At 39.8% G+C, this 60,948-nt stretch overlaps 2 protein-coding genes across 5 annotated transcripts; one reads left to right on the top strand and one right to left on the bottom strand.

The window, feature by feature from the left end:
• Nucleotides 1–261: 261 nt before the first annotated feature.
• On the bottom strand, nt 262–19,409 carry LOC309585879 (uncharacterized protein). Of its 4 annotated transcripts, XM_082302327.1 has the most exons (18): nt 19,201–19,409; nt 18,470–18,547; nt 17,498–17,566; nt 17,006–17,036; nt 15,353–15,412; nt 14,707–14,766; nt 14,316–14,405; nt 13,493–13,629; nt 11,565–11,687; nt 10,005–10,047; nt 8,972–9,091; nt 8,528–8,642; nt 6,467–6,512; nt 6,109–6,204; nt 3,938–4,045; nt 2,840–2,915; nt 1,620–1,817; nt 262–818 (listed from the first exon to the last, which is right to left on the bottom strand). In XM_082302327.1, exons 2-18 carry the CDS (start codon nt 18,518–18,520, stop codon nt 739–741), a joined length of 1,503 nt encoding a protein of 500 aa, XP_082158453.1. In that variant the 5' UTR covers nt 18,521–18,547; nt 19,201–19,409; the 3' UTR covers nt 262–738. The 4 variants fall into 4 exon arrangements, with proteins under 4 accessions (XP_082158453.1, XP_082158452.1, XP_082158454.1 ...); XM_082302326.1 differs by lacking the exon at nt 262–818 and having other exon boundaries at nt 1,406–1,817; XM_082302328.1 differs by lacking the exon at nt 262–818 and having other exon boundaries at nt 1,406–1,817; nt 6,109–6,168.
• A 6,052-nt stretch (nt 19,410–25,461) lies between these two features.
• On the top strand, nt 25,462–27,910 carry MSANTD3 (Myb/SANT DNA binding domain containing 3). Its single transcript, XM_082283202.1, has 2 exons — nt 25,462–26,198; nt 27,473–27,910. Exons 1-2 carry the CDS (start codon nt 25,784–25,786, stop codon nt 27,880–27,882), a joined length of 825 nt encoding a protein of 274 aa, XP_082139328.1. The 5' UTR covers nt 25,462–25,783; the 3' UTR covers nt 27,883–27,910.
• Nucleotides 27,911–60,948: the final 33,038 nt, after the last annotated feature.

Raw genomic sequence — 60,948 nt, 5'->3', positions numbered from 1 at the left:
CATTTTATTCTCATACTGGTAGGATAAAAGAAGACAAAAGATACTTTTGCCACCACATCAGTGCCTCTTAGCTAGAGCCTGGTTACACCTATTGGGATATATCCCTAAATTTGCAAAACATACCTAACTTCTACTAACTTTGCTGAAGCTTCTATGTTCTCTAAATTGGCAATAATCCAGGCACTTCTCATCTCAGCGCTATACTGACAGCACTGACTTTTTGTTATTTTTTAGTCTTATTAAGAAAAAAAAAATGTGGAGACCTGTTCATAACCCTTATATGGGAAAGGGTTTTTGATTACAAAGGTTTTTGAGTCAGGCCCAGCAGCCACAGGGAATAACTTCTGAGTATTTGTTGTAGGATGAATTTGTACTGCTGAGTGCAGTAGTTCATTCTGCTGATAATTCTTTGTAAAAGAACCAACAATACAACAAGATCAGACTGTCAATGTACAGTATTTAATAATACTGAAGAAAACAAATTATCTGTTTTAAAAAGCTGTTTTAACATGGAAAGAATGAACATGAGCTTTACAACCTTTCCACAATACAGAACTCTCAGCTAAATGGAGAAATAAATAACAAGAGTATCAAAACCAAGTTATTAATTTAATTAAAAAACCACTGTACGAAACTTAAACATAACAAAATAAACTCCATTGAGGTCATATGTAGTAAAACAACAAACTTACAGAAAGTATATAAAACATTGCTATATTCTCTCTATTAACTACCATGTCACTGTGTGCTGCCATTCCTTGGTCCCCTCAGAGTTCCACTTTCAGTCAGGATCCTTATAACATTCGGAATATCAATTCCTTAGTTAAAGGCAAACAAACAAAACCAGAAAATAAGCAATTTTATGATAAAATTCACTTAAAACCACAAGTTATACTGAAACATTCAGATGCTGAGATGAGTTTTGGATCTTTCCTTATTAAAAGAAAAGTAAATGAGAAGAATCAGAATGTGTCTGAAAACTGTAAGCTTTCCTACAATGTACAGTGTTCTTTTTTAAACCTTTATGATTCTAAACACACTCTGAAAAGCTTAGAAACGTACACAGGAAACTTCTGAAAAGAGAGCAGTAGCTGACTGAAGATGTGGGAATGTTTAATAGCTAACGCTTACTAGAAAGTTATAAGCAAAAGAAAGACTACTTGTCTCTGATTCATTATTATTTCTATGTTACTGTGCAAATACAGTTCCTTCAGGGACCAGTAAATAAAATTTCCTTCACTGTTGGTATTCACCAAACTAGCCACTTATAGCACAGAGAAGGTTCTGATTTTTTCTAATAATAATGTGCTTGGTTTTAGTTTACTGTCTCTCTTACTGTAAATGTTACTATGCACAAATGAGAGAAGAATTAAAAAAAAAAAAAAAATCAGCAATTATTAATGCCTTTGTGGGAAGGCAGCTATTCTGAATTACTAATTCCTAAACTGGATTCTGCAAAAGTTAAAGGGTGGGAAAAAATAAGTCTCTTCCGCCCTCCTTAATACCTCAAAGTTCTTCAACCCATATAAGTCCTTAATATTTCACAGAGCTAATAGATGATGTTATGTATATTTTTATATATGTGTGTTTGTGTGTGTATACATGTATATGCAAATTACCTCTGAAAGCTGGATTTGAGGCTGCTATTTTGTGTAGGGTGGCAGTAACTTCCTCAGCATTCATACTTCTTACACTGTTCAAAAATTCAGTCGTGATGTTGTTCTCATATGCTGTTTCCAAAGAGCCAGTTGAAAAGTTTTGGGGTTCATCTTCACTGACTGATAAGAACTGCTTAGCTGATCGGCTGCTTGAGTATTCTAAAGAAGGGAAATACTGTTTTTCAGTAAGAGAGGATTCTGCAGAGCCTACATTACTTATTTCTCTAAATAGGGCTTTTCAAAATAAGCATTTCCAGTCTGGCACAGCAGCATTGCTGGTATGGTTCACATCCAACTTTGCTACATTTTCAAACAACCAAGAGTCAGGAATGCTTTCCAGTTACAGAAAATCCTGGAGAAACAACAGTGGGGAGGTAGGTGAAAGCTATTTCCATTACACTTACAAAAATGGAATAAAAGTTTCAAATCTCATATATTCTAAGTCACCACAATTTTTGTTATTAGCATTGCAATAACTGAGGTTTTCAAAAGCTAAACTTTCTAGAAAAACTAGAAAATTGACACCACACAGAAAGAAAAAGATCACACAAAATAGCTTCACTAGTATTCTGACTATCTTGCCTTTCCAAGCATAGGATTGTACTGCCTAGGTTTAAGAAAAATAGCCATTTGTTTGTATCAGAAGGAAATGACCTCCAAGAAATCCAGGATTCTTTGAAAAAATTTCTCAGAAGTACCAAGGCCAAGTAGCTGCAGTATTCAGATATTAGAGAATTATCCATCCTATATCCACATTAACTTTCTACTAGCATCTTGATTCAACTACACCTGCAGGAAACATCTCCTCCACCAAGAAGGGGAAAAAAAACATCAGGGGGGAAAAAAAGGCCAGAGAAACTTTCAAAGTCTCCTTAGAAACAGTTGCCCTTGAACACAGGAAAATCAGAGTTGGTACTAATTCAATTTCTCCCCAGATTCTACAGTTAAGTAGGATCAATGTTTTTTAATAGTCTTCCCTTTCTAATATCAGTAGAGGATGGGGAAAAAACCCCAAAACTATTAATTTATGCTACTTGACTCTGGCTTTATTCTGCTCTTAAACTCTGCTTTTAGAAAAGCAGGAAGAAAAGGCTTACTATCATTTATGCAAGGTTCAGTGTTAAGATTAACCCACATAAAGACTGCAAAGCCAACATGACCAGTGTCAGAGTCGCTAATACCTGCTGGAGTCAGGCTGGACTGTTCTGTGGAATACTCCAGCGCTGCTTCTCCATTATATCCAGCATTTAAGTGGTCCTATGAGTTCAAGAACAGTTTAGAATCTCATCAGGACAAACTCTTGAAACAATGAACTACTACACTTTTAATTATCACAAACCAAATAAAAGACCAGTGTTTCTGCTATCAAATCTGAAAAATCAAGTATTTCTTTGCAAATCATTGGGTTAATAACTTCTGTGTATACACTGCCCATGGTATGTCCCTACATTTGAAAAAGCTCTGTATTAGGCAATGAAGAGGTAGTCATTGAGCCTAATTCTCAACTTGTCACATCTAAAAAGGAAGCATTTTGCACTCAAAATAAAAGATTTAGTTAAAAAATTACCAGTTGAAAGACCACAGTTTAGAATACTAACAAGGCCTAATGTGGGAAAACATTTTGGTCTTCCACAACTTGTAGTTTGGAAGTTATTTCAATTAGAACTTCATTGTTTTATAACATGTCAGCAGCCTCAGAGAAGTACTCAAAACACCTCCATATGTACTGCCTGTGTAAAGATAAGTCAGTCACAAGTAACAGCAGAGAGGGGAAAAACTGGGTTTCTAATAGTTGGAAGAAGGAGACCTCAAAAAGAACAGTCCAAAGAGTATGACCAGAAGTTGCCTAAGAAAAAAAAAAAATCATGTCACTGATGCGTGATTGCATGGTGAAACAGAAACAGAATACAGAACAGGAGTGTTAAGCAAGTCAGTAGAGATGACAAAAACCTTAAGTTAGAATTAAAAAGGGGCAAAAGCAGCAGAAAAACTTAGATGTAAGGAAAAGCACGGGAGAAAAGTGACAAGATGATTTTTAGTTTCTACCAACAACAAAAAAATAAACAAGCACCACTGAACAGAAATTATTAAGACTCATCAACAGAAAAGCTAAAATTTAACCCTATCATCACTACCAAAATTCATGTATTTAACAGGCAAAACTTACAATACAGACTCCACAGCATTTTTGTTTTATTGTATCATCTAAATTAACAAAAATGCACAATCACAGGAATCTACAGGTTTGTAGAACAAAACCAAAACAAAATCCACATTACTTTGTTTGATGCAGCCTGCTGACGATATTCCACCAGTGCGTTTGTGAGAGTCTGTGTAACTTTCAGGATAAATGAAGCATCATCTTCATTCAGTATCTCAAAACTTTGCTAGGGAAAAAAAAAAGAAAACAACACACAATAAAACATTTTTCCTCTGAAAAACTGAAGTATCACAATTTATAAACAAACCTGCAGGAACCTTATTTTCTCTATGTCTCTACCCTTCTGTCAGACTTGGCTGAAATTACAAAGCGAATAGAGTTTCTATTTTTAATCCCATAAATGGAGGGGAGGAAGGTGGAATAAAAGAGAATCCTAAGAGAAGGAAGATGCAGCTACAGAACACAATCATTTGAAAAGGAATTACACAAAAATATGCCTGGAAGTACATAGGAGCTAATGCTTTTTCCTTAAGTATTTTGATCTCTTTCCAAGACGTCTGCATACAAATGAATGTGTACACCTTCCCTGAGGCAATATAGTCATAACCCATTTCTCTAGAACAAAGAAAAAAGCCAGAATGCTACTGAATTTAAAAGTACATGCTGCCTTGCCTTACATTACCCTTCTTCTTCTTCCCTAAAAGCCTACAGAAAAAGCAGTCTTGAAGCTGTGAAGCTCTACTAGGGGAGCAAGTTCTAGCACCAACAGCACTCACAGAGAGGGCTACATGTGTCACCCTCTTGTCTATACCAAGAAAGTTCTGCTGAAAACACTTCTCTGGAGGCAAAGTAACAGAACTCCAGCTGTGTCCTAACAGCTCAAAGTCTTCTGGATTATAAACAAACACCTTTAAACACTCCAGACAATGGAAAAGAAGTAATAAAAACCTAGCATAAAGTTCATATAAGACTGCGTAATAGGGATATATTACAATTTTAACATGAATAGTATTTATCTCTCCTGGTTTGCACAAGTTATATTTAATGAAGATCTTGCCAAAAGCTATCTGGAAAAAGAAGATTAAACTGTGGCAAGGATAATTTTGCTATGAGGTAATAAAAGAAATATAGTATGGATAATTATTGGACAGCTTTACACAATATGAACAGCAAGTCCAAAAAAGATACCTGTAAAATTACTTTCCACTACATCAGAAACCTTTGAATCCAACAACAACAGAAACACTTAGTGCAGCTTTTGAAAAAATGACTGTAGATGCAAAAATGAACGATTTTCACACTTTCCAAAACAGAACATTGTTCTAATCAATTCCCAACAGTCCTCTTTTCTTCTCAGAGGACAATCATACTAAGCAAGACGATCCCTCAAAACATTCAAGTTTTATTAACAAGGTGCAACCTCTACACCTAATAATTCCATATAAAAAAAGAGGAAAAAAACATTTTATGATAGTCAATAGTGCCTAAATTACCACGCAGTAGATCAGTCAAGCAACTATCAGTAAAAGATTTTCAGAGTTTGTCACTGGTACTTTTATGAAAATCACCATTTCTGTGTGCAAGACCACGACTGTTGTTGATACATCTAACAACTGGCAACTGACAGTTTTCCACTCTTATTGTTCCTATCACTGGTGTGCATGTGTACATAATACACATTTTCAACAACTGAACAGAACTGTAATGTTCTGACACTTATTTAAGAGAGGGAATAGACAGGTTTTGCAGTTATGGCACTTTGGGCCAGGGCGGGGGGGGAACCCTGTTTTAAATACACTACTTGCGTTTTATTTCTTAAAAATCCCATCTTTCCTTTCTACATATCTCTGATATTTGTCTTCATTCTGCTTCCTTCCATTACTGAATTCCATCTTTCCAAATTCCTCATCTGAAAATCACAGACCACTTGCAGAAACAAAGGAGAAAAGATGTTTAAAAAGGTCATATTAGCTAAGCATGTAGTTAAGGAGTGAAGATAAGATATAGTTGAAAAAAAAGAACTTTCAATACAAGGCATTCCTCTGATAGTAAACCAACACTGGCAAAAACATGTCTAGAAACTTAAGAAACAATAGATACATTATAAATTCAGTGACATTAATTTTATTCTGAATCCTGCTTTCTGGCAAAATGGTAATCTGTTAGATTACCAGACTGCCAACATTCTGCCTTTCATTACTTGCTACATATTAGACTTAGCAAACCAGTGATTTCTTTTTCTATTTTTTTTTCCAAAAATTACCTTGCAAGGTAAGATTTAACACTCACCAAATAACCCAACAGCTCTTCTTGACTAGTGAATTCTTCAGGATTTGCTGTAAATTCTTGCTGTTTAACATTAAAAAAGAGGTCCTGAGATCTATTCTATTCAGTAAATACAAATAAACAATAGTAATTATTGTTACTCTAATATTCAAATTGTTTGTGCTGTTATGAAATGTGTACATAGGTTTTCATAACAAAGTAGGAAAAAACTTTGTTGTCAATAGTTTTGCCTTAGTCACTTGTAGCTAATTTATTGTCAATAATATTAATTTGAATACGCAAACACGACTGCCAATCATATATTAATTATTTCCCCAACTATTTGGAAACTGGAGTAACCCATTAACAGAAAAATATTCACCTCAGCTTCCTTGTTTTCTTCCTCTGATTGTTTATTGGTCTCACACCTTAAAATAGAATAAATAAAACATTCAGTTGGCTGATCCAGCAAAAATGTGTAGCCAGCCAATAACTGGTAATTTCAGAGTGTGTCAGAAGTTCTGACACACTCTGAAAGAAAGGTCACATATTATTTCCTCAAAGAAATCTCAGTCATTCCAGATCATCAGAAAAATTATTTATGGTGTTTGTTTTTTTCTTAGTGTGATTATCTAGAACATAAGTTCTAAAACCCAGAGTTAATAAAAAAGCTTGATATTGGTAGTAATAGCTGTAAGGTTTTTGTATGCATTGCAGTAAGACAAGGCTCCTAATTACAGTAGGATTTTTATCAGCACTTCACAAACTTGCTTTTGAAAAAATTCAACTATTAAAAATTAGTGTTTTACAATGCAGCCACACAAATACTGGCATACAAAGATTCACGTGGCTAAACATTCCTATGCCGTATTTGTGCTGTTCTGCCATTACAACTACTATTGATACATTCTATCCCTTTGCAAGCCCAGGAACCAGGGATGAGAGCGGCTGGGTGTTTCCTAAATTAACCAAAACCATATGACTGCCAAGCCTAAGCCCTCCTCTGCCTTGAAATGTTTCTTAGGAATCAAAAGTTTAGTAAAAGCAGATGATGATAAAATAATTTAAACCTTCAGATGACTGTTTGTTCAGAAACTTAACTACGAAGAAATAAGGAATCACAGAAATTCTCAGATAGATATTGCAGAATCTTTAAGAGGAAACATCATTTGGCTGCTTGCTGCCAATTAGAATCTGATATTAATTCTTTTAAGAAACTATATATCGAGTTCATATCTCTCAGTAGTCTCACAAAAATAAATAGTAAAGTAACAAGCTGAAGTTCTAATTTAGTAACTAACTTCCAAGTCAGTCTCTCACCGAAACACCTGGCTGCTCATAATCACCCAGGATCTATCTGAATCAGATTAAAAGAATAACATTAAATGATTTTCCAAAGGAAGCTGTTCTTAAAATTTAAAAGAACAAGACTGCACAATGAGGATCATTACCAGGTAGAAACAGACCTCAGCATCTCCAGATGTGGATAGCTGAGCTTTCATTCATTTCCTATTCTTCGTGTTTTCACAAACTAGTTCTGATTCAGAACTGTTGGTTATTTGAAAGCCAATAAATAAACACAAAGATTCATAAACCTGGACTTGAATTTGGTCTCAACTGATTGTTTTCCATAATGGTTGCTCCACAGAGAGGCAGGTCCTACAAAAATGTCAGGAACATGAAAATTTCTCCTTTACAAGCAGAAGGTGTTAGCCCTCCGTGTCTGGGAGAGAGATTACTGGTTTGAAGTCAACACACATTCCAAGGGAATGTCATTAAGAGCAAAACCAAGTAACTAAATTGTTGGAACAAAACTCCTACGTTTGGGCTGATGCATGTATATCCCTTACTGAATGCCTTCCTGTGGTTCCTGGTGCTGCACAAAGATGACCCATGTTGGAGATGTTCTCCTCACACAAAGGCTGACAGCTCAAATTGAACTCACAGCGCTGTTACTAATAAGATGCTCACAAGCAGCCAAGCACAGTTTCAGCATTTTAGAACACAATTGTTCTTTTAGGACACTTACTGTTCCTCCACAAAATCATTTGTAAAGAAGAAACCCCAATTGTTATAGCTGTTACTGATTGTCTTTCCCTTCCAAAATCAGTTCATCTACTACCCTAATTATCTGATATGAACCTGTCACAGAGGCAGTTTTAAACCATGAGGAAATGTTCTTTTTGAACATTTTCAGCAGCACATGACAACTATACCTTAAGGATAATAGTTAAATACGAAAGCCAATTGCATCCAGAGCAAAGTCTGAGATCACTTTACATACCCCAGGTTTTCTGTTGATGACAGAAGTTTACAGCTGAGCACAATTTCAGAAGACATGGATTTTACTATGCAAATCCAATACAGACAATTGTCATGTACAACATTTTCCTTTAAGTTAATTTAAGTGGGTTTGAAGGTGGTGGTTTTTTGTTTCTTTTACCTTTCTGAATTGTTGCCTTTGCTGCTTTCAATAGCATTATTAGGTTCAACATTTTCATCTGGTTTTGTCTGTTCTTTCTGCCTTTCTTCATTCTCCTCTTGAACATTATTTTCATCTAAAACAATAAAAAAGTATACTAAGTAATGTTTTTCCAATGTTTTAATTTAAAAAATATTCTAAACAAAGAATACTTCTAAAGACAACATCAATAAAACCTAAGGGTGGAAGTAAGGTATCTTGTGAAGAAATAAAATAAAAACAGAACCTAAAAAAATCAGTAGAAGTAGAATGTTTTCTTTACAAACACTGGGATTATTCTTGCCTTTGCCACCTCTGTTACTCAGCTGTGGAAGCTCTATGTGGAACAGGCACATACAGAGTAACTCATGCACTGGTGAAAGTTAAAAAAAAAAAAACATTAAAAGAAACCATTTTCCCTCTTACCTTCAGTAGGGTCTGTCAGTTCCCCATCTTTATTTTTATTATCTGTTTTTTCTGCATTACTAAGCGGCATATCCACATGCTGAACTTTAGCTTTTGAAGGGCTGTCATCTGCATTGAAAACTAAACAAACACACTTGAAATGTAGCACAAGAGACATTATCTTAATAGAAGATGGTTCTACTACTGCACTTTGATTTCACCTAGCTCTGTTTCTGTGCAATAGTACTTACAAACACTAAGAATAATCTTAAAAGCATTATTATGTGACAGCATATTAAATACTAACTACAAATCAGCAACAAAATTTAAGATATTTTATGCCCTGGTTATAATTACATGCATTTCTTAAAATATGTAAATATTATAAATGTAGTAGAATGCCACAAAGTCACATGCAAAATTAGACACATTAACCAAGAGGTTACAATCAAGGAATCTAATTTGAATAGGACTCAATTTATTTCAAACCACTTTCCTAGATTCAAAATGGCTATTTTTCCTCTTTGGAGTACGACGCTGCTAATCAAGATGATCTCGTTACTTCTACTGAGCTATTTTAAGGTACCATTCACATACTGATATACATTAAAATTAAGTACTTTAGTTTCAAATCCAATCTTTATTTTTCATGCAATGAGAATGAAGGTCTCATAGCAAGCTTTAGCCATTTCCTCAAGTGGCATGCAGTCATACTGTCTGTCCACCTGGACAACATTGTACTACAATGAGTTTCAAAACATTAAACTGAGTGGGAAGGTCTCACTGATACCACATTCCTATAATTTTGTGAGTATTAATGCCTAGTAAAACAGAAAATTTTCTTCCAGAGATAAGAGGTATGGCTGCGCTTTAAAAATTCTGCATGGCTTTCTGAACTGGAGATTAAATACAAGCATAGAGCCCCAACCTGCTCCTTTTGTCCAGTTCACCAAAATGCTGGTATCTGGCACTGCAGAGACTACCCTGGTCTGATTTAGATCAAAGGAGGACCAAATTAGAAATGGACAATTTACACCTCACTGAGCACACTTACATTCTTGCCATTTCCTCCTCATTGTTGGAACACCTGTAACAACCTAAAAATAAAACCCATTTATGTTAGTTATTTTGTGGATAAAATCATTCCACAGATATTTCATCAGCATTAATTTTTTTTTTTAAGAATATACGACCAGTAGTGTAAAACACGTGTGTATATCCCTTAATGGACATTCCAAAAGTCAATAAATTAGTTACCTGGACACTTACTTACCACAAATAAATTTCTTCTAGAGCTTAAAAAAAAAGAAAATTAAACAGCTGGTTTCAAAAGATATAGCAGTAAAATTAAACCAGGTTACACATGCTTTGTTTAAAAATTCCTTATATAGAGAATGGATTTGCTATGGATGTAATAAACTACCTAGAAAAACAAAAAGGTCTACAAAATACAGATGGAAGTAAATATTTCCATATGCATGGGTATAAATCTCAAGTAAAATAAACCATCTCAAGTCAAGAAGAAATTTAAGCAGGTCAAGTGAAAAAGTTGCTGCCAACAGTCAGCTGCTTCTCTTTTTAAACAGAGGTTAAAAATGAAGGATATGCAGACAGAATGGATTTGACAGTCTGAAATCTCTCCCTTCTAGAGCAGGGAGCTCTAGAGAGAGCAGTTCTCCCTTGACCTGATCTTCCGATATTCCCATAACTGTTTTTTATCAGAAAAAGGTAGGATCAGAGCAGGCTCTTATCCTTGAGCCTAAGTGTGATGGTATCACACAGAAAGAAACACAGGTCTTTTTCCAGATGGGCAGGACATCACCAGCTTTAACAGAGGAACCTTGGGAACTCCACTTTAAAAGGAGACATCTGTGCAGATTAAGTAGCATTAGCAAGGGATCTTGTCAAGAAACGCTGCTTAACAAGCAGGATGCTGACAGAAATCGAAGTTGATGGGGAAAACAAATTTAATGTGTACCACGAAGAATAGTGAGCACCTCAAGAAGGTGTCATGAACCAGCATGGAAAGGTACACCTCAAGAAGAAACTTCACCAATATCCCGTCCACATAAAGGTATTATAAATACTACTGCAGTGCAAGTATCAGCACAGAGCAATATGAAGGTATCTCCACATGAATGTATTTCTAAAGGTGCAGCTCCCTAAGAATTTAAGGTTGTGGTGCTTCTGCAATCACATGTACTGCTGATAATCTCATGTCAATCTGCAGATTCCCACACTTCCATCTGTACTGTCAGAAATTTTACCTGGCTCCCCTGAGAATTGCCATGAGCTGCTAACGAAGCAGAAACTATTCAGGAAAGTTATAAAGGCAGTTTCCTAGCATCAATGAAACAACTTATTTTACAGACACGCAGAGCTGAGAATTGATTAAATATTAGTATTTCTATTTTGCATTATTTGTGCACTCAGGGAAATTTTGTCCAGAATAATCCTGGAAGAATTACTAAAATGACAAAAAGCACCTGTAATAAAGGTTAAAAAAAGCAAGATTTTCCTACCATCCAAAGCAAATCTGCCCACTGTAATGGAAATTACATTCTTTGTTTCTTTATTAAATATAAAGCTCCTGGAATTCTTAAGAGAAATGTACCTGTATTTGTTTTCTTCCTTCTTTCTTCTCAATTGTTAATCCAACTTGCCTAACTCTTCTGTTTAGTTCAGAGCCTTTACCCTTAACTTCATCAGATTGTGCTATCTCTGGATAATGTTGTCTCTAGAAAATAAATGCAAGTCTTTAAGTCACAAAACTCCAGCACAGTTAATAATCATGGGAGATAAATCAACTTCTACATATACATTAACAGAACTTACTAAAATGGTTATGCATAGAATCACAGAATAATTTAGGAAACTAAAGCCAAATCTTCAGCTCAGAACAGGGCTGACTCTGAATGCTGAATTGGTTGCATGGGGCTTTGCCCGCTTGGGTCTAAAAACCTCTGGGAAGAGAGATTTCCCCCTCTCTCTGAACAACCTGTTCCAATGCTTGACTACCCTCACAGCAAAAAAACTTCATGTCAAGTAGGAAAATCCCGTTTGAATTTATGTTCCTGCCAAGCAGCTCCAAAAAGGGTCTGGTTCTCCCTTCTCAATAACATCCTCTGAGGTACTGGAGGGTTACTGTTAGATCCCTCTGACACTTTTTCTTCTCCAGCCAGAAGAAACCCAATTACCTTAACTTCTCTTCATGGTACAAATGTGCTTCAGCCCCCTGACTATCTTGGCAGCTCTCCTCTGGACTAGCTCAATTTCATAAATAGCTTCCTTTCTGCAGTACACTGAACACAATACTCTGGATATGGCCTAGCAAGGATCAAGAACAGGGGAATAATCACTTCCTTTGATCTACTGGCTGTCCCCTTGTTAGTATAGCTCAGCTTGCTGTTAGCCTTCACTGACACCAAGGTACACTGCTTATCTTGAGTTTGTTATCCACCAGGACCCTCAGGCTCCTTTTTTAGCAGAGCAAATTCCAGGCATTTAGTCTCCCGCTTTTTCCACTACCTAGGGTTAATCCAGCTCAGGTGCACGACTTAAAATTAATCCTTCATGAATTATTATATTTTTATAGTATTTAGGAATTTAACAGAGATGCAGTTAACAAGTGTAAGATTCAGAACTGCAGGAAACAGTTCCAAGTAAGCAAGAAATATAATAGCTGAGAACACCAAAACTCAGCATGTACGTCTGAATCAATGGCCAGAAACAGCATGGTGTTTATGAAAGACATCACTGCAGATTCATAGCAGCACACCCAACATTAGGCCTAAAACTGCCCCAAAATACTATGTGAACTCAGCTGTCTATGACTTCAGGATATGTGGAATATAATACCAATTTTGAGACTTTTATGGGAAGTATCAAAATACTTTTCAGAATATTGCTTTCTCAGTTTTGTTAAAGCCCCCCTTAAGCCAGTATACTCAAGCAAACATTCAAAGAGTGGACAGCCTCATTTCCCTAAACATATTGAAAATAATAATGTATTTGAATGTTTGTGAGCTGTCATGAACCTCAAGAGCTTTGCCAGTTGTCATAAAACAGGCCACAGAACTCACAGGGCTTGCCTAGCCTCAAAACAGAATACGAGTTGGGTTTTTTCTCCCTGATTCCAAGTCACAGTATCTAATAATTTAATTAGTATGTATCATGTTCATTTATAATTATGCTCCTTTTAAAGCATCTGAAAGATGGAATAGTTTCTTCATTGATCCCATTCTTTTACGTAATACAAAAATTAGTCAAAAATCTACTTCTAGTCCATTTTAGCTATAGATTTCATTACTGGTTGACCAAAACAGAATAAACTAAACACTCAGTGTCAAGCAATGGACAGACATACACATTATTGATGAGAAGAATTTTAAGTCTATTCATCACACTTGCATAATTGCAATATAAAGATTTTCACAAAAGCTTATGTAAAACCTTCATTTTAATTTTTTAAAAATCAAAATATGACTAAAAAATTCTCTCCTTAAATCATTACATTGAAACAAACAAACAAAAATAACTTACCAAGTATGCCAGTCTGTGCTTGGAGCCACAAACATGCATGAACATGTTACTCAGTCCTGTTTTACAGTAGCACAGTTGACATTCATAGAGAAAAGGAACATTGTCTTTTGTTCGGTATTCTATTATGTAATTAAGTCCTGTATTGAAAAAAAAAAACCCAAACAACTTAGGAAATTTCGTGTTTGCTGGAACAAATCATCAGCACTGGTTGCAAAAGCACTGATTTTAAAGCACTGACATATAAGGAAAAGATTACTACTGCATGTCAAATACATCCGTGAAGACTTCTAGAACCATCAGGTATTTTATCTTTTGGGTGGCTAGACTTTTTGAACACCAAAGGTACAAAACTGATTTTTTTAGGATGCCTTATTTTTACCACAAAGGACTCAACAATTTCTTAAAAAATAATCTAAAAAAATTATAGCAACAATTATTTTTTAACTATTTAGAAGGGAATGTATTTTAATATATGGCCCTAATTGTTTCTTCTGTCAACTTCTATCTGCTTTCCCTCCACTGAATGGGTAGTTAAATTGCAAAGAGCCACACTGATCTTTTAAGTTAAAGTTCATTTTTGTCATATCACTTTAGATTGTTTCTAGAGAATATTGTCAACATGAGATATCTAATCAAATATGTTCCAGGCCAAATCCAATGGTTTTGTCACTAAGATCCATCACTTCCATACCATGCTATTGGGTACTCAGTGTAACCACAAGAAGATTTTATTACACATTGCCTAATTTTACATTTTAAAAACTAATCCATACTCTTTAAAGGTAAGCATCACAAAACCAATTACAGTCTTAAAAGCCCTTACCAAGTGCAGGTTCTGAATCTTTACATGTATTAAGCTGTTCTTCCAACGTCTGTCCATGATATGACGTGTCCTTCTCTGGCTCAAGTGGCACTGTAAGAAATTCACATACATGTGAATCCCTGCTCATACATGGTCCCACATGACAAATTACATCAGTATTATAAAACATAATCCCCCCAATCTTATTTTCACTCTCTTTAAAGCATTTGGTTTGCAAAAATTAAGTATTATTACAAAATATTACTGCATATTGAAAATACAATGAACAGAAATGAATTCCCAATGACCTGCTAAGATCTAGATATCACCTGTAATATTGTACCTCAACATTTTTAATTTCTTCCACTTTTTTTTTCGGGGAGGTGTGAGGGGAGGCATTAAACATTCTTACCAAAATCAGGAAGTTTCCCAGGTGTTTTCACTTTCTTCCCTAAGCAACTTCCTGTTTTAACTAAAACAAAAAAAATAACAACAACAGTAACAACAATAACATAAAAAACCAAGGAAGAAAACAAAAGAAAACAAAGAATCCGACAGAAGTGAAAATAAAATTGTTAGTACAATGGAAAGAACAATTTGGTAAAATAACTGACTACTTTGAAAAAAACTCTTTGAGCTTTTGTGGACATGAGAAAACTAAGCTATGTTTAGTTTTGAATGTGCTAAGAGATTCTTCTCATGGATTCACAGACCATTCTGAGTTGGAAGGGACCCACAAGGATCATCGAGTCCCACACCAGTCCCTGCTCATACATGGTCCCACATGACAAATTAAGTCAGTTATTATAAAACACTATCCCCCCAACCCTATTTCCACTCTCTTTAAAGCATTTGGTTTGCAAAAATTAAGTATTATTACAAAATATTACTGCAGATTGAAAGTACAATGAACAGAAATGAATTCCCAATGACCTGCTAAGATCAATATTACAGGTGATCTAGATATCACCTGTAATATTGTACCTCAACACTTTTTATTTCTTCCACTTTTTTCTTGGGGGGGGGGAGGTGTGAGGGGAGGTATTAAACATTCTTACCAAAATCAGGAAGTTTCCCAGGTGTTTTCACTTTCTTCCCTAAGCCACTTTCTGTTTTAACTAAAAAAAAAAACAAAGAAGAAAACAAAAGAAAACAAAGAATCCGACAGAAGTGAAAATAAAATTGTTAGTACAATGGAAAGAACAATTTGGTAAAATAACTGACTACTTTGAAAAAAACTCTTTGAGCTTTTGTGGACATGAGAAAACTAAGCTATGTTTAGTTTTGAATGTGCTAAGAGATTCTTCTCACAGATTCACAGACCATTCTGAGTTGGAAGGGACCCACAAGGATCATCGAGTCCTGTACAAGGACTGAACCCATGATCCTGGTGTCACTAGCACCATGCTCCAAAAGATTGACAAAAAACACTCACAGCAAACAACAACAAAGTTATTTTATGTCAGGTAATTCAATGAAGCAGGCAGAGAGGAAGATCAATCAAGCTCAATGTCTCTAAACATTTCAGGGCATCCAGGAATTTCAGGGTGTTTATTTCAGCAGCATACAGCTGCTAAATATTTCACCAGTTACATTTCCTTTACAATCCAAACAAAAATTCCCAGATCACGAAGGTCCAATGACTATGTCTAACTTGAACAACAACTTTCAAACAGAGTAAGAGCAGTGCACTGTAGAAACCTGTAAATACATTCTGGAGCATCATGAAACCAAAGTAGGAAAAAAATGGTGAACATAGTTAGACCTTCACTCCTTCTGGAACTAGAGCAGTTCATCAAGACTCAGGGTAGGTTTAATGATTTATTAAACCTATTAAAAGTATTAAAAGTATCTTAATTAACTGAAGCAAATTAAGCCCTTTTCAAAAACAAATATAAATATATACAGTATTTCTACATGCTTTAAGAAGCATAGCTTTTTAAAAGTATATTTTAAATTTTGAAGGTCTCTAACATCTTGAATTCTTTAGGGCTTCTCAATATTTTAATGTAGATGATTTTTAGTATTCTAGCTAGTGCTTGTTAATCAACTTTGCATACCTCTCGCTCACATTACTGATTGACTAGGTAGTTATATAATTAAAAAACACAACACAAGTCTTAAAACACAAGTCTTGAGAAAGTTGTGAAAAGGTTCGCTTTTTGTAAAATTTAAAAAAAGTTTAATAAAAGGGACAATTAGGAGACAACAGCAAAAAGGGTATTACGGCCAGGTGCTTTGGCAGGGAGCCCAAAGCACACCTCTACATCCAAAAGATCATCTTTAAAAGTACATCTCTTATTGCATATTCAACACAATCATGCATGATTCATAAATTCTTTGGAGTTTCTGTGCATCATCCCATCAGCCTTATCTTCTTCCTTGGCTCCATTCCGTCTCTGCTCCCTCCATAAATTCTTCTCTCTGGTTTCTAGTTTTCTTCTTCTCTGATAAGATACTCCAGGAATGTGAAGACTTTCTCTGCCTATCCTTACTAAATTGACTACATAAACAATAGACATCCTACATCATGTATTACATTACAGAACCTAGGTAAAGTTTTTCTAACATTATGTAACACGCGAAAAGCCAACACCACAATATATTCATAACAAAGTCTTCTTCTCATTTGTTTCATAAATAACTACATTGGGGTGGGGAGAAAGAAGCAGGTATAGAACATAGCAGGAAGCAAAAAATCTTGCACTTACCCATGCCATGAGCTTTCAAGGCTTCCTCAATCTAAGTTACCAAGTCATCAAACAACAAAGAAGAAAGACACTTAAGAGTCAAAAAACAGCAATGCAAAGCTTACATTATATATAAAATAAGTTAGATTAATGCCAACAGCATAGACTATCTGAGGTGAACAATCACATGAAAATTAAAACAGAAAAACATCCTTCTTTTCCCTGGAGATTGTCTATGATTTAAGTAATTCCATTCTGCCTGTATTAACAGCCATGTATTCTCATGTATTTTCTTTACCAGACATACAGTTGTAACATCTTCTGACAGGACTAATGTACAAAACCAAGTTCTACTTCATCGTGGTAAACAGGACAGTAAATTAGCAAAACTAGTTAAATATCTGAAATTGTATGTTTCAACACCACATTAAAAACTACATTCCAAACCCCATATTCTATTGCTAAATAAATTGGTAAAATCTGACAAAAGGTGCATTCAAAAACTGATCTTACCGTCTTGTGTTTTGCTCCAAGGAAGTGAGTCTGCAAGTTTAGTGCAGAAGAACACCAGATTTTGCAAATCTAGATTAAAGAGAAGTATTTCTAGCATTGCACACAGACCAAGAGAAATAAAATACCACTGATATCAAAGAAGATCTACTATTGAACTGTTGGTATAGGTAAATTCTACAAAAGTACTACTACTTCAAAGACAAACTGGAGCAGCCTCCTAAAATTGAATTTTATAAGGCCCCAAGACCACCAAAACACAGTGGAATGAACTGGAATCTCCCCATCACGTAAGAAATTCTGGTATCTCCAGAACTCTGCAGCCATCTCATCACACTTTTTGTGCGGGCGCATGTGGATAAGTGAAGACAGATCCAAGATCTTCCTCACACACTCTCAACCAAGCATGAGCCAGAGGCACAGCACAATAGTGACAAGCCAGGACACCTGCCTAAGGTGAGCCAGTTCTCCTCAGTGCTGCATCCACACTAACACAATTACTCTGAGCAGTTTGGGACCTGCCTCTCTCACTTCGGAAAACTTCCCTATGACAGCTGCTCTGTGCCCAGGCCAGTTCAGAATGGAAGCAGACTAGGTTTAAATTCACATGCATGAACAGCAGCAGCCTAAATAGTTCCTTCTCCTCTAAAAATCCCAATATGCTTTAAAAAAAAAGCAATAAACCTGACAACCAGAGCAATTGGGATTTTTTTTTTTCTGAACAGGAGCTGCATTTAATCATCCCCTTTTAAAAAGAATGCCTTTATTTAGAAACATAATATTATTAAAGTTCATTTTAATAAGTCGATTCGTAACACACATCCAAGTCAAGCATGACAAAGACAGCAAAGTAAGTTCAGCTCCAGTGCTATTTATCAATCTTGCTCAAGAGAAAAAAGAACACTTGGTTTAGGACAACTTTGTTCCATCAAAATCACTTTGTATTAGTTACAGTTTTCAGTAAGTAATACTTACATTGCAGTAAAAGGGGTTTACTTGCTTCTTTATTTCATTTTCAGGGTCCATATTCAGTCTTTAGATGATAAAAATACTCTAGGAAAATTGCAGAAAGATTGCAAACTGTTGTTTTAGCTTCACAAAATTATTTACATTTTTGTTCCGCCTATATGAGGGTTAGGCACATTCCAGCTTTAATTTGTGCCTCGCCTTGAGTTATATTCAACCTTTAAATCTCCAGGCTAATGATCCTATTTTCAACTCGGGAGCAGAACTACAGCATGGAAAGAAACAATTGTTCTCCGAGACCTTCCCTCGGGAAACATTAACGTCACCAGAAGATTACGCACACCCTGAAACAAAAACTAATCCGGACCATTTCAAGCTTCCCCCTCCTTTCCTGGGATAGGAGTGCGCGCAGGGGCTGGGACAGACGACACACACATTGGGAACAGCCAGCACGCAGCGCCCGAGGCGTGCCTTGGGAACAGGAGGCGTACGGCGGGGTTTGGGAAGAGGACACGCTCCCACCCGGACCGCGGGGGCGAAGGAAGGCGGGAGAAAGGGAAGGAGGGAGGGAAGGGAAGGAAAGGAAGCAGGGAGGGCCCGAAGCTCCAAACCCCACGCCAAGAGCGGCGCCATGCGGGAGAGCGCCCTTCCCGGCACTTCCAGCCCCGCCGGGGAGGACACAGACACCTGCTGCCGCCGGAGCCGGGGAGACCGCCGGGCCGCCGCGGCACCCAACTCACCCCGGGGGCCGGGCGCGGCAGGGTCCCGCGCCCGGAGGAGCTGAGGGCGCTCCCCGCTGCCGCACCGGCGCCTGCCACCGACCCGTTCCTCGGCGGGATCTGCGTCACGCCAGGCGCAGAAGGGGCGCGGGAGGGTGGCAGGAGCCCGGCCGTGCCGGGGCACGGCAGCGCGCGGTACCGCGGGCCGGGAGCTCGGCGCCGGCGGGAGGGGACGGGGACGGGGCGCGGCGGAGCTGAGGGCGCAGCACCCCGGGCCCTTCCCGCGGCCGCCGCTGGGGGCGCTGGCGCGCAGGCGCGTCGGCCGCCGGGCGCTGTCGGAGGTAAAGCCCGAGCTGGGTCCGCGGCCGCCGCACCGGGGCGGGGATTCCCCATCCCGCTCCGCTCCGGGGCCGGAGGATCGGGATGCGGGATGGGCACGCTGCGCTAGGGACCTGCGTCCCGGGAGCTCCGCCCGCGCCCGGTGCAGGCGGGGCCCGCCCACCCCCTTTCCTGGCGCCCGCTGGGTGTTCGCACGCCGCTCCCCACAACACACACACACACACGCATCCTCCCGCGGCCGCCTCCCCGCAGTGCCGCCGCACCTGCAGGCTCGGGATCGCCTGGGCCCGGTGTCCCCGCGGCACGGCCGTGTCTCCCGCGGGAGAGGCCGGCGCCGCGCCGCCCGTGTTTTCGGCGGGCGGGAATCCAGCGCGGGGTTTGCGGGGAGCTGGAGGGAGCGGTGCCGGCGACCTGCGGGCGGGGAGGTGAGGGAGGCGGGGAACGAGGGAGGGAGGGAGCCGAGGGGCGCTTTGTTAGGAGCAGCGAGCGGGGACGCAGGGTGGGGTTGTCCCCGCCACCGGCGCCGGTCCCCGCGGGCGCTGGGTGACAGCGGCCGCCCGCCCGCCGAGCCTCCCGCGCCGCCGCGGCTGATGCGCCCGCATCCGCGCCGCAGCCTCCGCGCCCGCCCGGCGGGGAGCGGCCGCCTTTGTGGAGCCGGGACCTGCTCTCCTTCTCCTTCAAGCAGAAGAGGAGCTAGCGAGGAGATTAAAAAAAACCAAGCTCGAGTTAATGTTTGAGAAGTTCGGGTGCGGGAGAGTCTGGTAGGATTCCTGTATTATGCCTATTTTTGATGGATTTCAGGCAGTCGTTCGGAATAACAACCTGCGTCCATTACCTTGCTTGCGGGAAGTGCTTTGGATGTCCTCCATAGGTAGTGGGATGACCCGCTTTAAATCTGTCTGTGTGTATCTATAGTGTAATATGATATACCTGTATATATCTTTTAATACCTTTCCGTGTATAGCTGTATAAAATCCGACAGGAGAAATTTGGGCAAAGTACAGTGAATTTTTACTAATAGGTTATCTTGTCTGTTTGCTGGATGATCCATGATAACTATTCATTTGTATTAAAGCATGAGGGGAAAGCACCCAAGGAGGTAGAAATTTTTTAAAACCTGATTAAAATACATTTTCTGTATAGATCTCGTTCATATTTGCAATGTACTCCTAATTACCTCGTGATTTCAAGTCTCAAGGTAGGCAGGGTCAGGCCTGGAACACTGATGGAAGCTCGGTGAGGAAAAGCTAACATTTGAGGAAGAAGAACACTGTTTACTGCTGGGTCTGTCATTCAAATGAAATATAAACCTGTTGTGACTGGTTTGGGTCATTGCATTTCCATGCCTTTCTTTCACCCTCAAACACTGGATGAAAAGGACAGAATTATGATTGATTGCTAATGCCGTTAATTACTGACTATGTTTAAAGCTTCACCTACAATTTAAGTTAGAGTCATAAATTTTCTCTTTATCAATCATTGAATATTTCTGGTAGTAATTCTTTTGGCACTGGTAGGTGAACTTCATTTTTACCCCATAAGTGGCCACAGTTTGCTAGCAAACTCTTTTCTTTGGGTTTGGTTAGTGTAATCTCCTTAAAATTTAGGATAAATCTTCCACCATAACACTTGAAATAATTTTTTTTTCTTTTACTGGGCTTCTTTGCTACTGATTGGAGCTTGGGTGTCTGTTTAGATGTGTGCAAGCAAAATAATGCATGTGTGTGACATATTTATGAATATGTGTGCATTTCCTAACTTGTGTAATTTTTTTCAAGATATTCTTCCAGCAGATCACAGCACATGCCTTATAGTCTTTAAAAGAAGAATGCTGTACAACATTTCTCAGTAAAGATGAGGACCTGAGAAATATTTCTGTTATCTTAAAGCTATAGAGGTTTGTGTAAGAGGACAAATACTTAGGACACTGATTTGTTTTAAGGCAGGTTGTGAATTGAGTCATGCCAGGAGAAGATAAATAGGATAATGTGCTTTCTTACTGCATGTGTCTTGGAGCCTAGGTACCTATAAGAGTGGGAGAAGCTTTCCAGTCTTTGTTTCTTAGAATTTACTCTGCAACTGTCCTCAAGCGCCCACACAAATCAATCCAGTTTGCTGGATGAGCTATACACAGTAAACTACTTTCATTTCAGCACAGATTCCTACCTGCTAAATAATATCCCAGGCATATGTCCTGGAAGGACTGCTTAGCCTTGAAATGGAAATTCTGTGGGCTTGTGAGAGTCCTTTCTCTCATTTTGCAGAGGAGCCAGTGGGCTGCAAGAAGGTAATTAATATGCGTAAAGAAAAAAGAGGTGAATGTAAATATTTGGTGGTGTTTTGATGCAACTTCTCGGTATTCTAAGTTCTCTGACATCTCAGAGTGCTTTCTTGTTCACCTAATTGCAAATGGGCTTTAATACATTGAAGAAAATAGGCTAAGTGTGTAAGAGCTTGAGAAGAGTCTTCCAAAACTCTTTTTTTCTATGCAGTAAATGCATTAAACTATCCACACCAGTTCTTGAGTTCCCTTATATATCCTAGATCATAATCCTGGCTTCTTCACAGAACGGACACAAGTACAGTGTGTATGTTTAGTAAACAAATAGTAGGAATGTGATTAGTGGAAGGAAAGACCAATATATTCTTCTCAGGGTAGGACCTATATTTCGATTCTTAAATGTTTAGTATTTGAACTTATGACTGGGGATCTCAGATGCTACCACAGTAAAAATAATAGAAGTAAATGATAGTGTGGTACTTATGTTTGCTCCATTCATGAAAGATCAGCTTTTATTCTACTACATAATTTGTTAATATATCAGAAGTTATATTTGGAAATGTTTTAGATATTTATTGACATCAGTTGATCTCTGCCACTTTGTGGAGCTAGATAGCACCAGCATCTGGAATCCACAAGTCCTAGTAATATTGTTTAACTTTTTGAACATAGTCTCCAAAGTTCTGAAAATCCAGTTTTTCTAAACAAAGGGATTTTCTAAATATATAATGATTTTTTTGTCTGAGATTCTCTCACCTTTTCAAAACTAGAAGTAAGATTGGCATTCATCAGTAGAAAGTAGAATCAGTCCTTTCTGATCACATGGAGTCTCTGATCCTGGTTTTTCAGGATCATAAACTACTGGGCCTTGAAACTTGCTGGTGAGGCTGCATTTCATCCCATTCCTTGGTGGAATTGAGGTTAAGATAGAAAACCAGTATTTAGTCCCAAGAATTTCATTTCAGCAGCTGTCCAAAGCAACTTAATGGTTTGGAATGGTGCAATAAGTATGTAAGTAAAATAGATTAGTAGACAGATTCTATTCCATTATAGGTCTCTTTTATTTTACATATTTTCAGAGTGGTTTCATGGAGAGAACTTGCCAGGTTTCAGTATCTTTGCTAGGAAGTCGATTTCCAGGCTACTTTTTTTTTTTTTTTTTTTCCCCTAATTTGTGTTTTATTTAAGGAACTCCTGAAGCAGCTAGTCACTTCTTTTAGACCTAGACATCGTAATGACTGGTATGCACTGAAAGAAGTTTCTTTACTTATACCTAGTTTGTTCTGTGGGTTTATAGCTGTTTAAGAATTCCTGTCACCAACGTGGGGGGTAACTTAAGTTTTCACAGACCATAAAAAATAACTTGATACAGTGTGACAGAGGAAATACTGAACCAAGAAACAGTCTTCCTTATGCTCAGCCACCCAGCTCTCTTCCTTCTTCCTCCTTTTGCTTTCATGTAAAATAAACTAGCTCTTCTATGACCAGTAGCGCTATTAAAGTCTGTTGTCCTATGGGTCATTCCCTTAGTCCCCTAGGTCTTTTCTGCTACAAAAACTTCAGCTTTCCCATGTCCTCCTGACACCAGGATTTGGTAAGAGAGAGCAGAACTGTGACTATCCAGGACCCACATAGGGGCCAGATGCCCAGGCAGGATATGCCCAGAGAGAACCCAGTCAAGAGCTGACAGAAAGTACAAACCAAGTGTTTGCTGCCTTTTTCAGTAGGGGTGCAACTTAGCTGCTGACTTGACCTAGACTATTACTTATTTCTATTCACTTTGCTTCAGTTTTGCTGTTCCAGGCTTTGTTCCACTGTGTCCTCTTTTCTTTGACTCCTTTGTTTTGCTGCTGTCATGGTTTAACCCCAGCCGGCAACCAAGTGCCACGCAGCTGTTCATTCACTCCTTTCCCCCAGTGGGGTGGGAAGGAGGATCAGAAAAAAAAGTAAAACTTGTGGGTTGAGATAAGAACAGTTTAATAATTGAAACAACATAAAATACAATAATAACAACAATAATAATAGTAATACTTGTAGTGAAAAAGAGAGAGAGAGAGAGGAAAAAAACTCAAGAGAAACAAGTGATGCACAATATGATTGCTCACTGCCCACAGGTCTCAGCCAACTCCCTCCTCATTTATACACTGAACATGACATTTTATGGTATGGAATATCCCTTTAGCCAGTTCAGATCAGCTGTCTTGGCTGTGCCCCTTCACAGCTTCTTGTGCACCTGCTCTCTAGTAGAGCATGGGAAACTGAAAATCCTTGACTTGGAATAAGCACCACTGAGCAACCACTAAAACATCAGTGTGTTATCAGCATTATTCTCTCTGAATCCAAAACACGGCCCTGTACCAGCCTCAAAGAAGAAAATGAACTCTGTCCCAGCTGAAACCAGGACACCTGCGCTTTGTCATATTTTATGGGCTACTTGAGAGACCTGCTGTTTTCATGCCAGACTTGGGTTCTCATTTTGATATTATCTTGTCTGTTAGCTTTCCTTATAAATATAAGTAGTTACCTTTACCAAAAGACATGAGAATAATTGCACATACTAAGATGTTTGGAGGAAAGGAACTACAAGGATGGCACAAAGAAAGTCCTAGCGCAGTGGAGTTAAGGAAAAATATATTGAGAAGAGGAAACTTGATGGTGATATCTAGTGCATCATCAAGGAATGCTATGAGACAAGTAGTAGAAACAATGGGCAAAAGACTAGAAAATTCATTCTGGGAGAGTGCTAGGCTGTTAGGAATATGAACCAATTATCTTATATATGTTGTATTGCTGGGTTTAATGATTAAAAATGGAAGAAATGAGAGCCAAGGCAGAATTTCTGCCCAAAATCCAGAAGTAATTTGGGCTATGCAGTTATAGTGGGAAGGAATGCGGAAAAAAGTGTGAAAAGATAAAAGAAGCAAAACTACATTTTGTTGCACAGTCATATGTTGTTAACTCAATGCAATACTGCTTTATTCCTTTTTTTTTTTTCCCAATGGCCAAGAATTCCCTGCTATCAGCTACCCTTTTCCTACTGACTCCGTAAGTCCTAGGCTTGAGAAGAGAGGTGGTTGCTGACGTGGTGTAAGTGTATAGCTGTGGCTGTACTGAGTAAGGCCAAAACTCTTTCTAGCATGGTCATTGCCTCTCCAGAGTGACCAGCAGCACCAATGCAAGGAAGTGCCACACATGCAGGGCCAGTAGTCAGGGGCAAAGGACCTGTACCTTCCATGTGGTTGGCTTCTGGAGTTATTTCTTGTTTCCTTGCAACTCTTGCTGCTTCTCAATATTGTAATACAGTTCAGGATCCTGCTGCCTACTGGGTATCAGCCAGGGGGTGGCTGAGCATGGGGGAGAACCAAGCTGACAGGTCTTTAAAAAGACAACTTCTTACTATCTTTGCTCATACAGTTTTCAAATATTGTAGAGAGAGGGGAGAAATTAGTTATACACAACCAGCAAGGACAGTACTTTGTGTATCAAAGGAAACCCAAACATGCTGAAGGTGGCTTTAGAATTAAACCTGAGCTAGCAAGGGCTCGATTTTGGAATTTGTTCCTAAGTTCAGGGCTTGGAAAACTTTCTGGGAGTGAAAAAGAGCAATGAACAGGAAAAGAAGATATAGAAGATATTAAACTCAAGATACTAAGTAAATACTAACTATTTTGTATCAAGACAAATTGTAACAAAGACAACTATTCATTATAGTCTACTTCTGGAACTGTGTATCCACTAAAGTGGCAACACAAACCAGCATGTAATTACATTATATCTTACCTGATCGTTCCATTATGTACTCTAGAACTGCTCACAAGCTATTCTAGAAAATAAAATTAATCAGAAGCTATGCTTAGGAGGGTTTTTGCTGAAACACAGTTCCCTGATACTGCAACCAGTTCTAATTTGTGTTTGGTTTGTTTTTTTTTTTTCTTTCGTTATTGTCTTCATAGGAATTTTGGCTTCTTGGAGAAACAGTAGAAAATGCAAAACGAAATAATAAAGCCTGCTAAATACTTCTCAGAAGTGGAGAAGAGTGTGCTGCTTGCGTTAGTTGAAAAATACAAATACGTGCTTGAATGTAAAAAAAGTGATGCAAGAACGATTGCTCTGAAGCAACGCACGTGGCAAGCACTAGCTCATGAATACAATTCACAGCCCAGTGTATCGCTGCGAGACTTCAAACAGCTAAAGAAATGCTGGGAAAATATCAAGGCACGGACAAAAAAGATAATGGCACATGAAAGGCGGGAGAAGGTAAAAAGAAGTATTAGTCCACTTATAAATACTCACATCGTAGGGAAAGAGAAGATTGCCAGCATAATGCCTGAGCAAATGTACTTTTTGCAGAGCCCACCAGAAGAAGACTCTGAATATCAGCCTGATGCTTCTAGTCAAGGTATAAATGTTGCTGTAACGATGCAAGTAGTATTGCTTTGTATGTCATTTTGCCAGTAATTCTTTTCCAAATCTCTCCACTTAGCTCTGACTGCTGAATATAGAAAAGTAACTTCAGAGCTATGATATTACAAGGCTCTGTGTATTTCCCTAGGCCTCGGGGAGTTAAATGGATGTTCATCTGTTTTTGACATATCTGCTGCTTTGTGGCAAGCATCACAGTTGCTATCATGCTGGCTTTCCAGAGAACAGTCCCAAGGATATTTTTATCGTTTTTAAAGTATCATTTTGCTGGTGTAAAAAAAAAAAGCCTCCAGCAGCAAATTGATACACAGTTGCCTGCTGCAAGAGTTTCCTGTAGGTCTTTCCTCCTTTGTTTTCAAGGACTAAAAAGAGTATGTAAAGCCGTATTTCACACTGCAGTCTACACTGGAGAATGGCCTTTCTGAAGAAGTTTAGCACTACATTCTTCCTTGTTTGGCAAGCATACATAGAAGAAATAATTCAATACCAGAAGGGAGAATGGCTACAACAATTTCTTGCAAATTTTATTATGTCAGGATCTCACACAGAAGACTGTCCTTGCTCAAAATCCAACAAAAGCTACATTGTTAGATAACATTCTTAGAATATCTCTTTCATAATTGCATTTACTATAATTAATCACTGGGATTTGGATAGGAACGTATTTTGAGACCCTCATTTGCAGTGGTAACTATTCTGTTCCCTGAGTAGTCTCTTTTATTTCAGAAGAATTGGTAGAGCCTTCTTAAAGTTAGAATAATGTGATTTTTTCCTAAAAATATACACTACTGTGTTTACGACATCTACAGCAGAAATACGGAAAAAATGAGAACTGTTCTTCCTAGTATTCCCTTTTTGATATTCATGTTGATACAGCTTCGCCTGACACTCAGATCTTTCATAAAAATATTGCAAGTCTCATATGGATTTAGCTTAAATGTCTGCATTAAGGTTTAGCTCCAGGCTCAGCCACCTAAATTTAGGTGTCCACTTATAAGTGTCTACATTCACTTTAGTCTTCTGAACTCCCACTATAGCCATGGAGGTCTTTCAACAGAGGCCCAAGTGGTTCTGTTCAGTCCATTATACCCTTAGTATTCTGTAGCAGTACTGCACTATGTAGTGGCTCCTGTGCATTTCTACTGGAGCACAAGGTTTAGATGCGCGTATCAGCAACTTATGTTATCCCATTTCTGTTTCTTGCAGGAGAGGAAGAGAGTACTATAATCCTTTTTCTTCTTTTGTTTGCAGAGTCATTTGTTGTGTCAAACAGAGAACTTTGTGATGAAGACAAAGAGCTGGTGCATTTTCCAGTATGTGAAGGTACCTCCCAACCTGAGCCTTCGTGTTCTGATGTCAGAATAGCAGCAGATAAGAACTACAGAAGTAAAGCATCTCAGGAAAGTGCTCTGAAAAAGATGCATGAGGAAGAACATCATCAGCAAATGTCAATTTTGCAACTGCAGCTAATCCAAATGAATGAAGTTCATGTGGCAAAGATACAGCAAATAGAAAGGGAGTGTGAGATGGCTGAAGAAGAACACAGGATAAAAATGGAAGTGTTAAATAAAAAGAAAATGTATTGGGAGAGAAAACTGCAGACCATTACAAAAGAATGGCCTGTATCATCCTATAACAGACCCTTTCCTAATTCACCTTAGAATATAGAAGGGCAGAGAGTCAGTCTGATTCAGCACATTTATGAGTAACATGCACTGGAAAAAGGGTTTTCTACTGTGAATGTACAGTGACAGGATAGGTGCCTGGCTGATAGTGAACACACTATGACTCTTAATGTTTAGGGAAACAGTGGTATAGACCACCACGAGGAAAACTTGTTCATTTGTAGGTAGTTCTGGTTTGTTTAACTCACATACATGCACAGTGTTCTAAAACGTGAACATATTTTCCCCTCTCAGAACACCCTTGATCCTTGTGAAATTTAAGGTACTCTGGGTATTCTTACATTGGGTGTTCTGAAGAAAACCTAACAGCTTTAAACATCGGGCTATGGTGTTTGTTTTGATTACTCTCTGTTCCTATCTACCATTTCCCAAATGAAGGCAAGGGTTGGAGTTGCTCTCTGCTATTGAGACAAAGGTGATTGACAGGTATCAGTTGGATCATTATGCTGAGGCTTAAGAAAAATAAACTAGTTAATATAGTCTGTAACTTATTCTTCATAGAAGATGTGAAAATGAAGGAAGTAGCAAGAGGGCCACTGTAGTAATAGCCCTTTCCTTCTGAAGAATAGTAGTATTTTGCAGCTGACTGAGGGAATGGTTGTGGACTGGCCCTCCAGTTGTTCGAGCCTTGACACTTGAGAAGTTAAAAAGAAGGTGACTTCTTCCTCAAAAGCCACTGTGCTTGTTCTTTCATTTCCAGGCCCACCTTGTATTGAAGTAGCATACCCAAACAGGAGGGTCAAATGCTGCTGCTTCACTTCCTGAAGTCATTCTGAGGAGAAGAGCTTTTTAACAATTCATAAAGCTCTCAAAATGCAGTGAGCCAGCCAGTCCATAGGCAAAGTCTCCCTCTATTTTCCTATGCAATACTTGACGGTGTAGCAGCTAGCTTGATTATCTCTCCTTAGCCAGAAGAAAAGACTCACCCTCTTTTCCTTCTCACAGGGTGGGAGGCAGTTCAAGGGAATCATTCCTGTCTTGAAGCACTGTTATGTTTTGTTCTGTCCTGTGCGTTACGGTGGTGTGTTTCTTGCCTTTGCTGTCAGTGAGGGGTGATGGACATGATTTTATGAAGGCATTCACATGAAGGTCCCCATGGATTTTGAACGTCCAGAATAGTAGATAGTAGGAAAGCACAAATAAAGGTAATCCTTACCCTGGCAATCATTTATTCTAGTGGGGCAAGAGTTAAGAAAATGTGAAATGCAGAACCCTGCAAGGATTCGTAAGATCTTCTGGTGTGTGAAAACCTGTTTTACAGGAAGGTGTATAACCATCATTTGAAGCAGTGAGAAAAATGAACAAAACCATAAATTTTCATTGAAAAATCTGACTATCACATTATTCAATAAAGTATTTTCAGATCATGACTCATGAGGGCAAGTGAGCAATCTATTCAGGGTATGTTACAAAGCATACATTCCCAGTTACACTCCTATCTCTTTCCCTGGATGCTCTTTCTGATGGAGTGAGTTCCTTTTGGTTTTGTTTTGGATCGAGTAGGGTTTTGTGTTGGTGTGGGTGGGGGTGTATGTTTCTTTTTTTGACCAGCTTTCACTGCTGGTGATTCATCTTTGCAAGCGCTGCCCTTACCAACCGCAGGGCTCACTGTGGTTAGCACTGTGGTACCTGTGCTACCTCCTAAATGTGCTAACACCAGCAGTGTGGTGTTATGGGAGCTATTTATTGCTTCTCATTGTATATGGCAGAGCAAAAAAATACACTGGGCTGCTGCAAGTTAAAAAAATAGGCCCCGGGCGAAATCTGAAGACAGATCTTTTTGACCACAAACTCAATATTATTGTAAGTTGGCTGTGTGAAGAAAGTACAGGAATTCCAAAGAAAGATATTGTTCTGGGCACTTTTCTTTTTCTGCTGTACAGAAACACTTTTGGAAGGTATGATCATAGTAGAGGCAAAAGAAAAGTAAACATTTGAGGACCTTTTTGTTCTGAGATTGCATTCTGTGGTCTGGAAATGAGTCAGTTATATGACTGGTTGTGACAATTGTACAGGCACCATCCAGAAAAAAGGGATAGGGAAAATGTTTTGTCTTAACCAATGATGGGATTCCTTCTGCACTGGTTTTGAGTGAAAGCAATTTGAAACTATGAAATGGAAACCGGGTGTTAGAACGTGATGAATGGAGACAATTTCAGCACTGTGAAAAGGGCAAGAATAGAGACAATCCAGGTCTAGATAGCCCTGTGAAAATTATTAAATAGTCAGAGAGGATCTCACAAAATGTGAGATAAGAGTAGCTTGAACTCCTGGAAATTACACCATTGCTCATGAAAGATTGTTTTATTTTTATATTTTAAAATCCTTTAAAATGAGCCTGTTTTCAAAGTGTACTAAGTGGGCAATGCCTTGCTTCTTGGTATATTTTCTTATTCTGAGACCAAAAGTTACAGTTCTTAGGCTGAACAACAGATCCTTTAAATTCAGGTTCTATTTAAAAGAAAGAAAATCATAAAAAAAAGATTAGAAAGAGCCAAGAGGAAGATATGAAAGAAAGAATGATCATTACATGCACAGGGGAAGAATGGGAATTTTACACCTAACATAAATTATACAAGATGGTTTTGTGGTACAGGCAGTAGATGGTTCACAGGTCACACAGGCTCTTGCTTTCCCATTTGTAGTTGACTGTTGGTTGCTGTGAAATTGGGTGATAGACACAGAAAAATGTAAAAGATGAACAGGAGGAAATAATGGAAATAATCTTCTTTCCAGGCTTTGGCCTTATAAAGTGATCAATGTGATGGAATTGAAATTACTTGAGAAATTACTTTTGCCTTTGCTGTTGTTGTTGCAATTACTCCCTCTGGTAGTAGGGTTTATTTTTTCTTGTGTTTGACTTTTCTTATAAGTAATATAGCGATCTCAGACAATAACTCAATTTGTTTCTCTCCCCTTTTTTCTAGCTTACATCATTCAAATACTTTCACATAATTCTGTTTTCCTGTTAACCATTTGGCCAAGGTGTATGTGCATATTGTCAAGGTTTTTCCACAGATAGAATACAGCACTATTTTAAGAAGAAGTTGCTATAAAAATTTTTTGTCAATAATGAACTTAAAAGGTACACAGGGCAAATGATCCCTGCTTAAGTCCGTAACAAAAAATGTGTACCAGATATGTAGTGGCCATTGTTCTCAGCCTGTATATTCTTATGGAGAGAAACAGTGGCCTTCCAGACAAGGTGTGGTGAATTCCTTTATGGTCCCCAAATTGACATGAGCCTAGCTCCAGCTGCTCTCTTTCCTTGGAGGTCATCTAATTTGTTGCCTAGTATAATTTTTTTCATTTGTTGATTTTTTTTCTCCTTACGTCTGTTCCCCCTTAGTTTTTTAACCAGCAATATGAGCAGGGGGTTTCATTCAGAGCTATGTGTTTTACTCTTTCCTTCCTCTTGCCCAGACTGCCCATATCACAGCATTTGAACATGAAACGGGTGCTCCTTCTCCTTCCACAGAAAGCATGGTTAGTTACCTTTTCCACACAGCTGCCAGTACATTCTGGATTCTGCACACAGGCTAGGAAGCAGAGGATTTTGAAGAGAGGTTAGTATTGAGAAAGGTCTGTATGAAGAAGAGCATTTTCTCCATTCCAGCTCCATGTAATTTGGGAGAACAGTCTGTGACCAGGAAGTCATTCATCAGGACCAGAGCTATGCAGGGTGCTGAAGCTGTGTAAATGGTTCTGATTCTTCTTAGTCCTTGGGGTTCTGCAGAAGTTAGGTTTGAGGTTTCCTGGTAAAAAACATCCTTTTTTCTCAGTAGTTGAAGAATCTCAGTGGAATCCTTTCACAGGTACTTCCTCAAATGAAAAGTCTTACCATGACAAAGAAACAGCCCATCCTGCCATCTATTCTACTTCTTTCAACGCCCAGGCTGCTTTATCACTAGAGCAAGGGATCTTCCTGCTTGCCACAAATCCTCTCTCTGAAGCTCCTTCCTGCACTGAAGAGATGTGTTTAGCCAGGGCTGAAAATACAGCCCAGCCCAGCCACTGCTCAGAGAAGCAATTCTCACAGTGTAGGTACACCTCGTGTGGCTGAGCTCAGCACTCAGATTTTGGGCTCAGCACTCAGACTTTGAACTCTTGCTACTCAGGGTCACAGTATTCCCATTGCAGCCGTGTGACCAGAGAAAGCTCAGGGCTACCTTTTTCTGAGCGTGCAGCTGAGTGTGCTGTGCTGAATTTTGTTTAATGAGCATTTATCCCTGTGTGCTTCCAACACCAAAGTTTAGCAGTCTCACAAGGATGTGTATGATTGCATAGATGTTTTTCAATGACCTTTTGCAGATATATTGTTTTCTGGTTGTAGTTACAGTCGCTTTTATGTGTCCTTTTCCTTCTTCCCCACTTGCATTATTAATGTTCCAGTTTTGTTCTAAATCTCTGTGGTTACGGTCTGTACCACCACACATTCATGTAGTATCACATTTTCAGGTATTTTTCTCATTATGACATTGAAATAATAAACTGCTACACATTTGTATTTTGCTACTCTGTGGGTAGGGGAATTACATGTAAATCCTAAATTAACATCTATTTGATTTTTTTTCCAGACAAGTCCCTCACAAGTAGTCCTGTGATTTCATATTTTGAGCTGGCTTGCTATTTTTGAAAGACTGATGCACCTTAGTTGCTTTAATAAGATAATTACCTGTCTTTCCACATTATTTTTCTGTTTCTTCTCAAGACAGCTGACTGTATATTCACACATCGTCACTCTTCCTGAATTTTGTACATTTGATAGAAATGACCATTTGTTGCCATCTATAAAAATAGGATAATATATTTTCCAGTGAAAGCCAGCAGTGGTCTCTGTTTCTGGTACCACAGATTGATTTCTGTGCTGATGATCAGCTTGATTCTGTTATATCTAAACAAGGTGCATGTAGAAATGTGGACAGATTTCTGGACCTAAAACTAGAGCTATAAAATAGAAATGCACTACCTGTGGCTCTGAACATTTTACTGTTCTGGTGGTGAAGGAATTAGGCATCTGACAACATTGTCAGTCATGTTAATAACAAATTACAAACTTGCAGAATCAAAAAAAAAAAAAAAGGCTGGTTTTCAGAATGAGTCAAAGTGAAGACAGCTCTTAGCTGTCCCAAGAGGTAACATTGTCACACATGTCAAAAAATTTCTCCTCATAGTCTTCACTTGTCTTTCCTTTGAGACTCTAGACACCTCTACCACATCATTCACAAGTGCCTGACAGTAAGAAAAGTAGCCACTTTCAAGAAGGAATCCTGCCAGAGTTATTAGACCTCACTCTTTGTAAAAGTGAAGTTGGACAATTTTCCAAGACTACATTATCCAGACACAGATGCACAAACACTGTGGAAAAGCATGTGAAATCTGTCCAGCACATAGTCTGCCAAATGGCATAGGATATACAGCAAGGAAAAGGAAAATGTTGTCCACTCCATGGCCGTGAGTTATAAAACCAGTGTATTCAGATGTGTGGATGGATCTCACCAGATGGCCAACCTCTCTAAGAATCAAGAAGTATTTTTGCCAAATATCTAGTCTGTCAAAACAGCCCCACAACAAAAGCAAAAGGAACAAAAAACCCCAAAAAACTTAAGCACTCAAACAACTAGAAGCAATCTGTTCCCTTCTTGATGGAGAGGTGGCTAGATACAAAGCCTGCACCACACATACATGTATTTAGGGAAACAAGTCTCTATTTTAACAGAAATAAAGCAAGATAGATTTGTAGATTGTCCTTATTTTATTTAGGTCACCTTTTAAAAATGTTGATTGAGATTGTTTGTTTTCCTTTTGTTGTTCAGTCCAGCTTCAGAATAGCTGTGTTCTTCAGTCTCTAACCAACTGTTAGAGCACCTCATTAATCAATTTTGTTTGGCAAGAGAGTTGAAGTAGGTTTGTATTCAGCACAACTTGAGATTAATTGTATTCCACAAATCTTCAGATGTTCCTTCTCAGCTATAAGAGGCTGTTCTTGGAGAGACCTGAACCTGAAACTGGAATTATATGCCTATTTAGTAGTAATTTATTTTTTATAGGGCACTTACAAGTTGCCATATGGGCTGCTCAGGCTCTGCCCATTATTTGGTCACATACAAATTCCTTTTTTTCTCTTTGAGTTATGCCCTGAAATTATGTACTAAGCCACAAATGGACCAGCTGAATTGCCCATATAAATTCCTGCCACACATTCTGTGTCACACTGTAATGGAGGGAGGATGGGGAATCCTGCTTCTGTTTAATTGCAGAGTTTTGGAATTTGACCTGTTACTCTCACCAAAGTTTTGCTAAAAATTGTTTTGTTCTGTTTGACACCTATGTGGTCCCACTGAGCACTCCTTCAGCACAGTGACTTGCTTGGCTTTATAACTACTTGAATTCTAATCCCATGGATTTTGTGAAGTCTGAATTAACACACACAACATAAAGTCCATTTATTTGAAAAAGATCTTATAAATACTGAGACTCTGAAAAGTGCAAATTAAGGAGGTGATGTGATGAATTTGGTATTTAAACCAGGGCAGAAATTTTGGCAGGCTGGGAGTTATAAGTGCTGACCTAATAGAGAGTTTCAATCTCTGCTTTGGGAACAGTAATATCCAATACAAATATTGCCTTACCTCCAACTTTCTGTCTAAAATGAGGCATAATGAGAAGTCCTTGCCAAATAAAGCAACATTGGTTTCCAAAATGCGCTTAATTTGCTTTCAATTGCTGGCCTGCATGAGGGCTCTGAGGCTGAAATGGGCGTTCTGTTGCACTCTGTTGGTGGCTGAGAGCATAGGAAGACTTCCCACACTGATTTTATCCTGTTCCCCTCAAGTGCAATACTCCTACTGGGATGCACTTAGCCACACGGTGGTGCCAGTTGAACCACGGCAAGGTGCTCACATTCTTCAGTTGTCTGGCATATTTTCAGATTACCAAATCAGCAGGGGTGGATGTATTTGAGTAAAAAATAAGAGGTTTTAGTCAGCAGGAACAACCACCATTGCAAACTGTATTCCTGAGGTGCCTTCTAAAATTGAAAAGGCAGCAAATTTAGAGGTATAATCAATAAATGATCACAATGGTACTTTGTCTCAGCCAGTTAAAACATCGTGTTATGGGGTAAATCTTGCTTTTACTCCTCTATTAGACTGATAAAAGACTGAAATAAGTTGCATACTTCCAGTTTACATTTCCACAATCCCACTGAAGCCAGCACATTTCTCTACACTGTGCAATGGCCTTGGTAGATGAGTGTTGATCTCTGCTCTCAATCTTGTCCAAATGCCACAGCTACCAGCTCTACTTCTGCAAATCCAGCAAAAGTGCACTGTCAGGGAGCCAGGCTGAGAACATCAGATGGGCAAAAAGACTGGCTTAAACTTAGGCCCTTCTCTTGCACGCAGCATAGACACAAGTGGCTCAAGCCCCACAGCTTCACATACTGCCACAGCTTCAAACACAAATAAAGACATAGTGACACCAGTGGGCAACTTTTGTGATCTGTGAAAATTGCTTTGGGTGGTAAGCAATTGATTTTTTAAATTGTTGTACATTAAAATGTTCCAAATCCTGGGGCAGTTTAAAATTATGACCTGTCAGTGTTCACTTACCAAAAGCAATAAATTAGCACAGTTTCAGTCTGACAGGTGCAGTTTTCTGTCAGGATTCTTAAATAATACAAAACAATAAAGCCAACTGTGTTAATCCATGCCCACTTAGATATATACATAAATTCAACCAAATAAACATCTTTTTTGTAATATTTCATATTCTCAGCTACATGTGGACTTTTGTGTTTATTTATACTTTCCACTTTTTCTTTTCCTCAAGAGTTTAAGGCTAAATAATGACAGACCTGATCTTCATCTTTTCGAGATGCAGAGGTTATAACATTTTACAGCAGTATCTGAAAAAAAAGTTCTGGTATTCAGTGAATGCAAATACAGTGATATTCCAGTCTGTCCTGCTTCCCAGAGACCTAGAGGCATAGCCCTAATCATGCCCTTCTTTTTGTGGTTGCATTTCTGGCCTTCCAGTCACTAGATGTACAAGCTGTTCTGCCACCAGCTACCATCCAGCAGCAGTCATGTGGTTACAGGGTTTGTTCTTCAGAGGTGCTGACCTGCTGGATTTTTGACTGACTTGTATTGCTGAGTAAGAACCTCTTGCTTCCAAAACATGATGCAGTTTAACAGAATTATTTTTATGTTACCCAAGAAGTGGAAATGCTTTAAGAGATAGTATGTTTTCAAATGTGTTATAGGCATCTCTGCTAGTACTACCATCTTGTGGTGGTACATAATGGTGGCCATGCTTTGAGAAGTCTTATCTCTCCAAGGGGAAAAAGAAACTTGCACTTTAATTTGGCAGTGACCAAGGGTATTATTTGAGGTTGTTCCATGGGGTTCTTTCTCCACTATCACTTTTTCTAATCCTGCAGAATCTTCGCCTATTTAGCATATATATTCCACCAGTACTGAAATTGCACCGAATTTGTTTGGCCAAGGAGACTTCAAGGATCCTCTGAAAACCTCTGAAAGTGGTAGTCTTTCCCTGTGTGTTCAGGGGACTCAGGATCACTGCACTCCAAATGCAGAGTCATTAAAAACTGGACCTCTAAAATATTGCCATCACAGGAGCTTGAGAATCCCAAGGAGAATCCTAAATCTAGACACTCCTCATTGTCATTTTTGTATAAATGGCCAAATAATTAGGAAACCACTGTTTCTTTACACTGTGTTGTATGTGACATTAGATTTTGTTGTATTTTAACAGTATGTAAAATTACATTTTGTCCTGTTTGTGGTTACGGTCAGTAGGAATTCGAAACAGAATAAACACTTAAGTACTTGGCTATTTGTCATAAGATACTTGAACATGTATATGCTCCTTCTGATACTGAGTATTTTAATGGAGTATTAGATGGTATCTCTTGTGGTCTTTGCCTTTTATTAGCAGCAGTTTTCTGGGGTTTGCTTTTTAAATTGTGCTAAAAACTATACATTATTAAGATCTCCTTTTTAGCCAAGTGGTGGCCACGAGGCTGATCTGATTCTCCTAGCAGGGTGTCAGCTCAGTTGCCTCACCTGTTGTAAAGTGTTGTTTTAGTATTTTAGTGCCTCAGACACCACCAAGGCTGGTTCTGGCTTGCACGGAAGTAGCTTCTGGAATTGCACCTTTAAACAAATCTTTTTTGTACTGTTGTTTTTGATTAATAAAAAATACCCAGATTAGAGTTTGAATCTCTAAGGATCTCTTAGTCTGTTTGAGTCCTTAGAAACATGATGAATGGAGTTTTCATTACCTTTATTGTGTAGATAATTTGCATAGCAAATTCTTTGTTTTTCCTACGGAAACAGTGAGTTAAAGGAGAAAAAGTAGAGCCCTAAAATACATATATTTTTATGGCTGGAGATGTATGAAATGCAACAAGAGGTACCACTTGGGGAAGAAATTTAATAATTGTTTATGCCAGGGGAATCTACTGTATGGAACTCACAGCGAATGTAATAGGGATGTCTGAAACTCACAGTGTATGTAATAAGGATGACTAACTGTACATTTTAGTGCCTTTTTTCTTGCAAAATGTTTATTCATAAATTACTAAACATAAATAATTACGAATTTCTGAGAAAAAGTATCTAAATATTGTTAATAGAAACTGTATATTCACAGAAGAGTCAATAAATCATCATCTATTGTTACACATTAATTAGACGAGATTTTTAGTCTCCATTCTTTCACAGTTGTTTTCAAATAATGTCATTTAATTTACACACAACTGTGCTATTTCTGTCTCTTAAACTAAACTCCACTCAACTGCATGGAACAGAGAAACTTTCTTAGTTGCCCTGTCAAATTTTGTGGCAGAAAGTGCTGTCTGTGAGGCCTGTTGCACATATTCACCACGGAACTTTATATTTGGTTTGATTAGGTGCTGATACAGTCATAGGTTCCTCTCAAATGTTCTCGCTGTAGACCTATTGGCGGATCAGGTTTGAATTTGAGTTAAGCACCAGCAGTTTGCTTCTAGGCAGCCTATGTCAGGTGCTGCTGGGCAATAAAATAGTTGGTTCCTAGTAAGAACAGCTTAATAATCTCAGTTCAAAGACTATGTGGAAATCCAGGACACTAAACCATGCTGTGACGCATCCAAGAAAGCCAAGGTCTGTCCCATTCACAAGCAGCAAGATGAACAATGGGGTTTGAAAACATACAAGGCTGAGTGTTTAGAAGTTAGGAGAGGAGAATGAGAGCAGTAAGTGGATAAGGATAACCTGACCGTTCTCCCTGTTTTTCTAGGGTTTTTTGTGCAGACTATATCTGCTGAAAGCCACGTTGGTATGGGAGGTTTCCAACAGTGTCTTGTCTATGCCACATGTAGAACTTGACAGTGAGTATTCCAGCATCCAGAGGAACTGGGATGCAACTGTAGAGGCAGCTGGATTCATGTACATAAGACCATGCAAAAACCGTTTTTTGCAAGGTCAGGCCGCAGCTCCATCTAATCCAGTGTCCTGCCTAAAAAAGAGGCTTGTAGCATCTCCCCTGTAAAAAGTTAAAATAAATGCAAGTGTACAATATTTCATAGCATGCACTGCTCCATGAGGCAGAGGGTCTGTCAGACCATAGTGGAATCTTTGTATATAATGACCTTTAATGGATTTTTCTTGTAGAAATCTGTGTAAGATATTTCTGAGCCTATGTGAACTGCAAGTAACAATGTGTTCCAAATATAAGCAGAGTGAAGAAATACCTTGCTTGGTAAGCTCTAAGGCCAATTGCTGCTAATTTAGCTTGCTTCCATATCTCCATATATAACCTTGAGTTAGGAACTCATAGATATCAAATCTGGTTCAAGTAAGATAAGGACTAATAATAATAGCTCGTTCAGCCTGTTTCTCTTACAGCAACACAAGGTTGGTTTTTAACTGATACTGAAAAATAACAGCAACGCTTTTCCAGTGTGTCTGATCAGAAGACAACAATACTTTCATGAGATATGAAAGAAGACAGAAAGAGTAGCATAATTATATATAGAAGTAAGGACAGAACTTCACTTTGATAGTTTTCAAGCAGACACTCTTCACTTAAAATTAAGTTTGATGTTTTTCTTTGCCAACTCATTTTCAGTAAGACGGAGTAGATCTACTCGTTAAAAAAGGCTTTGTGCTAGATGATTCCTTTTGGCCAGAAGAGTGCTCCTTGCATCATTTCATCTTACTGAAGCTTTCCAGAATATGACCACAGGACAGCAAAAGACAGGTTTGAAGGTTTCTGTTTACAGCCTTTATCTTACCACGTTGGATTACTGAACAGAAGCAATCAGGTTTGTGGCTGATGACACCATCAAACTCCGCAGTTTTCCCTTGTAATTAAATCTACAAGATTCAGCATGGTATGCCATAATCAGGATTTTTTTTCCAGATAATTTGAATGTTCCATGATAAAGGTAAAACCATGAACTGAAGGATCACATACGACAAATGGTTATAAACCTCGCTGGTTCCCTGAAGTGGCTCACTACCACGCTGCCACCAAACCCCTTTAATTTCTAAACCAGCCAGCTTGGGAAGTTTCACACTTCAAGTTCTTGGTGACAAAGTGACGAGAACAACAAGCAGATCCCACTTCAAAGTGGAAATAAATGTACCTGTTGGCAAAGGGCATTGTTTATCAAACAGAATGAAATGGAAATCAATAGTAATAAATATAGACAAGAAGCTAATGAGGTTCAATAGTAATAAATAAACAGTGGGAAAAGACGTCTTGACCAGCAGATCTAAATACAAGAAGAGAGTTTCTGAGGTGTACAAGACAGAGAATGAAACCACTTAAAATTTTAAACTCTATGTTCCTATTAGTATATGCCAATGGTAAATTTTTATTGATACGAAAAAGGAAAACATTAAAAGTATTAATACCATATGTATTTAGAAAGCTGTGAGATACTGTTTTATGGATGATGGCTGACTCGTCATATGAGGATGGCTAAGAACCCCACAGTCTTTCCTACAAAAAGAGAACATTAGATTTCTTCTAGAGGGAAGAACAAAATTTGGAGGGTTGGGGTTTTTTCATTAGAAAGTGCAGGACATTTGTACCAAAAGTCTGAGGAATAATGGCTGACCATTACTGCTCAACTGATCATCATCTTGGAAGACAGGGAAAATTCTGAAACCTGGAGGCACACTGGTGGTTGCTAGTTGAGAAAAGGGTCATGAGGGAAAGTTGTGTGTAATTAGTGTCCCTTCTCCAGAAAAAAACCCACAACCTTATCAAATAAATCTGGTTTTGTTCTTAGGCAAAGTCAGAATTATGATAAAAAAAGGTAACTGCACTGATAAAAATCACATGAGCATTGATAAACTCCTTGCTTCTGTCCAGCATGATTTATGAAAAAAGAAACAGTCCAAATTAAATGGCCTTAAATCTACTTATCTGACAGGCATAAAACCACTTGTAAAGCAGTTGTTGGTCAAAGCTTTCCCTAAAGATGTTCCACAGGCATTAGTAGCAGGAATAATCTTGAAGGAAATGTGCAAGTCATCACTGTCATTTACACCTGGCACCAACTTAGCCAAGAGAGTGGTGACCAGGGCAAGGCATACATACGATTCAGCCTGGCTTGTTCTGTGAGACAAGCCAGTTCACAAAGGCATCTCAAAGCAAAGACAAAACTCTGAATTTGGAGCTGGCGTGCAGAGGCTACAGGGAAAAAGCCTACACTCCAAGTCAGTAGTGTTTCTGGATCCCTGGGGCAGGCATCTGACAGGGGCTCCTGAGGGCTTGCACCAGCAAAGAGGATTAAAAAGGAAACGTAAAGGCAGGATGATGGTAAGACATGGAAGTGCTACCACCCCACATAGCTCTAGGGAGTTCAAAAACAAAGTTTTGTTGGATCTCACACCTGCACTTCACACCGATGTTGAAGCTGAACAGGTGAGGGTGCCGATGGGAGCTCTCAAACCGATGGGTAAGACAGGATATATACCAGCCATCCTAATGGGAGAAGTCGTTTGGGATTGTAAATTGGAATTTGGTGAACTAGCATGACCTAAGTGCATAATAAATCCACTCAGGAATAAAAAAGATTGTGGCTTCTTAATAAGAAAAGAAAAAGGAGATCTACTAGAGTAATCAGAGTGAGAAGTGATGGGCAGCCAACACGCCGTGAGAAACACCTCGCAGGTGCCTGGGGCTGCTCCTCGTCCCGATGCCGTCCCGCTGAGATCAGGTGCCTTTCCAGGGGGGGCGGTAACTCGGTTATGGACTCGATCCAGAGGCAGCGGCTGGCAGAGAACGAAACGCCAGCGCCCGGGGCCGTGCAGAGCCCGGGCCCCCGGCCTTGCCCGCTCCCTCCAGCGGGCGGCAGCCGCGGGCCGGGGCCGCGATCCCAGCGGGCGGGCAGCTCCTCCCCGAGGAGCGGGAGCGCCTCCGGAGCGCCGCTCCCCCGGGACGCGCCGGGCGCCTGCGAGCGCTGGGCGGGAAAGCTGCTCCGTGCGAGCGGCTCCCGGATGAGCAGCCGCGAGCGGGGGATCCCCCGGCCACCGCCGGCACCCACCGAGCTGTCCCCGGAGAGCGGCTCCAAAGCGGGTCAGGGATGCTGCGCACGGGTCGGCGGTGCCGCTGCCGCGGACGGGGCTGTTTTAAATTTATTTCCTCGTCGGTGTTGGAAGCCAAGCCAGCATCTTTATTTCGTTTCGGGCTAAGCCGGTGAGCGGCTGGCTTACACTGAGAGAAGATCAATCACTTCCCCAGAGAAATCAGTGTTACACACTGCCTATATATAGCCCGCTGTACTTTGCTTGCAAGCCGAGTGAGAGTGAGCAAGGTTTTCCACATCCTTTGACTACTCCCACTCCACTGAATTCTAGGCTTTTGTGGATTTAACACAAAACGCGAAGAAGGGAAACACATTGCAGGTGAAATCCTCCAATTTTTCAGCCTGTGGAAGAGTTCCCATTGATACTGGGCTCCAGGAAATCCTCCACAAGGGTCAGGGCAGGATCCTAACCCGCAGGAGATTTTGGCAGCCTACTCTTTGCTTCCTACTCAGAAAGAGAAATTCCCTAAATTTCCATCTGTCTTGTGTGTTCATTGCACGGCCCGGTCAGGGAAATTCTTGAAAGTCTTCAAGGTATTTGTTTTGTGCCACGTTATGTCTACCCTAAGAAAAAGAGTTGTATTTCAGTGATGGTAGTTGCTGTCTCATAAAACGTTAGTTAGGGCAAGCTGTGAGCATCTGCTGTGCCTAAGTAGGACTTCTTAAAACACCCTGGTTCTTTCATACAGATTTTTCTTCATCAAGCCAACATATAAGAGGAGTACCAGGTACTGACTATCATGTTTTAAAATCACACCATTTTGCCAATCCAGGCAAAGCCTCAGGGAAATTCTCCCAGATTTTGTTTATCCACATAGTGCATAAATCTTTTAACCACTCCATTTGCCTGAGGCCACTTGGGGGTTACACACTGCACATAAGCACAGGGAACATGCCGTAGCCTTAGGCAATCTGAACTGTTGAAAAAATTGTATGTAAACAGTTATAAACAAGTTTTCAAGATCTCTTTTAAATAAGCAATAAACTAATCCTTGTCATAGACAGATAGGCACCCATGTCTCAGCTGTTTAAGAGCAAATTGCGTAAGACAGTGCCTGAAATACCTCAGTTTAAAAGCACCATCATTGTGTTCATGTGAAAATGAAAACAAAGACAACCAAATACTGAGGAGGCTGATCAGCACAGATAACACTAAAGTACACACAAAATAACCAAAGTCCCCAGTTCTTGGTAGCATTCCTATTTGGGTTGGGTTTTCAGAGAAAACATACCTGTACCTGCCAACTCAGCTTCTAGGTGCTCTTGCTATGAATGTCCTAAATAGAATCAGTTTCAATCACTGTTCGTAGACCAGGAACCTAAATTATGTGCAGAGAACTCAGCCATGAGTAACTTTTTCCCACTCTCAAGCTGAGAGCTAAACAAAAGGGCTCTAGACTACACATTTTTTGACCCAAGGAAAGAGGCCCCGGAAGAATAAAAATTGCAACAACACATAAACTTGGAAAACCTGCTTGACTAATAAGAAAAAAAGACATCCAAACAATCACCCTGACCCAATCTAACTTTCAGCACTGCATGGTTGGTAAGACAGCCACTAGCAGCTGCCCCAGCTAGTAGCACCCTGCTCCCAGCTTATCATTTCTGCCTGGATGTGTCCTGGTGAGCTGGGGGTTAGTATTTACACACCATCAGTGTTCCTCCTCCGGGAAGTGGCCTCAGCACTGGCCTCAACTGCTGCCTGCAAGTCAAGACTCTGCTGACCACCCCAGCCACTGCAGTCCTGGCAGACCACTCTCCTTTTTGTCTCCCCAGCCTCTTCAGCTGTCTGAGGATATCACAGACCCAAGGGTGCCACAAGTTTATTTTCTTAGGAGGTAAATGAATGGCAAACAGGATCCACATCAAGTGCCTATAAGCAAAAGAAAGACACACTATTTTATTTTCCCCCCACCTCTCTCTCCCATCTTGCTTGCCAGGGCTCCTTCATCCCGGGCATCAAAGCCTCACAGGCTTCTTCTCACACTTCTCTTGCTCCTCTATCACTGGATGCAAATTTAGTCCCACAGACCTTTATTTTAATGGGATAGCTGTAATCCAAAAGCTACAAACAGGCATCAGCTGAGATGCACCCCACTCCAGTCAGCAGCCGGCATAGCTTTTCTGCTGGAGCGAGGAAGTCTGAGAGAGCTTTGTACCTCTCACGAGTGAGCCCTTTCTGTGGCCTCTGGCCACTGGGATCTCATTAGAAATGGCACAGTCAAACCCGCAGAGGACATAAACACAGAAATATTTTGTATATTTGTAATATACAAAAGTATCAAGGAGTTTTCTATACATGAGTGAGACTTCAAGGAGCAAATAGTAAGCTATGTAAGCAGAGTAAAGAATAACAAACTGCTCTCTGCTTCCAGTCACTCCAGGGAAAAATGGAAGACTGCAATGGGCAGTAAAGAGGAACCTTGGGACTCCTGCTGTCCAGGCACTTACACACATTACATGAAGTCAAATCTACAGATATTATTGGTTTCCTTCACTCTAGCAGAAGAACCATCTATGACAAGTTTTCTGGTTTCAACTCTCCCTTCTCCCCAAGTTTTTGTTTTTAATAAAGAGTATTTATGCCAAGACTGAAAAATGCAACAGATCTCTATCTCAAGTTCCAGAAGAGTGGAAACTTGATATTTATTGTATTTCTGAAGAAACAGAATGTAAACAAGTAACTAAAGACCACTGTCTGTCTGGGTATGTCTGGAGTGCTCCTTCTAGCCAGTTTACTGCTATCCACCAGTTCGGTATTATCCTTGTCAGCAGAATAGACAAGCTGTTTCTGGGCTACATCGTCAGATGAACATCGAGTAGCTTGAGTCCATGTGGACTCTTTACCTTTGGCAAAGTACCAATATTTTCTGGCCATCTTATGTCACTACCTAGTGCTCTGAAATCCAGCAAGGCTTATTAGCTCACTGATCAACCAGGCAGCAGCATGCAGCATTTCCTAGGGTTACTGAAGGGAACTACGGGCAACACAGCAATCAGTAAAGGACTTAAGGAAGGTAAGATATGGGGGCAGAACCCAGGTAAGCTTTTGTCTCACAGCATTTAGTAGCTTCAGAAAAGCGTTCTACTGGTGAAAAACTGTGGTGAGTATATGGGATGCAGATGCCTGGTGGCAGAGCCAAGTCAGTTCAGCCAGGGCCCATTAGCTCGGGATCAGTGCCAGTCCACTGGACCCATGCTGACACAAGGAGAACTCCTTAGGTTCTCCCTCCTGCTCCTAAGTCGCTCACTGTCCACAAAGCTTGCTCATTGATGTGCAGGCCCTTATAAGTACTCAGAGGTGTTTTGATTCTGACATTGTGCCCAAGCTGATAAGCCTTGCTGAGACCCACAGTTGGGAAACACAGTCCATGTAAACAGTCAAATGCTGCAGGATCTGTGAGTCTGAGCTCTGTGCTTTAATAAAGTGCTAATGCTAATGATAGATGAGCTCTTTCCTAGAAGGGTTACAGCCATGGCCACTTGAAGCAGGTCCAGATCATCTGTGCTCTGCCTTCCTTCTTTTGGCATGTATCAGTACCCTCACCCAAAGACTGTACCACTTGTCTAAGCAGGAAGCATGAGGACACTTCCCAAGCCACCAAGAAAACTGGAGTAAGGATGGTCAAAACCTACATAAAACATTATACCTCACAGGATTGTCCCAGTTCCCCTCCTTTCCACCAGATATCATTGTAGCTTCACTGGTCCGTTGGCATCTCCAATGTACAGTTCTGAAATGACTGATTCCATGCTTTCCTTATGGACACCATTTTTGTCTGTCCTGGAAGCCTGATAGCAATTTATGTGCCTGAGAGTTCTGTCAGATACACAGACGTGTCAAAACTACAGACACAGAAAAAGGGTTCCTTCTTTGTCCTGGGGACTTGGAGTGATTCCTGGGGGAAGGATTGTGAAGGACTCATGTCTATAGTATCACCAGGCTCCACTCTCTTTTCCACACTGATACATCAGCAAAGCTACTGCAAACTAAACCACTGAGGATATCTGATTCTTCAACCACTGTACACAGAATTGCTGTTGTGCTGTTGATAATACCTATGTTTTCATGAAAAATTCCTTGCTTTTAGGTTTACAGAGTGTGTCAACAGTGCAACTAATAAACAAGAGACAGAGATCAGGCATCAGATGAACTGAATGTACTCAAAAGTGAGAATAGTGTGTATCCCATTGGATACCACAAAAACCACAGGAGAAATACACTAAGGGAAAGACTGACGCATTTGTCATAGGAATACCCTACGTATCTCTGTCTCTGTATTTCCATTCCTTCTGAGTAGTAAGAAAGCCAGAATTCATTGACTTTGAACTTGGACAGAAAAATAAACAGGGTGACTCATCAAAGAGTTGGTTTGTCCTTTCTTGTGCAGTATAGTTCTGTGTGACCTAAGGAGGTCCAGACAAAATGGGTAAAAAATAGGTAGAAATTCCATGTTTTGACATGAAATTAATTACTATCTAATTCTTCCTTAGCAAAATATTCCTTAGAGAATATATAAGCTACACTTAACTGAAATAAAAAGACACTTTTAAACTATGGTTCTTCCAACAATTAATTGTAGTGAGAGAAACATTTGATTTTGAGTGAGTATTCTAATTTTTAAATAAGTTTTATTGTGTCTTTCTCACAGAAACATAAATCGCAACATATCACAGAAAGGCTGAGGTGACAAAATGACCTCTGGAGGTCATCTGAGCCAAGCCCCCTGCACAAGCAGGGCCACCCAGACACCACTACCTAGGACTATTTTCAGATGACTCCTGAATATCTCTCAGAAGGTACATGCCACAGCTTATCTGGGCAACCTATGCCAGTGCTCAGTTACTTTTACATTAGGAAAGTGTTTATTGATGTTCAGAGGCAATCTCTTGTGTTTTGGGTTGTGCCCATTGCCTCTGGTTCTGCCACTGGACACCAATGAAAAGAGCCTGGTTATTCTTTGCAGCCCTCCTGCAGGTAATTATATACATTGATAAAATTCTCCCTTTTTCATATATGTCTTCATTCCCTTGCTGTGTAAGATACTTTTTATTATCTAAATATAACCAATCAAATGGAATGAAAAAGCTGACAAAGCTACCTTCAGCACTAAGTCCACAGAGCATGCATGAACGGGCATTCAATATGATCAAAATGGTGTGATGATGATCCATCTGTGCTTTAAAAATACTTGGTTTTAACCCAAGTGCTAGACTGGAAAAGAACAAAGAACTGATTCAGAAAATGAATCTTCAGTGCATGGAAGTTCTGCTGGCAAGTGGCTTGTAGCAGATGCCTTGTTCTTCCTGCATAGCAGGAAAACTCTGCTCCCCATGAGACAAGCCCAAAGCCTGGGACGAAGAAGGCCCAGTAGAGATGAAAAGCAGCACAGTCCCTGCCTCAAACCCTCTCCACTGGCCATGAGGACAGCAGGGGATGACTTCTGAAACCACTTACATTCTTTCTTCACTGTCTGTCAGGGCTGGACTAGAAGATAAGAGGCATGTGAAGAGCATACTCAAAGCCCTAGCAATGGGTGACTCAGAAACGACGGCATTCCAGTTGGCATGCAAGAGGGACTGCTTGGGATGCTTCCTCTTTTCTTTGTCTCGCTGCAGTGGGAGGAGACCTTCTTGGGACTAGCAGAGGAACAGTCCACTCCTTTTCCTAGGCAAAGATCTGAGCCATCTGTCCTTACTCCACAGATGATCACAAGAAACAAGACAGCTCCTGAAGGGGAAAGAGCTCTTTTCTACAAAAGACTTCAGTTCCTACATGGCACAAGCTTTTGTGAAGAGTTTAGGAAAGATGGCACATGCCATAGAGAAAAACCACCAGAATACAGAGGTCAGTTGAGGAGCAAGACACACTTAGAGATGCTGGTAGCAGTCTGCAGGTTCCAACAGCTGATTAATGTGTGTCTCTGCAATCTGCTCAGAGACAGATCTCATGCTGTAGCTACATTTTGAAAACAGGGGATAAAAATGTAGTAGAAGTCTTACAGGTCTATCTTTTGCAATGCACAGTGAATATCTGTGTCTCCTTCTTCCCCCTCCCAACGTCATTAGTGAAGGTAAGATTACTAGTGGCATCATTGAGAAGTACCAGTTCCAGCCACAGTCTTTCTCCATACTGGGAAATGAAGCCTTGAAGGTGGAAAGCTTCCAAATTGCTGCAGAACACCACCAGAAATCACCATTGCTTCATTTTTTCTTCCTGCTGAGACATGTCATCCTTAAAGCTGTGGGGAATGCTATTGCACAAGGCTGGCACTGTTAAGGCAAGAAAATTTCCTGACCATGACAGCCACCACTGACACAATCTGCAAAGCTCTTCATTCAAATATGGCTAAGGGTATTCTAGTGCAAGTCCCCTACCCTAAACAGCTTTGCCAGGCAGTTTCAATTAATCTTGCCACTCTTTGGTGTATTAGCCCTTAATGTAAGGAATAAACAGGAATTAACACAAAGCAATGAGCAGCTTGGGGCTGTCTAATTCTAAAGAAGGTGTCGTATCTTACCTTGAAGAGTCTTTTTATGGAAAAAAAAAATCACAGGTTATTCTGAAAAGTTCTCTATAACCTTTGAAGAAAGAGAAATGACATACAAAGTTGAGTTCTGGTTTGGGACAAACATGTACTTTGTCTTCTCTCCAAAGATTTGAACGTAGCAAAACCAGATGTTTTAGAAGTCTGCAAAACATCCATTGGATAACCTCAAAAGGCTTTATTAAAGATAGATGTGAGCACTTAATTTCTTGATTAGGTTTTAGGAACCTTCATGTTCCCCAGCCCACATTTTCTCCAGGAAACCATAAGAAAACTGCTTTGTTGCTCACATCTTACCTACCTTTCCATTGAAGAACTGAGCCATGCTGGACAAGCGTCAGCCTATCTTGGCCAGGCCATGTGGAAGTGCTGGTTTCAGGTGAGAGGCTACTAGTGAACTGAAGCAAGGCCTAGTTTTAAACACAAGACCCCCCAAAGTGAACCTGAATTGGGCAGAAAGAATGATGAGAGATTTAGAAATAATGATGTCTGGAAAAAGACGGAAAGAGACTGGCTTTTTTCTGGTTTTCTCTCTTTTCTAGAAGAAACTTAAATCCTACATGTTAGAATGGAATGGTGATTACTAATTACTAGTCTTTACTGAGTAAAGGACCAGAATAAATGGACTTGCTTTGAGGAAAACAATAATGGGAAAGCTTTTAATAAGTTATTGAAGCACTTAAACAGGATGAAAAAGGAATTTCTGAAACCTCATTGTCCATCTGTCATCTGCCCGTGGTCAGCATACACCTGGCAGTGTCTCAGTGCAGGGATTTGATCTAGAGAGGATAATCTCATTAAAGCCTGCACCTCACCTGTATAGAGTGGATGGGTCCTTCCATAGCAGATGCAGTGATTAAAGATGGCCTTAAAGGAAACAGCTCTACTTGCTTGTCCTCCAAACAGCTTTGATCCCAACCCATTCCCCCTTACTCCTCTCCAAGCTTTCACTTCCAAGCTTTAATTCTTCTTTTCCCTGCCCACCCAGAGAAGAAGATGGATGATGAATTGTAAGAACAGCAGGTACTCTCTGCAGGTGTAAGTAATGCATGCTATGGAGCAGGACTTTAGGAGGTGGCTGCATGCTTCCATCTGCAGCAGAGGAGGTTCGAGTGTGAAATGAAGCTGTCTGCTCGGTGATATTCACAGCTGAGAAAAACAAGCATGACATGAATCGACACAATGGATTTCTCTTTTCAAATCTGTAGAGTATTCCTACTTCTGTCTTTGAGGCTTTGGTAGTTATGTGCCAAGTACATCTGTCTCCCCACCACAAATTATGATTTTGCAGAAAAAGGAATGCACAGGAAAGAGGACATGGCTAGTTTCCTTTCCATAGTCAATTAACACTGGAAGGAAAGGAGACAAGGAGTACCTCCCTTTCCTAGCTGAAGTACTTGTAGAGGAATAATTGGTAGATGTGTAGAAGGGGGACCAGATTCTATTTTCAATAGTGGGTAAAAAGTTGCTTAGGAGACTGGAGTTCTTCCATTGGAGTTCCATTACATTCCGTTACAAACCCAACTATTAGATAAACTCCTACCTGAAATTATTTCCGCAAATCAAGAACTGGAAGTTCGGTACACAGCATAACCACCCTTGTCATTCAATCAATTTTAAATGACTCAGACTGGTTGTCTGTGATGAATAGAGGCCTTCTTGTCTTCTTCTCTACTCATTTTCACCTTTTGACTCTACACGATGTCCATGGAACTTTGATCACCATGATGACTCTTCTTAACAGAACATAACGTGATATTCCTCCAAAACAAGGTAAGTTTTACAGCTATAATCAACACCTTTTCCTCCAAAACAAGTTAAGTCCACACCAAATAGGACATTTGAAGTAGGCCAGGTAAACTAAGCTGAAGTTTACTAAGTTTCATTTTGCATGCAGAGGTGGACAACACCATGATGAACAGGGAGATTCACTTACAAAGCACCAGCTAAGGAGGAGAAAGAGGAGATCAACCTTTAGAAAAACAGCATCAACAGGCAAACAGGATCCACAATGACACTTATGGCATCCGTATAACCCCTGAAGCCGTGCTACAACTCTTTCCTCAAGAAAACTCTTTCCAAGAACTTCCCAGCCAGTTAGTTCCCTGCAGGCAAGAGCCAGCCCAATGACTTTGGCCCAACACATGAGCTTCCTGTACCTGCTAAGCCATCTGCTACCCCATCACACACACAACTTCAACCTTCCTCTCCTTTACAGTACCCAGTGTTCAGAAGCCATTACCAGAAGAGTCAGACTAACACTAGATAACAAAAGCTAGAGTCGCTCCATAAGACACACCCGAACTTTTCTGTCTAGAGAACTCTTCAATTTCTCCCCTCTACTCTGTCAGCAGTGAGGTCACACAGTGTATCCAGTTTATCTTGCAAAATCTACGCATCCTGTTTTTCAAAGGAAAGCTTTAAGAACAAATTGTGAGAAAAAAGGCAAAACACCTCATGTAACTTACAGCAAACCCAGTAAAAAATTCAAAACTTTTCCTCTCATCCTGTTTTCATAGGATTGCAAAAAGCTAAAAAAACCAGAAAACCCTGAAACAAACAAACAAACAAACAAAACCAAAAAACCCAAATCCCAAAACAAAACAAAAAACCATCACAAAAGCTAGGGTAGCTGACTATTTTTCCTTCTTCATATTCACCAGTAGTTGCTCATGTCAAAATAGGGCATATACTCTGGGAATAGGAGACATTTCAGCATGCCTAGCTTAGTCTGTCATATGAACATACCTGACATCAAGTACTGTGCTGTGGTACAGCACTGCCACCCATGGTACCAGCAACTTGTCTGCAGTAAAATCTCAAGAGGAGACTTACCTAAACCTCTAACCTAAACCACTCGTGCCTTCTCTATTTTTCTTAGCCAAACCGAGAAGTATTTAACATCCATTCTCCCCACAAGCCAAAGCAAGCTGAAAAGGAGGTTACCATTTTAAACCATGCTTAGCATCTTATCACATTTGAGGAGAGACATGTTTCCCACCAGCATCCTATGCGATACCACTTTCAAGACTGGAATACAAATCTAAGTCCTACAAATTTCCTGCTAGATTTCATTTCAGTTCTTTTCACGAACACAAAAGCATTTTTACTGAGTACAGCACACTAAAACCCTCACGTTAGAGCTTGTTAGTAGACAGCATCTGGCTACAAGTCTACAGCTGCAACAGCATTTCAGAGAGCACCCCATTTTACTGCACATTTCTGGTCACTTGCATTAGCACCAAAAGAAGACATACACCCACAGCAGTCATCACGACTGAAGCTCTTGCAGAACATAAAGAGCTACACATGACCCTACAAAAACTGTGTGCTTTAATTACATTTGGTTGAAAACTTCAGTCATCTAATGATTGAACAAACCCTACTATTAGGTAAACTCCTACCTGAAATTATTTTCCTGAATCTTAAAGGGAAGTAGTACTCTTAAATATAGGGGATAGAGGGAAAAAACACTGATTTTCTACCACCTTTCCCTCAAGAGTTACTTTCCAAATTTAAACCTTTCAAGGCAACTTATGGAATCCATACTATACATATGGACAAAGGTAAGGTGCAGGAATGCACAGTTGAGGAGGACTATCGCTTCTGAAACCTCCTGGCTGTTAAGTTGGCTTGCTTGTATCACAACACCCCTTTTGTAAAAGAGTAGGCAGAAAAAGGTTTAAGCACCTAGATTCCAGTGATCAACTGAAAACAGGAAAGAAAGCAAGAAAATGCAATTCAGACACAACAGCATATGTAGTATTCCACATTTTAGTTCAATTCAGCTGTATCTGACAATCACTACAAACCATCCTATTCAAATAACTGGAGACACAGCACAATGTAAATTAATTATAAATAATTATTGGCCAAAAAATAGAAATCTCAAATAGAATTGCACAAAGTACTGAGCTGAAATTTCTAGGAGCATGTTTCCCCCATGGGTTCCACAGAATAGCATTACAACTACAGCAATGATTAAAGTAAACATTGTTCGTTATCCCTCACTAACTGTATCTGTCCTTAAAAGTTACAAGAATGTGGATAACATTAGCAGATCATGCTGGAGCAGGAGAGGAAGAGGGAAATGGGATGCACCCTGTCATTTTACCCATTAATCAGAAATACATTTCTCTTGGTTCAACTGCCTAGAACACATGAAAAGCACAAGTTGCTGTGACAATATTATAGCTACTTACCATGACTTTTTTCTAATATTAGCTTCTTTCACTAAGAACCTAAAACAAAACCAGAGTTTGCATGTGATTTTCTGTCCTCAAACATACAGTATGAGCCTCTCAAGAGCACAGGTGAAGAACAACATAAGCAAAAGTTCTGAAAGTTCAAAATTAACAAGAAGTTTGCAAAAACAGCATTATTATATGCTTCTCACCATTAGTGAGAAGTTACCATAGTATTATGTTCTGTTACCATAGTATTATGTTCTGTATCACCAATCAATTTATATATATGCCTTTTTGCCAACCAATGGTTAATTGTAGAAGGAAGTGGATTCAATTTCCAGGCAGGCATACTAAAATGCTTAAGATGTCTCGAACCTCTTACTCCCAAACCAGGAACATTAATCTGCACATCTGGACACTCAAAAGCTAGAAATGGCTTTCCATTTGCAAAAAGTGGCACATAGAAGAGATTTAAAGAGAACTCTTGTGCAAGAAAAACTATCAGAATCTTGGTGAATGGTAGATGAGCTTCCCACACCACAGTGACTCTGGCAATAGTCCTGATGTAGGCCTCCAACTCCTATGAAAGACAGATGGAGCCAGATACAACCTCTTATCTGATTATGCCCCTGTCTAAAAATCCAGCCCTGAGTCCAACTGCTGCCCAAGTGATCTCTTGCTTCAGAGCGATATGCAATCCTGCTCCACCCATGGGGACAATCACAGGAGTGTAGTCAAGGACCAGCCCGCTGTTCTGCAGATGCCTCTTGCTTCAAGGCATGGCAGTACCTGTTGCTTCATGGGAAGAATGGGAGGGGTGGAGGGACAAATGTGAAGCATTTTACTGCTCCTGGAGTCAGAGTGAGCCAATGGTACCGTTCCAGTGTAAGGTTGTGGTACGGCCAGGTTGCACAATCTAGGACTGAACAGGTACACACTGGCAAATCCTTCTGACGTTTATCAGCTGGTCCTGGTCATCACACACAGCAGATGCCTGCCCCTGGGGTAAAGTGATGATGCAGACAGTCCTGTACAGATGCATAACTGGTACCCTTGGTGGTATTGACACCATAATGCTTGTTTAAGTCCGCAGATGTAACATTACAGCATAGAATGAAGATCAAGGATTTGAAAGTGGCCAACAACACCACTTGAGGCAAACAGCATTCTTGGCAAGACTCCTGTCATGTCTCCCAGCTCTGAAATTGGACAGGATTGTTGGCATGGTGCACTCATTCAAATCCACACTTTTAGATCCACACCAACAGAAGAGATGTTGATGACAGACAACAAGTGCCAAGAAACAAGATTGATGCTTTCTCCTGAAAGAGTGCACCAGATAGCTGACGCCTGACAAGACTGGACAGAAATGGGAGATGGCACACTATCCTCCTGCTCCAACATCAGTCAGCTTCCTTCCCCTGAGAACACTTGTCCTGTCGGCAACATTTCAGAGGAGATAGTAAAAACTGCTCTCCGCCTGGGGTTGGTATGTTGATTTCAAAGCTCCAATGTGCCAGAAGAGTTTCCTTAGGATTCCCTAAGGAAAAGATTATATGTTCCTTACCTCACTCTGTTTTATTACTGGAATATCAGAATTAACACCCTAGTGAAAATGACTGAATGTGAACACTTGCACATTCTTCTATGTATGCCATCTCAGTCTGGTTTTATTCTGGTTTGTCTCCTTTATTTCTGGAGAGTAAAATTTCTGCCTCTTGCAAGCTTAGAAAGAATATAGCAATCCAGCCCAGCTCAAGTGATGAGTATTTGGGAAAGCAAGGGACAAAACCATTGTGGCCAGAGCTGGAGAAACAAGTGTAAAGGTCTAGTGCCATCCTGTTCAGCTGACCTGTCACATCGAAACTCTAACATTTCTTTGGCTTTGAGATAATTTCAGGATACTCAGCATGAGACCTGCAAGTACCACGTATCCTGTTTTTACAGAAGATGCCAAAATTTGTCTGCAATATCTAAAGTATCCACCAAGGAATTAAGGCAATTCCATAATTAATTGTATTAAGTGTGTTTTATATTTAATCATAACATCGAGAAGTATTTAATATCTAAAGGGAAAAAACACCTTATTCCCCCTTTACTGCCCGAACTCAATCAAATCAGTCCCTGTAGCACTGCATCAGCTTTCTAACCAGGCCATTTCTTCTCCTGCAGGACTATGTACCTGGCTTTCGTGGGCCTTCCCAACACACCATGAACCCCATCACAGAAACACTCAAGAGCAGAGCACTACATAGCTAAGGATTTATTTTCTATGACATATGTATTGGATCACAAAGGAAATCACTTCAGAAAAAGTTTCCGAGTTTTCAGTATGTATTGTTTCAGAGCACTTTTTGATAGTAAAGTTATCAATCACTGTCTGAAGTCTCCTATAAATCACAGTCAAGAAGATGGCAAAGGCACAGTGAAACAACAGTTTGGCTGTATTTTTTCCATGGAGCCTTGTCCTGCCAAGCACAAGCTCTGTGACTGTTCCTGAAATGTACTGACCTGCTGACATAAAGAAAGACCAAACTTCTGGTTTGAATGAGGAAAGAGGGGCCTCTGGGACAAATTTCAGGATTTTTCAAAGGTGTCTCTGAAGTAAGGAAAAGGTAAAGGAGGTGACAGAGAGTGAAAGGCCAAGGATGACAGCAGAGGAAGGTGGAAGTATTTAACTTGCCAGATGACCTGGCAGAAGAGGGACTTTAAATAGTTGAATGGGGTATGGCTGTTAAAAATGCCAGTTGATACAGAAGTAGCATGGTCTATAGCAAAGGTGAACAGCCAAACCCCATGAGGACAGGTGTAAGGCCCCAAACAACTCTCTTGATGAGGTTTTTGACAGGGCTTATGGTTGTTCAAGTACTCTGAGTTAGATGCAGGAGGGAAATACCAACAAGATAGTCTTAAGAGGTCAAAACAACAAAAAGGAGTTTGCTGACAACTTTAGAAAATCAGAGAAACTTTGGCAAAAAGTTTAGTGCAACATTCAATTAACATACAGTACCTCTTAAAGGATTAACTTGGCCTATTCAAATTAACCAACTCTAAGCCCATTCTATTTTAAGTTACTCAACAATTCCAAGAAAGGGGAATTAGAAGACTAAGAAAGAGAAAGAAAGACAAAAAATATATAGAAAAGCACACATATAGCTACCAGCTCCTGGGTTCCAGCAGTGTTCAGATAGAAATTCCAAGGGGATGTAGAGGCAAGATGTCTGATTACCTTGTGTTCAGCCTTAAATACCTGTTGGCCTTCCTTTCTGCTTCCTAAGGTACAGTATTCCCAAACCCAATTTCTATCAGCATGTAAGTCTTTACACCACTACCAGGTTGTTGTAGTTTAACCCCAGCTGGCAGCTAAGTACCACACAGCTTCTCACTCACTCCTTGCCCCCATGGGAATGGGGAGGAGAATCAGAAAAAAGCATAAAGTGAGTTGAGATAAGAACAGTTTGATAATTGAAACAAAAAACCAGACAAAATAATAACACTTATGATGATTATAGTAATAATAATAGTAACGAGAGAGAGAAAGAGATAGAAAAACAAACCCCAAGAAAGACAAGAATTGACAAACACCTGTCTCAATTCTCCCCTTCTTGAGGGAGCAAAGTGCTTTTAGATCTAAAAATTGGGTTGCTGTCCTCTTACAACAACCCTTAGGAATGCAGTCTACTCCAGTAACTTCTTTTTGTTTGTAATATTATCTCAAATTCTCCCTTTTCCTTAATTTGAACTTTCACTGTTAGCACAGTGCATGTATCTGCACTCTTGGTAACACACTTTAGGAACAAAGTCATGCCCATGAAATACCTACAGCCAAGCCATTTTCAGGGAGAAAACGAGAGACTCTATGGTACTCCCCACCACAATGTATACTTTGTGGTATCATTGGCAAGAAGCTGTTGATTGCTCAGAGCTCTCATTCAGTTGTACAATCCCTCTGTTCCTTGAAATTCTCCATGAGGAACTTGGAATGTCCAGTTGCTCAAGCTGGACATCAAGCTACAGTTTACAATAGTCAACATTTCAAATTCAATGAAAATACAAAAATGTGCCCACTTCTACCTGCCTCTTCCTCAACATATGCATGTACACAAGCATACACCATATGCATGTACACAAGCATACACAATTTGCAAGTGCTGTTCTGACAGTTTGAAATTCATGAGGGCATCCAGAGCATGAGTAAACAAGTGCTTGACATCTCTGCCTTCCACAGCTTTAGTCAGCTCTGCCTTATCCTCAGTTTATGGGCAGCAGCTCTTTGGGAGAGGGCAGTTTAAGGCTTCTCCAAGCATTTCAGGAAGCTCTCCATGAAAGAACTGAGCTAAGGACATCCCTGACCAGCACCACCGTTTTGCTCATCCACATCACAGCCTGGCACTTGTTGCCATCTCACTCAGCTTCATATGACAGAGGCTCCTTTAGGAAACAGCCTCATTTGCACTTCTCAGGTAGTCTCTTGTTGAGGGCTGTAGAGAAGGAGCAGGTTAGGCAGACGCAGAGAATCAGTGGTGGAGCACTGCGGGATCAGTTCTTGACAGCCACAGTTGCTCCTGATGCCTGCACTGTCCAAGTGAGCTGTGTGCAGGAATGAGATGCACTGGTGTAGCTTCACATCAGATCTGTGAGTTTACCTCATAGAAGAAATACCCTCTATCTTCTACAGGACTCAGAAAAAAGATCAGGATGATTCCCATTTTCAATGTGGTTGGTTTTGTCCCCTTTGATTTGAGCTTAGCCTCTTTAGCAGTCCTAATCCTCTACTGAAAAAGCTCCAGAACAGTCTGCTGAATGTGCAATTCCCACTGTATCAGTCAATGCACCAGAGAGAGGAAGGCAGCAGGCAATCTTCTGAAGAGAATATGGTTACCATACTGTCATAACTCAGGTCAAAGGAAGAAACATTCGGTGCTCCTCTGCTATTGAATCTCTCAGGATGAAACATTTTGGATACTTACCAGCAGAAGTGCTACGCACAATCATGGAAGCTCATGGACTGTGCAACACATCACATTCTTCATATATGTGTCAATAAAAATTTTCTCAACTCTGAGCCCTCTACAGCTATAAACAAAAATCCACTGTACTAATACAGTGATACTTCCTCTGTAACTAAATCCAATGTTTCATAACAACTTTTCTGATGGCATGGCTTTTAATTCAGTGACAGAGCTGTGCAGCAAGCATGTTTTCTATTCACTGGAGTACATTATTAAAAATACTTACTTAAAATAATCTATATATATTCTAAATGTGTTTTCCTTTGGGCTTAAAAGCCTAGGTTTCAGGTTGCATGCACCCCAAATTTCTGTAACTATGTGGAAAGAAAGCATATTAGTGTCTTTCAAGTTAGACATCTGTTTAGAATGTTTTGTGGCCATGCTAAGTCTTAAATCAATTTGGTTATAAAAACAAATATTCTTTTCAGTATTAAAATAAAAGAACAGGGATGATTTACTGCTTGTTTTTAGCAACTGACTTGTCTGAGGAAAGATGGACCATGTGGAATGAACCGACTTAAAAATTCACTGAAACGATGCAGTTATTTATGGATTTTTTATAAGCAATAATGACTTGTAAGGGTTCTGCTCTGCATGTTATTTTAGCACCCTCTTTTAATACTTAAGGAAATCAAGTTTTTTTAGCTGACTGTATGATTTCTTACAATAAATGAATAATATGAAAAAACATACTTGATATCTCATAATGTGTTGTTACAAATATTTTCTTATTTTCTTTCTGCTCACTTCCATTGGGAAGATAGACCTTAGATTTCTAAACTTTTAAAAATTTTTCTCCAGTCTATATGAGTGAATTAAACATTTCTCCTTGCATTTTGCTGCAATTCACAGGTTCATATGAACTTCTATGTAAGACAGGTCAGGGGAATTGGTAGAAACAGAACTGGAGTGCACAGAAGCCAGAGAAGGATGCAAGAAGTTTCTTGTTATAAGCACTCATTCTTCTTTTGAGCTCTCTGCATTTAAGACACTTTTTCATCTGCCTTTCTCTGGTGGCTTGTAAAGGTGCTTCTGTGCTCCAGGCACCCACCTACACTTTCTGTGCTAGATACCAGGTCTTATCCTCACTGAAGTCAATGTCCCCTTTGTGAGGAAATGAAGACAAAAGTGACTGAATTTCAATTCCAAGGTCACTGTCACTAACAGAGTGATGCTATCAGAGACCTCAGCTCTACTGCTGCTCCAGGCACCAGTGAGCAGTGGTTTCAGCCTTCTTTCCCCCAAGGCTCCCAGACAGGCTTCTCACCCAGCAAGCAAGCAGAGGTATTGCATGCAGGCAGCAGCAGCACAGCATCCAAAGTTCTCTTTTTCTCTCTGCAGCATTCGGAAGCCTTCAAGGAAACATCAGCCTTACCAACCCGCAGCCCTCCAAGGAGGAGGGAATATAAGCAAAAGTAGCTCAGACAATGAAATTTTTGTTGCTATGTAACACGCTTAGCTGAGGTTAATAAATACAATCCTTGGAAGTATGTAAGTTTAGAGAGGTACCCAATACCAGTTAAGCACAACATGGAAAATTAAAAATAAAAAAAAAAGAGAGCCAACAAAAAACCCAAAAATCCAAACCAAAACAAAATCCCTGGTCATGAAGATGCTTTTTGGGCTGTGATTTCACTTCTTTTGCATTTATTATGATCAGTTGATTAAATTGGGGGCTAAATCCAGAGTGAGGACAGCTTGCAGTTTAACAAGAATGTTATCCAAACATCTCATATGCCTTCTTTCCCACCCTGAAATAGCATAGTTCTGAAACACTATTCAAAGAAAAGAAGTTAATTTGAAATTGTTTGAAATTGCTAGCTCTGGCAATCTGGAGACTGAGTGTATTTCAATCACTTTGTACTTTCAGAGTTTATGAAAGCAGTATGGAAGGAACAAGAAGCAACCAGTGTTGCTTCATGAGGAAATGGTTGTGTTTATGAGAATATTAAGAATGTCTGTCTCTTTTTTCAAAAGCGTATGTTAGTTAAAGGATCAAAAAGAAAATTACATTGGCTTCCAGCTCTCTGGTAGTTTCCTGCACACTGTCACCTTCCTTCCCAATAGTCTAAAAATAATGGGACATATTAAAAAATGAGCAAAACGACACAGATGAGCAACTGGTTACATTCAAAATGCTGCAACACTGGGGATAAAATGGATGTTCTGAGTGTGTAGGTGCTTGAAATAATGCTGACCATAAGAAGAGAGGTGAAGACTAAAGTCTATAATTATTTTCCAGAAATGAAATGGGATTATGTGAGAAATTAATGGCATGTGGTCTTGAAAAGGAAGGTATGGATGAGTCTAAGTTCAGCGTTCAAATCAGCCTGTTGAATGAACACACATTTTCAGGTAGGAGCTTGGGAGAAAGAAACTGATATTTCAAAGACACCTGCTTTGAAACCTCATTCAGGAAAATTTTAGTAAGTGGGTGAAGCAGTTAAAGTCTCTGGTGTTATAGACTACCAGTGAGTCTCATGAATGGTCAGACTGGGGAGTTTCCTTAATAATTCCTCCACATTCCCTGCAGGAAGGAGCAAAGGAGGAGTAAGGAGAGCACTGACCCACTGCATCTATGGTGAGTGATGGAACTTACTGTTCCATTTACAGTTCCATTTTAAAAATAGATGCTGGGAAAGTAAGCAATTAAAATTCAAGAAGGAAAGCAGAACTATCTGGCAGTTGTTCAGTAAGCCTAACTCGTATAAAAATGATCTGCACATAGCTGGTATAAGTATAAACAGTCAGCAGCATGAGATTATGAAAAACAATTCTTGCCTGGCAAGTGTGATTACTTTTAACAAAATGTAAAATCCAGGGAGTGTAAAGAACACAGCACAGATACTCTCTCTGTAGGCTTGGTCATTCAGCTGTACGTGGAATAAGCTCCCATAAAGCATCTGAACCATCATCTTTGGATGTACCAAAGCAGACAGGTGCAAAGGAATCCAAATTCCAAGCTGGACATATGCTACCTTGGGGCTCCAGCCCTCATCAAACAAGCTCAGGAAGATACATGTTAGAGTGACCTGAATACCATGGGGTGACACCATTTCTTATTCAAAGCCAGTTCATGTCTGGTCAGTGATCTCTGATGAGTCTTCATGCACCAAGACACCTCCTAGTTCCCTGGTCTCCTCTGTGGCATTGAGTTCACCGGGAAGAGCAATGAACAGTAGCAGTCCCATGACTGTCTCACCATTATCCAGAACTTTCTGGGCTTCACCCCCTCACCCCCCAATTGTTTTCTGGGTAAATCACTCCCTGTCAATGGCCTGGCAGCAGACGCACCATTGTTCCGTCTACTGGAGAGCTATTCAGTGTTGATGGCCTTTGATTTCTCTTTCCAAACATAGGCCTTGCCTCTGCCAGATAGGATTTTGCTGGTACGGTTTTGCTGGCAAATCCTAACATAAGCACAGTGTGTAGTCCCTGAAGATTTATTGTGGCCCAAGGGGTCTAACTTGCATTCAGTCCTGTGAATATAGTAAGTGCAGACAATACCAAAGGCACTCAGAAAACATCCAATATAAAATACATACACTAACTTACAGTGAAGGTTGCAATTGTAAGTAGCATTCGGAGGCAAAATAAATAACAACATTCATAGTTTGGCACAGACACGCTGCCAGTGTGTCACAACCTGATGGATTGGGGATATGTCTGTGTCAAACTACGAATTC

The sequence above is a fragment of the Coloeus monedula genome (genome assembly GCF_965178545.1).
Source record: "Coloeus monedula genome assembly, chromosome: 1".
Lineage (NCBI taxonomy): Eukaryota > Metazoa > Chordata > Aves > Passeriformes > Corvidae > Coloeus > Coloeus monedula.
This window is presented reverse-complemented; position numbering and strand designations above follow the sequence as displayed.

Coding starts and splice junctions, on each gene's coding strand:
- LOC309585879 (XM_082302326.1), bottom strand. CDS start 18,520: ATGGACCCTGAAAATGAAATAAAGAAGCAAGTAAACCCCTTTTACTGC. Junction 15,413..17,005: donor CTTGAAAGCTCATGGCATGG/GTAAGTGCAAGA, acceptor TTTTTTTTTTAG/TTAAAACAGAAAGTGGCTTA. Junction 1,818..2,839: donor GTCCAGCCTGACTCCAGCAG/GTATTAGCGACT, acceptor TCCCTTCTTTAG/AATACTCAAGCAGCCGATCA.
- MSANTD3 (XM_082283202.1), top strand. CDS start 25,784: ATGCAAAACGAAATAATAAAGCCTGCTAAATACTTCTCAGAAGTGGAG. Junction 26,199..27,472: donor GCCTGATGCTTCTAGTCAAG/GTATAAATGTTG, acceptor TTTTGTTTGCAG/AGTCATTTGTTGTGTCAAAC.